At 38.3% G+C, this 72,089-nt stretch overlaps 1 protein-coding gene and 2 pseudogenes across 2 annotated transcripts; 2 read left to right on the forward strand and 1 right to left on the reverse strand.

Annotated features, from left to right (window-relative positions):
* Positions 1–12,889: 12,889 nt before the first annotated feature.
* Positions 12,890–55,962, forward strand: UBE2D2 (ubiquitin conjugating enzyme E2 D2). Of its 2 annotated transcripts, XM_011382270.2 has the most exons (7): positions 12,890–13,522; positions 42,293–42,356; positions 48,248–48,279; positions 48,359–48,436; positions 48,520–48,625; positions 52,802–52,895; positions 54,313–55,962. In XM_011382270.2, exons 1-7 carry the CDS (start codon positions 13,499–13,501, stop codon positions 54,356–54,358), a joined length of 444 nt encoding a protein of 147 aa, XP_011380572.1. In that variant the 5' UTR covers positions 12,890–13,498; the 3' UTR covers positions 54,359–55,962. The 2 variants fall into 2 exon arrangements, with proteins under 2 accessions (XP_011380572.1, XP_023380273.1); XM_023524505.1 differs by lacking the exon at positions 42,293–42,356 and having other exon boundaries at positions 13,054–13,522.
* LOC111732582 lies at positions 32,894–33,012 on the reverse strand (annotated as a pseudogene).
* Positions 49,345–49,463, forward strand: LOC111732581 (annotated as a pseudogene).
* Positions 55,963–72,089: the final 16,127 nt, after the last annotated feature.

Below are 72,089 nucleotides of genomic sequence, written 5' to 3' on the forward strand. Positions count from 1 at the left end.
CTGTCCCAATCCCTAACAGATCTTTTGTTTCCTCATCTGGAAACTGTTAACTCTTCTGTAAAATAAAATAATAGCTACCTCACAGGGTGATTAGGAGGATTTAAATGAAGAGTTAGTGTTCAGCAGAAATGATGATTGTCGTTTTTACGGTTGCTATAGGATTCATTCCAGAAGATTATAATTTCCTATACATCATGGTCCTGCTTGACCATGAGCACCTTTAAGTCAGTCTTATTCATTGTATCCCTAGACCCAGGCATGATGCTTGGAACACAGTAGATGCTCATTCATTAATTTGCTCAATCATATATTCAGTCATTGAAAAAATAATTTTTGATCCATCACCCAATATGTGACAGGCATAGTGCAAGTGTTATTAAGTACTCAGGAACTATTTGTTGAAAGAACGACAGAAAACTGAGACAGTCTTGATAAGATCATCCTCCATGTCAGTAAGTAGTGGAATTAAGAATTTCAACTCTATTCCCCAATGTTAAATATTTATTGGGTGGATATTTCCCAGCCTTTTGCACTTTGGCCTTTCTTCTCAAGCATGCCTGAAGCCAACAGGAAGCCTTGGCTACAGAACTGGAGAAATGTAGTTCAGGGGGCAAGAGCATAGTCTCTGGAGTCAGAGAGACCCAGGTCCAATCCCAGCCACATGATTCCCTAGCTCTGTGGTCTTGGGCATGTTACTAAACCTCCCTCAGCCTTATGCCTCATCCATAACTTGAGGAACAGAACAGTGTATAGGTAATGATCTATAAAGTTGCTGAAGCAGAGTATCTGGCATACTTGTTAAGTGTTCAATAAATGAGATTATTAAAGTTCTTGTTGGAAGAGGAGGGTGTGAGATGGGAGTAAAAGCTTTACTATCTTTATGTCTCACTGCACCTGATTATTCAGGAGCAGAATTGAGATATCATAATCAAGGGACTGTTGCTCCATTGAGTTGCTTCAGCATGGCCAGAGGATAGAGGATGATGAAGGTCATGGGGTGATCAGCTGGTCTCCAGGACCAAATTCTATGTGCTCTTGGGCAGCATCAAGTACTCTGTCAATAATCTAATGAGCCATAGCTATTTGGCTATTTGTATGAAGATGGCATGTATAGTTACAGAGGTCAAAATGGAAAGTTCAGAAAAATATTTTTAATGTAGATAGAAAGGATTAATATTTTTTATATAAGAAGACCTCTCACAAATACTGTCAATTCACAAAATAAAACAATACCATTGGCGTGAAAAGTTTTCCAGTTCACTGGTAATTAAATAAATGTAAATGAAAACAATTTTCACCTTGCAGATTGGTAAAGAATAAAAGGATTAAAGAAAAATAAAACAATTTGAAAATGGGTGAAAGACATGAACAATATTTCTTTAAAGATATACAAATAGCCAATAAGCACATGAAAAGATGTCAACATCAGGGAAATGTAAATCAAAACCACAATAAGATACCAGTTCACACCTCCTAGGATGGCCATAATAAACAAACAAACAAACAAATAAATAAATAAAATGAGTGTTGGTGAGAATGTGGAGAAATTGGAATCCTCACAAATTGTTGGTGTTAGAATGTAAAATGGTACGGCTGCTTTGAAAAAAGTTTGTCAGTTTCTCAAAATGTTAAACATAGAATTTTCATATGACACAGAAATTCTTCTCCTAGACATCTACCCAGGAGAAATAAAAACATAAGTCCACACAAAGACTTGAATATAAATGTTGATAGCAGTGTTATTCACAATAGCCAAAAAGTGGAAACAACATTTGAGTTTTTTCAATCAACTGATAAATACACAACAAAATGGAATACTATTTAGCAATAAAAAGAAACAAAATACTACATAGTAGATACTACAACATAAATGAACTTCAAAAACATTCTGCTCAGTAAAATAATTCATACACACAAAAAAACCACGTATTGTATGATTCCCTTTATATGAAATGTCCAGCACAGGCAAATCCACAGAAACAGGAAGTAGATTAGTGGTTACTTAAGGCTGAGAATGGGACTGAAGGGTAACTGTAAATGGGATGATAAAAATATTATAAAATTGGTTTGAGGTAATGGTTGCATAACTATAAATATATAAAAAAATCATTGACTCGTACACTTGAAATTAATGAATTTAAATTGCGATAAAGCTTTTTTAAAAAGAAAAAGGATTGTTAAAGACCAATATATTACTGGAAATGTTGAAAAATAGTTAAAAGTTTTCCTAGAGAATAATCTCTCTATCTAATACAAAAATTTAAAACATGCACATCCTTTGACTTAGCACTTTCACTTTTAGGAATTTATTCTAAGGAAATAGTTAATTGGGCAGAGACATTTGTACCAGGATATTTCCTGTGGTATTGTTTAGAATATTGAATATTTGGAAACGATACAATGTCCTCGAATAGAGAATTGGTTAATAAATACGGAAGGCTATGCTGCTCTTAAAGAACACGAAGTAGGTCTTCGTCTATTGACACAGAAATGTGTTTATTGGTACATATTTTTATTATTATGGAAAAATTTTAACATATACAAAGGTGGACAGAATAGATTATAATGCACCCTTATGCATCCATTACCCAGCTTCAACAATTACTACATCATGAGAAGTCTTGTTCCACCAGCTTTTTTCTTGTTTTAAAGCAAATCCCGGACATCATTTCACCTGTAAAGATTTCGGTATGTATCTCTGAAAGAGAAAACATAATATGATCACACTTTAAAAAATGGTATTAAATCTTTAATATCCTCAAATATCTAGTTGATGTTCAAATTTCCAGTTGTATCATTAATTTCATTTTTAATAGTTTGAATCAGAATATAAATAGGGCCCACATGTTGTGACTAGTTGATAGAATTCTTAAATATTTTAAAGTTTTGTTAATATATAATTATGTGCCATAGAATTCACTTATTTGAAGAGTACAATTTAATAGATTTTAGAATATCTGCAGTTTAACATCCATCACCACAATCAATTTTAGAACACTTTCCTTCCCCTAAAAGTAACCCCCTCCCTTAGCCATCACCCTCCCAATTCTCTCACTCCCCATGTTTGCTTTCTGTTTCTATGGATTTGCCTATTCTGTACATTTCATATAAAAAGAATCATATAATATGTGGGTTTTTGTTACTAGCTTCTTTTACTAAGCATGTTTTCAAAGTTCGTCCGTGTTGCAGCATGTATCAATACTTCATTTTTTATTGCCAAATAATATTCCATTGTATGGATATACCCAATTCATCTGTCGATAAATATTTGAATTGTCTTTTTTTAATTATTATTATGAATAATACTGCTATGAACATTTGTGTACAAGTTTTTGGTGTGGATTCTTAAATATCTTTTCCTTTATGTTTCCTCTGTCTACCAGTGTGTGTGTATGAAAGACAGAGAGAGATAACTTCCTTGTAACTTATTTGCTGAAGAAACTATGTTGTTTGTCATATAGTTTCTGACAGTATGGATTTTGCTGGTTGCATTTCCAAGGTGTGATTTCGATGTGCTTTCCTTTGTATTTCCATTTACTTCATAGTTAGAGGTAGAGATTTGATGGTAAGACTGCTTCACAGTTGGTATGGTGTACTATTAGCAGAAGTCACATAGTATCTGGTTGTTGCTTTCTAAAAAAGTTAGCGTGCTTCATGCCTCAATCAATTAATTCATCAGAGGTTGCAAAATACAGATATTTTATCATTCCTTCTTAAAATATTAACTGAAATATTTCTATAAAGAGAAACATTCCTTCACCTACTGTTTTGTTAACCGGTGGCATGATAAAGTTTGATAAACAAAAGTACATTAGAAAATATTCAAGCTCATAGCAGCATTATTTACAACAGCCAAAAGGTAGAACCAACCCAAGTGTCCGTTGATGGATGAATGGATAAACATATGATGGAATATTATTCAGCGTTAAAAAGGAAGGGAATTCTGATATATCTACAACATGGATGAACCTTGAGGACATTAAGTGAAATAAGCCAGTCACAAAAAGGCAAATACTTATGATTCCACTTATTTGAGCTATCTAGAGCAGTTAAATTCATAGAGACAGAAAGTAAAATAGTGGCTGTCAGGGGCAAAGAGAATGGGGAGTTATTGTTTAATGGGTACCGAGTCTCAACTTTGCAAAATGAAAAAATTTCTGTGGATAGATAGTGGTAATGGTTGTACGACAATGTGAATGTACAGTTAAAAATGGTTAAAATGGCAAATTTTTATCATGTACATTTTACCACAATTTAAAACATTTTTAAAAGTATATTATAGAATGGAATACTACACAGCAAGGAACAAATGTTGATACACACAGCTTGGATGGATCTCAAGGGCATTACACTGAATGAGAAAAGCCAATCTCAAAAAGTGACATACTATATGATTCCATTTACATAACATTTTCAAAATGACAGAATTATAGAGATAGAAAATACATTAGTAATTGCCGGGGGTTAGAGATATTAGGGTGAAGGGATGTTGAATATGACTATAAGGAGGTCCCATGAAGGCGATCTCAATGGTAATGGAGTAATTTTGCATCTTGATTGCAGTGGTGGTTACAGGAACCTGCACATATGATAAAATGACATTAAACTATATACACACATTGTACCAACATCAATTTCCTGGTTTTGATATTATGTTAAAATCATGTAAGATATAACCATGAGAGTAAACTGGATGAAAGGCACTGTACTATTTTTGCTGCTTCCTGCGAATCTATAAATATTTCAAAAATAAAGCTTACAACAATACATTTGTAAAACCCTCCATGTATTATGAGTCCACTTACGTAAAAAAATTAAAATAGCAGTTATTATTTATTATACTATTTTATATTTGAGAAAACCAATGTACTGGTTAAGGTCGATTGTCAAAATCAGTCTCTGTTCTTAACAACTATGTCATACAGTATGTACGTTTATATACACAAAATTTACTTTAAAAAGTTTGGAGGGACATACATCATTTGTTATGGTGGTTATTCCTAGATAGAATTAGGGAAGGGAGCTTGAATTTTAAGCTCTATAGATATCTCTATTGTTTCATTCGTTTACAACAAACATATTACATTCATAATCAGATGAAATATTAAAGAAATTTTCATTTAGGGGGAAAAAGGATAAAGCTAGTGAGGTACCTCCTCCTCCATGCCCTAATGATGAATCTAGATTATTCTACATTAGTCACTACATTATTCTGAAAGATAAAGCTTGGCAGGTGGGGCCCCTAGCCTCCGTTCCGATGTTCTCCTTCCCCCGCCCTATTTTGTGTTCTTTTTGGTGTTTCAGCTTTCTATGGACTCAGCCATCTCTCTAAATTTGTGTAGATCCTGTATTGTACTTGGGGCTGGCTGCAGAGGAAGGACGCTCTTTCGGTTAGTCCCTGGCCCCACCCCGCGGGAGGGCTGCAGTTGCCCCCACAGCGACACCGGGGACAGGACGGTGTAGGGTGGGGCCGGGCAGTAGAGGCGGCTTTCTCACTCCTGACTGACGCTGCTCAAAACCAGCCTCTCCTCTCAGGTCTCCGTGCCTGTTCCCCATTGGCTCACTTTTATTGGAACAGGAACCTTTCCCAAGGAACGCTTCTAGGGCATCGGTAAAAATAGACGTTTAAAAAGTGATGGCGTTCACGCGGAGCTCCGCCGCCAAATCCCAGTTCTTTCCCGAGAACAGTGCGAATGTTACAAGGTCGTGAGACCACAGCATTAAAATTCGTCTGCTTTCTTGTTTAAACAAGATCTACTTCAACCAAAAGTTCAATTTCCTTCATGTAAATTAGAGGGAACTCAGCAATACCATGATCTGGACTGGACACAATTTGCCTAAAGCGTTTATAATGTTCTCATTTTATCTTCTTTATCCACAGAGAGGACGGGAAGGTAGCAGCATGCCCTTGAAATCGATGGAGTGATTTAGGAAACCCCGTAAAAGACAAAACTTTTTCTAGTTCTTTGTTGTTTTTTTAATAACAAAAGTAAATCATGCTTATTGTTTTAAAATAAAAATATTGTAGGAGTATGTAAAGCAAAATGTGAAAGAACCTTCCCTCACATTTCCCATGCAATTCCACAGGGATAACTAAGTAACCTATTAAAAATTTAGTCATCTGTCTAGATCTTTTTCTATGCACATTCTAACACATACACACACACACAGACACACACACCCACAACCAGAATTTCATGAAGATTAAAAAAACTTTTATTAAGATATAACTTAGAATAAATTGTGGAAATCTCAAATGTACAGCTTCATGGATTTACATATATGTATACATTATTGAGATTTTTAACTTACAAAAATGGAATTATATCAACCATATTTCACTGTAGTCGCTTTTTTTTTAATCTCAACAATATCGTGCTAGTTCTCCCAAAGCAAAACAAATGGGTCTAACTCATTCTTTTCATGATGGCATAGTATTCTGTAGTATGAATTACAGTACTCTAATTTACCTTTCCCAATTGATGAATAGTCTGTGTTCAACTTTTTGCTATTACATGTTATTAGATTTCAAAACTTTAAAACTTTAATTTTTTTCTTTATATAAAAATAATACATATTCAGTATAAAACATTCAACGTTTCAGAAATATGTGGTTTAGAAAGCAAAAGTCCTTCATAATCCCTTCTCAGCCACCAAATGCAGATGTTATTTTATTCATATACCATATATCATTTACATTGTATAGTCCATACAGTATTGAAAACACAAATAGCATTATACTACATACAATGTAATATATGTTGTTTGTTGCTGAAGCCATTGGATTTTAAATTCTAGGTCCTTATCTTTCCCAGTAGTGAAGAGGCTGGAACCCTTTTAAGCTATAAACTGTGAGAACCACCAAGTCTTCAGAAACAGGGACTTTACTCAGCTGTCTGCACTGCTCTGCCACCTAGTCTGCCTCATTGTCCTTATACCATCCCTCTACTCCTCCAGGGCAACACACCTGTCCTTCCCTCCAAGGGTTCCCTACTTCTCTGGAACTCAGAGTCCTTTTCTGTTCTTACCTTTGCAAATTCCTCCCCACTCCACACACACATGATAAATACATGATTTGTCCACACCCTTTGCTATGTAAGCCATTTTTACAGATAGATAAAATCCTTTATTTAAGCAGCAGTCTTAATAACTAACAGTCACATTTTAAAATTGTTCACCCTTTCCCTTTGAATAATACCAAATAATAATAACAGATTTGGTGAACAACTTCTATATGCACAGCCTTCCATTCAAGTGTTCCTTGTCTTCCCACCTCCTCTCCAGGATGCAGACAGAGCCTGGGGGACTGTCTTTAGATTGAATGGCCAGGGAGTCTTTTCAGGCTGAAAGCCCCCAAGATTGTGGCCACATGGAATATGGCTGAAACTGTAGGAAGTGACTGACCCTTTGCTAAGGCATTCTCATCCCAGCCACAAGGTCCACAGGAAGACCAGTAGTTGAGGGCTCTGAGAACCCGAAACAGGATACCAGTCTTGGCTTCACAGGAACTGAGGTTATAGACTTTTCTCAAGGGTAAACAGTTGGCTGGGACCAATGTTTTATTATACCGCTTTTCTCAGAAAAATTATCATCATCATAGCTAGTATTTGATGAGCCCTCCCTTCAGGCCAGGAACTTGACACATAACTTTTGTTACTCTCACAATCCTATGAAGATGCTAACATTATCTCTGTTTTATTGATGAGAAAAATCGAGTTTCAAGAGGTCAGGTAACTTGCACAAATGTCACAGTATGAATAAATAGAAGAATAGGGCTCAAACCTACAGACTGCAAAACCCTGGTTCTGAATCACAATTACCCTACCTGTCACTTATTACCCTACCTGTCAGCACTGACCTCAGTAAGGAAAGAAGCACAGGTGAGCATAACTATCTCATTCTCCTTCCCAATTATTTCACCAGGAGGAAGTCCACATTTGCATAATGACATCTTCTCCAAGGACAGAGTAGGGGTGGTATTTCTCCTTCCTACTAGATTTTGAACTTTTCTGCACTGGGTTTAGACTGTAGTTTTGTGACAAAGTCTTGAAATGCCATGGAATATTTTTGTTTGTTTTTTAAGGGACTTTCTGTCTTGCCCAACAACTTGTGAGTATAAAAGACGTTTCCTTGAGCTGCTTATTATTCAGCCAGTCATTCATGAATTCATTCAGCAAGTGTCTTTGATATGCCAGACATTGGGATTAAAAAGAGGCAAAAGAGACAACATCTCTGCACTCCAGAAACTGACAGTCTATTGAATGAGACAGTTGTCCAACCACAACAATAAAGTGTGATCAATCTCTAATGAGAGGACTCTAATCTAAAGGCACCTAACCTAGTCTAGGGTAATTGGTCAGGAAAGTTTCCTGAAAGGTGACTTTTCGGCTAAAATCAGGCTGCCAGTCAACATAAGAAAGTGTAATAGGAGTCAGGTAGCAAAGTTAGTGTCATTTATTTACTTAGCAATTCCTATAAAGTAGGGCATGAATATGGGACCAGAATAAATGCTGGTAGGCAGAACACACCCCAAATTGTATATAACAAGAGAATGGCTGTACAAAAAAAATAAATGTGAAATCAAGTACTACAATTCCCATTCTGATTTTTGACCATGAAAAAAGTGGTCAAACTCACAAAGCCTAGCTTTCTAAGGAAATACACTAGCCTCTAATAAATAACCTCTAATAGCCTCTAATAGTAGTGCTATCTTAAAGAGTCTGGAGTGTTTGAGGACATTTTTTATGTTTTAAATCTACACCTTAGAAAATATCACAAAAAGGGATTATATTGATGAACGTAGAAAATCAATTCCTGGCTTAGCTACTACTCTTTACTCAGTCATTTTAATAACTGTGTCTTTCTTCTTTTGCTTAACATAATCATTTTGAGACTCATTCACGTTGTTGTATAGCAATAGTTCAAACTTTTGTTGTAGAATTCTACGGTATAAATATATCATAATTTATTATTCCATTCTTCTGTTGACACAATAAACTCTCCTACAGGGTTGCCGAGGTCCAAAAACAGAGTTCTCAAATTGCTTGGGCTCTACTCTTTACTCAGCCCATACTAATCATCTGACTGTTTATATTGAGGAGGGTGCCCTCCTTATCATTTAATCACAGCTGTCAGCTCTGGGAACATCTTTGCAAAGGGAAAGCATTTAAATACTATAATGCTTGCAGTATTAGGTTAATTACCAAGAGGAAAGATCAAACTCCAAGAATATGTAGTGTGCTCACAATTTCAGTAGATAATGGAAAGTAAACTGAGGGCATAAGATCCATGAAGGGTGAAATCTATCATATAAGCAGGAGAAATTTTTTAAATAAGAAGATTCTGCATACTCTTAACATTTTTGATATTGTTTTATTATATATGTAATTTACAAATGAAATGCATAGATCTTTAGTGTTCAGTTTCATGAGTTCTGCCAAATATATATGTATATGTATATATTTGTGTAACCTCTACCCAAAACGAAATATATAGAATATCTCCATTTTCTCAGAAAATCACCTTAATCCCTTTCTCGACGAATGACCTCCTCAAAAACAGCAACCACTTCAAACACAAAAAATTAGTTTTGTCTGTTTCTGGACTTCATATAAATGGAATTGTGTCTTTCTTCTTTTGCTTAACATAATCGTTTTGAGACTCATTCACGTTGTTGTATAGCAATAGTTCAAACTTTTGTTGTAGAATTCTACGGTATAAATATATCATAATTTATTATTCCATTCTTCTGTTGATAGACATTTGGGCTGTCTCTACACTTGGGCTGTATATGAATAACTGTTGTGTACAAGTCATTTGGGGACATATGTTTTCATTTTTCTTGAGTAAATACCTAAGAGTAGAGTATGGTTGATGTAAGGTTAATTTTATGGGAAGTTACCAAGCAGTTCTTCAAAATGGTTGTACCATTTTACACTCTCATCTACAATATGTGAGAGTTCCAATTGCTGTACTTCCTTCCTATCACTTATTGTTGTCAATGTCTTTTATTTAAGCCATTTCAGTAGGTGTGAAATGGTATCTCGATATGATTTTAATTTGCATTTCCCTGATGCCTAATAAATTCCAAAGTATTTGAAAATAACCCTTAAAGAATAAGTCACAGAGGAAATTAGACTATTTTAAACTGAATGAAAATGAAAACAAAACATAACAAATTGTGGGATACAGCAAAAGCAGCATGTTTTTACTGCTTTATTAGAAAGTGCTTATATTAGAAAAAAGGAAAAGTGTAAAATCAGTGACCTAAGCTCCTATTTAGAAAAAGAACAAATTATATCCAAAATAAGTAGAAGAAAATAATAAAAATAAGAACAGAAATCAGTAAAATAGAAAATGGATAAATAGGGAAAATACAAGGTCGAAATTTGTTTTTTTTTTGGAGGATTAATAAAATTGATAAATCCCTAGCAAGATTTATCAAGAAAAAAATAGAGAAAACACAAATGACCAATATTGGGAATACAAAAAGGGATATCATTATAGATGCTACAGATGGTAAGAGGAAAAATATTAAGATATTATGAATAACTTTATTCTAATAAATTGGACAACTTAAATGAAATAGACAAATTCCTTTAAAAACTCAAATATCACAATGAACACAGGAAGAAAAAAGAAAAATCTGAACAGCCAAATTTATTAAAGAAATTGAACTTATTATCAAACTCTTTGTGCAAAGAAAACTCCAGAAACAGATGGCTTCACAGGTGAACGCTACCAAATATTTATCTAAGGAAGAAAAAAATAACAATCATACACAAACTGTTTCAGAGGAGGAAACACTTTCTAATTTATTTTGTGAGGCCAGAATAACCTTGATACGAAAACTAGATAAAGATATTACAAGAAAATTAATATCCTTCATGAACATATGCAAAATCTGATTACTCTTTGATGCAGCAATTCCATTTCTAGGAGTTTATACTAAAGAAGTACTCTTAGAGTTGTACAAAGATTAGCTTCAGGATATCTACTATAGCAATATTTCTAATAGTAAAAATTGGAAACAACGTAAATGTGACCAGTTAAATATGGTATACTTATACAATAGAATATGTAGCCATTAAAATATTAATTGAAACAGAAAAATTCACTTTACATTATTTATTTTAAAAGTAGATGCCAAAGATTTTAAGTGCTCCCACCACGCCTGTGCACGCATGCGCACACACGCGCACAAAGAGGAAATGGGTCTATTTACTGTAGTAACCATTTCACTGTTTATGTATATTAATCATCTCAATATATAATTTTTATTTTTAAATATATACAATTTTTATTTTTAAATAAATGCACATTACCAAATAGTATCATGGCATGATATTTTTTAAAGAAAAATATGTGTTTTTATGCAAGGAAAAAAGACTGGAAGGACATAAACCAAATGTCAAAAATGGTTAACTGTTAAATGAAAGTATGGTTGACTTTTATTTCCTTCTTTTTGCTTATCTCTATTCTTTGCGACGAATATATATTGCTTTTCTAATACAAAAAAATGTTGAAGAAAAAAATGTAAAAATCTCACTAATAGGCATTTTTGTACCTCTTCCCTCACATTTATTAGGAAGAAACGATTTGGGGTTGTGGAAAGTTCCTCTTCACCTCCAACCTCAAACATACTCATCCTGGATGACTGGATACAGTTTTGCCCTCCTTTGACTCAATGAGTCCACAATGGCCCTGCCCTTTTGGCCCAACCTTCTCTACTCAGCAGGTGAGGTAATATAAGTTTTGTCACTGCTCTACCGTGTGACTTTTGGCAAGGTCCTTTTCTTAAAGGTTTCAGTTTCTCCTCTTTAAATTTAGTAATTAGAAGTAGTAGTTGATAGATGGTCACCGGGATGGGGAGCACGGCATAGGAAATGCAGTTAGCATTAATGTAATGGCCAGGTGGAAAGCCAGAGGGGAGAAAGAGCAATGAGGGGGATCATTTTATAAACTATGTAAATGTCTAACCAGAGTACTGTATACTTGAAACTAATAATTTTTTTTAAAATTAGTAATTAGAATCAATGATCTTCAAGGTCCCTCCCAGATAGTTGAAAGAACACAGATTTAGAACCAGAACACCTCCAGGCGCACTTGAGAATGTGGGCTCACCTCTCAGGAAAATATTCCTTACTAATCTCCCGTGTCTCCAGCCAGATGATAAACACCTCCCAGCCCAGGCCTGGATTTATAATCTCACTGGTCCTGATGTACGGCTCGTCACAGAATAGTTGCTCAGAGAATTAGCTTTTTGCCTCCACCTCCTTAAAACGACTCCAGAATAGGTTTTCTAAGCTTGCTCCTCATGATCTAAACCACAAGGTTGGTTTTAAGTATTGGGGCACACATCGTGCACTCCTCCCCCCCCACCCCTCCGCCCCGAATTACTTGGTAACAGTGCTTGTTTGAAAAAATTCACCAAGCAAAGTCAGGTCTGGACACCTCTCCTACGACTGCCACACCAATGGCTGAGAAATTTTTGAGTTGTCATCCAGTTGGGGCATTGATCGGAAAAGTCATCTCAGGGCTGCCCGCGCGCGGCATGCTGGAGAAACTACATTCCCCTCAGGTGCCCAGGCTGTTACCACGCGGCTTCGGGAAAGAGATTTGGCGAGTCTCAGCTTTGCCACTGTGAAGCTGTGTGACCTTGGACAAGTCCCTTCCTTCTTCAGGACCACCGCAGTGGGCCGAAGTGCCTCCTCCCAGGTTGGTCTATACTATGGGGACAGTCGAAACATTCGCCTTTAAACGTTTATTGACCTCTGATAACATGCGTGTTATCAGAGGGGGACCAGAAGCAAGGGACTCAAGGGTCACGGCACGCGAGCATCCACAACCCACGCCACGGCTCTCTCGCGAGATCACCTCCCTGTGCTTCGCGGAATCAGCCTCTTGGTCGTGGCGGCCACATCGCGGAAGACATTCACAGGGGCGGCCCGTATCCCTCCGCCGCCGGCGCGGCCCGGCCCTCCTTCCCTCGGCCCGCCAATCCCCGCGCCTCCCGACCTGCCCCTCGGCCTGGGCCCACCCCGCGCTCGGGCGGCCCCACCCCGGCGGCGCCGCTCGCCTGTCCGCCCGCGCGTCCCTCGGTCCACCTGCAGCAGGCAGTCCTTCCTGTGTCCGATCGAGAGGCGCTGGCGGAGCCCAAGGCCTGGGCGCTTGGTCCCCGGCGGAGGGATCCGCTGCGGCTGAGGAGGCGGCGCTGAGCTAAAGAGGAAGAGGCAGCTACCGCGGCGGCGGCGCGGCGGCGGCGGCTCGGACGGCAGAGCATAAAGGGGCCGCCGCCGGGTGATGCGGTGACCGCTGCGGCAAGCTCAGGAGCCGAGTGGGCCTCGGCCCTCTGTCCCGCCGGACCCGTGCTCCCGAACTCTCCATCTTCTTCGGTCGGCCCGCGATCACCGAGGCGGCCTCGCGCCCCATCGCCCCTTCCCCATCCCTCCCCTGTCCCCGTCCCCGCCCCGGGGGCCGCCGCCACCCGTCTCCCACGATGGCTCTGAAGAGAATCCACAAGGTAAGCGGCTGGAGGTCGGCTGTGGGTTCGGGCCGCTTTGTGGGCCAGCAGAGCAGGCTGCGGCCTGCACTTCCCGCCGTCGCCTCCGCCGGGCTCGCGGCCTCTTCCGACCCGGCTGCGGGAGATGGCCCTGCCGGGCGGCCTTCACACCCCACTCTCAGTGATGGCGCCGGAGGATGCCCCGTACCACAGCCCGCGCTTAGGCCGGAGGTGCGCTCATCCACTCAGCGTTCCTCCTTGGCCTCTTTTCCAGGCTCTGCGTGGAATGGATTTCCAGGGCCTCTCCGGCCTGGGACTGCTGTGCTAGAGGGCCATTGTCCAGGCATGCCAGGAGGGGGGGCTGGGGCGTTGGGCGGCCCCTTCGACAGAGGTCGAAAGGGTTCCTCGCCCCATCTCTGACCGTTCTTCCCCCTCCCCCACCTGCCCTGGCTCCCTCCACACGCCTGAGCTTGGGTCCCATATCTCGGGCAGACGGAGGAAGCCTTTTTGTCCGATACATAAGTGTTTCTGGCGTGCACTCACCTCTTGGTGGCCGCACACTTAGGTCCACTCCATTGGTCTAGAAACTGAGTAGGAAGTTTAGAAGGAAAAAAACCCCCAAAACATGAGTCTTTGCGGGGGGCGGGGGGGGCGGGAAGTAGAGGGAGAAACATTTTATTCCTTGATGTTGCCAAATGTAGTCAGAAACACTCGGTTTAGCTGGAATGGGTCTAATAGAAGAGCTGTTAAATTGGCATGGGTAAAGGTAGAAACTTGAATATTGAAAAACACTAGAGAAATTACACAAAGTTTCCTTTTACAGCTTAAATTAGATGGTATGTTCAGGTTTAATTTAGAAGGGATTTTGTTTGATTTTTCCACTAGGAAGGGCTTCTTTGCTCTTTAAGATGAAGAGTTATTCATTTAGTTATCTATGCTGAGATTTTCCTAATATCTTTCCTAGAATATATAGGCTTGGTTTAAAATTTAGGGTCTCCACCCTAATATTGTAACTTCATGCCTTTCACGGACATGTTTTGTTTTAGAAGTGGGGAAGTGCCACTGGTGATTTTTGTTTGGTGGTTTACTTGGCTGTGTTAAACCTCCAACCACTTAGAAGTAGAGCCTGGGATTATCTATCTTGAAAAATGGAACAGAGATGCAAGGAGAAGAGAACCAATTTTCACCTTGCCTTAAACTCAGTGAAAATGTGAATTGGTGGACAGTTTAAACACCTCAGCTCAGCTGTTGGTCCTCATTTCTTTCTTGATCTAAGACCTTTAATGTGAAATTAATCCCAATGGTTACTGTAAATTAGGTTAGATCCTTACCAATTTCTTTTAACACTCTTGATTTCTAACAAATGAAAAAGGACAGACTTTAGACAGTAAATCTTGTACTGAAATGATGCAGGTTATTTGTTAAACGAAGCTTGAACTTTAAGCAAAGATTTCATAAAGAACCATTAAAGGGGCAGGAACACACTGAGGAATGGTCATCAAGGTAAAACTATATATGCATTTTTAAGGCTTTTAGGAGTTTCTAGATTCTTACATAGTGTAATTGGGAAGTTAACAATCTGAGATTATACCTGTAGAAAATTGTGCTCTTATTTTAAACCTGAAGAAGAATGAGTATAATGTGTATGATAACTTATAGTCAACAAATGTAGCCTTTTATTTCTACATTAATTGATACGTGTGTTACAGGAATTTTTTTTCAGAGAGGGAAAATAGTACTCAAAACATGCATTTTAATCTGACGTACTTACATCCAGTAATATGGTTTCTTAATACTACATATTCTCTAAATTTCCTCTAAAATATGCCCTCAAAAATTTTAATAAGGGAAATCAAGTTTAGATAATGATAATTTGAACTTTAAAAACTTAGTATGAACCTTTTTCCTCCTTGTTTATTACCTAGAGCCCTCCTCAAAATATGGCTCAACGTTGATACTGCCAAGGATTAGAAAAATAAAATTTATTTTTGGTATACTAGTCAATAAGATTGAGAAACAAAATGGAGATCATTTTTCCCTCCAAGCTTTCTGTATGATTCCAATTTTAAGTTGAATGCAGACTTACCTAGGTATGGATATCACCAATCCTATCATATTCTCAGCCCTAGTAATATATCTACACTGGAATCCCCAAAAGATTTACTTGGCTTATGTAATTGACCTTGGTCTTGAACCTTCGTAGTTATCATTCTCTGAAAAAAATAGTTCTATTTTAATTCCCTCTCAACTGTAGATATGAACTACTGCATCTGGGTTCTAATAAGATTTTGTTAAGAATAAATACATTTGACATGTGGCATCTTTAGGAACTGATTAATTTGTTTCTTTGACAGAGGGAAATAGTGTTCTGTGGATGTGACAATGCCACGTCTTTTTTGGAAAAAGCTTTTGATGGACTTTATTTTGATATACACTTGCAAGTCCCCTGACCTGTGCTTTAACATAGTATACCAAAGAGGATCATTATGAACATCCAGTATAGTTCTTTGTAGGGATTGGGACCCTCTGGGATTGTTTGTATCTATACTAGGTTACCCAACCTGCCATGTTTTGAGGTTTCTGCTGACTTTATAGGTCTTCAGCTTTAATTTTGATGCTTTGACTGTTTGCCTCTAGCAGCACCACCCCCGGCCCTTTTCCAGTTGGCTGCATCTCATTTGTTGTGGGCTGGGAAACCAGATCACGGAGCTTATTAAAATTATGTCTAAAATAAGATTCAGTAGGCTCTGAGTGAAGAGGGCTTCATGGTTTTTGTGAACTGTGTGGTCTCTGGCTGATCAGAGACCTTTTTAACTTGCTTCCTGTTTTTCTTTACTTTTGTTTTACAGGTGCAGAAGGCTTTTTGGTGCTCTTAAAGTACCATAATATTGAAATACAGGGTTAATTTCTTTATTCTTGAGAACAGTAAAAGGCTGAATATCTTGATTCTTTGAGGAGTTGAAGACAGACCAAAGTTAGGATACTAAAAGCACTTTTCTTAACAATAGTAGTGCTTTGTAACTCTAATGATATCCTGCTAGTTATAGTTAACATTTGGTGTACATAGCTGTAGTGCCAGGATCATCACTTTATTTAGTCTATTTCTAAATAAAGATTTTTGAAATTCAAAAAAAATTTTTATTTTCCAATTACAGTTGACATACAATATTTATGTTAGTTTCAGGTGTACAACATAGTAATTAGACATTTATTTACCTTACAGAGTGGTCACCCTAATAAGTCTGGTATTCATCTGACATCATACATAGTTATTGCAATATTATTGACTATATTCTCTGTGCTGTACTTTACATCCCTGTGACGTTTTAACTGGCTATTTGTAATTTTTAATCCTTTTTACCTTTACACCCATCCCACAACCACCCTCCTATCTGGCGATCAGTTTGTTCTCTGTAACTATGATATTTTTATGGCTAGCTTCTTTTAAGGCCTCTTGAGACAATAAATAAAGTTCTTAGTGAAATAAATATTTCAAACTGATGGCTATAAAGGCCAGGCAGGTAACCAAAGTGAGCAAAGAAAATGGTGGGGTTGGGGGGGGGTCCTAGAAATTGCTGTGCTATCAGAAGAGGGCAGCTGCTACCTAGCTCTCGCCAAATGTTGCTGTTGCCAGAATCTGTGGGCTTAATGTTGCCAGGTCTTCTTCTTTCTTTCTTTCTTTATTTTCCAAAAAAGGAAGCTGCAAATCCAGATTTTTGGCAACGATTTTAGGGGGAATAAACACTTTTGGTAGGTTGGTAGGCACCAGTTTAATATGTGAAATAGAAATAACAAAAGGTTAAGGTTCATTAATTAGGAGTGTAAGGATTAAATCACTTAGACCATATTTTCTATCTTTAAAAGTTTCAAAGTATTGCTTTATGTAGATGGGCAAGATTAGGGAGTTTTATGTAAATTTCTAATTAATTTGCTGAAGTTTTGTATGGTTAAGTGTGAGGTTGTAGGGAAGGCCAATTTAGTAGATGCACCTATCCCACAGTAGAAGTTTATATCCTATTCTTAACTTCATTATGATGTGTTCATGTTATGAATCATCTTTCTCTAGACTGCATACTTTCAAAATGTCTAAGATTGGGAGATTACCAAAGGATGATTCTTAAGGCTATGGGAAAGGAGTTGTAACACTAACAAATTTACTAAATTTAAAAAAGATTACAGTGCTGTGCTAGAAGTGTGATACAGTACATTACATTATCAGAGGTAAAGATTGAGTGAATTGCAGTCAAAATGAGGAAACAAATTAACAAATAGTCCTGTGGGGTGCTGGGAACTTTAGGATAATGAATAGTAGGCCGAAGATGGCTGTTTGAATTAGTTCTGTCTTGGAAAGCAGACATACCTACCTTCTTAATCCAAAAGATAAGCTTCTTGAAATCTCTGGAAAGTTTTTTTGTTTGTTTTTTTTTAAATTAGAAAAGGATGATTTGCTTTACAAAAGATTTGTTGAATTGAGAAACTTTCTTTGCCTCTACCAGGTTGCTTTTTAAATGTAATTTAAACAGTCATCATTGAAGAATTACTATTAATAAATCTAGGTTTTCTTTAAAGTCTCCTGTATGTATTACTGTACTGTTGATCGACAAAGAGGAGGTGTCGACAAAGTCCAATTTTAGTTTAGAGAGAGATATTTTAGTTTAGAGAAAGAGAGAGAGAGGGCCGCTAAAATATCCTAGGCAGTTCCAGGATTGGAATACCTGACTCATGCCTGATGCTGCCAGGAACCTCTGCAGCCTCATCCCAGAAATGCAGAAGCACACACTTTTTTTTTCCTGTAGAAGTAAAATAAAGTGTTGGTGGTTAGGTTCCTAGGCTAACCTTCAAAATCATAGTAAACGACATAGGGAAAAAAAGTACTGTTCTTTTGTCTGTAGTCATTTGAGATTTCAAATAATAGAACCATAAAATGTTAGCACTGCAACATATCTTGGAGCTACTTTCTGAAAAGGCTATATGAGTTAGTAGGGCTAGATCAAGAACCTGAATTTCTTGACTAGTTGTGTCCATTGTCTTTCTGGCAGGCCATATACCCAACCCTTATATAGCTGTTGGTATGTAAATCCAGAGGATGAATTCAGTTTTTGTTAATACATTTGGATATTTAAAACTATGTCCTGGAACCAGAGGATCTTTTCCTCAACATCTATTGTTGGAAAAGTGTGTATAATTCCCTTAAAACTGTGCATATTTTTCATGTTCTGTCCCCTATGTTTCATCAGAGTCCAATGGGTTTTTAACCTCTCCAAAACATTAGGAGTCACCCTCCTACCTCTTTAAACACTCCATTTAATCTCAGTAGGTGACCCAATTACCTATTTTACAGAGAAAATAAAAATTTTATGTATGAATTCTTTAGATTTCCTTTTGAGGCCTTTCAAAACAAAAACAACAAAAAAAAACCCCCACAGCTATCATCTTTAGAGTACTGAGTTTGTATCAGAATTACTCAATCTTCTGAACAACCCTATGAGAATTCTGTCCTCCCTGGTTAGATGAGAAAACAGAGACTTGGAGAAGTAAACAAACTTCCCTATGATTATGTATTTATAGTAGGAAAGCCAGGATTCAGATGCATGCCATCTTGACTATAGAGGCAGCCATTGCTCCAAATTTACCTTAGTCATCACTCTTCTTCCTCTTGTCTCTGGAGAAGCTATACTTTTCCCTTTGCCAGGCTGACTTTTGCTTTCCATTTCATTTTTTCTTTCTGCCAGGCATTTGCTCTCTAGAAATTGTCTCTGCTCTCCTAGTTCCAGTCTGTTCTCTACTAATTCCCCTCAGCATCCAAAGTTATTTAGGATTGCCCTCATCCTAAACATTTTTTAATCCCTCTCCCCCACTATAGCCAATACCTTCCCTTTCTCTTCCCCTCCCATCTCTGGCATCGCAGTGCCAAAATTCTTGAAAGAATAGTCTGTTCACTCTTCTGGACTGTTTAGTTAGATCACTTATGATTACTTAATTGCCAAATTCAATGGGTTTTAACTTTTGTAGCAGTTAACGTGATTCTCAGTTGTTTCCCTTAGCTTGTGATAAACTGTTGTCTCCTTCATATTTATTAGAATACCTTTCATACTACTAATATTGTTGGATACAAACAAGTTCATGAAATAATGCACACTTAGATTAGAATTAATAGCACAAATGATACCAGGTAAATTAATTAAAATTCATAACCAAAATATCACAAGCATAGAATTGAGTAAATTACTTAAAAACAAATTATATTAAAATGAAACATCATTCATTGTCATTTTGTTATAAAGTAACAGACACTAAGAATTGTTTTTCTTACTTAATAAAAAGGATCTTCATCAGGTGCTGCATTAAATGTGTTACTGTATATTGTTTTTATTACAGTACAGTATGAAAATTGGTTGCGAACAGGTGCATTGTAGCAAAAGAAAGAATGCATACTGCAAATTTTCAATATTCGTGTAGTTAGGCTAGTACCAACATTATTGTTTCATAGACAGATCACCTTTAGCTCATGTTTGTTTTAAAATAATCTGACTTATTGGGCCTTAAGAATCAAAGGACTCTGATTTTTATTTAAAACTTCTGTATTCTAGCTATAAGTCCATGGGGAATGGGTTAGTATAGTAGAAATATTTAATAAGCTTATTGTAAGCTTTGATTAAGTTACTTTTCAAATGTATATTGAATTATAACAAGAAACAGGAAAGATCAGTGGAGTTACATAGACAATAATGCCTATGGTTAAATGCTGTTTGTGCATCAGAACACAGTGGATATCATTTACTTTGTGATATGCAAGTTTCTTGAGGCAAATTATTGTTTTAAATCTGCAGAAATGTATTAAAAACATTAAAAGTGGAGAAAATTTAGAACAAAAATATTGACACCTTTTCTGTAATACATATTAATATATCATTAGAAATATTACTGTAATTGAAACAGTTCTAAAGGATCGTTTTCAGAATCATTTTCTTTCAGCTTTATGTTTTTCCTTTTACAGAGAATGTCTTCTCACCCTACCCCCTTCTCTTTCTGAATTCTTTATTCATCCTTGGAGACCCAACAGAAATGACTTCTCTGTGAAGTATGCCTCAGGCATGCAGGCAGTAGGGTTCCATTATAGAACTGTTTCTTAGTATGTGAACATGATTGATTATTCCCCTTCTAGACTGAGCTCTCTTGGGCAAAGTCCCTGTTGTGTTGGTTATAGTCTCTGTCGTGTTGGTTATAGTCCCTGAGTGCCCGATGCATAGTGGGCATTCAGTTTTGGCCAACATTCAGGAAATACCAACAGCAAGTGGTGGAGTGAGAAAAAATAGTAGGATTTTGGAGCATCATCCTTACTGAGTCATGTTCTAATCTTGTGGCCTTAGGCAAGTCACTTCACTGATTTTCTTTAGCCTCAGCTCCCTTGTCTATAGAATGGGGATGGTGTTACATAACCTGCAAGTCTGTGGGGGATGAGTAAAAAGAAAATATAGTCTACATAAAAGGTAGTTATTAATTATCACTGTGGCTTAACTGCCCAGTAATATTGACCCATGGAATTGGTAGAATCTTAAAATCTTGTGTCATTGTTAAGTGTCGGTTTAACATTTTACTTCATTGTTGCCTCAACTGGGAAAAAAAAAAAAAACCCATGATGTCATAAAAGTAATGCTTTATAATTTTTCTAAGTAGAAAAAGGGACTGAATTCCAATTTTTTTCTTCAGTCAGCTTCAAAATATTGTCAAATAAATGTGTTCTAATACATGTGATTTTTTTTTGGTCTAGAATTAAAAACAATTCTTTTAAACATTATCTTGTAATAGAGGTATCTGCTGCTGTCCTTTGAGTGCTTCCCCTACCACATGTAGAGTATCATGCCAGTCTAAGTGATAGCACTCCTTTGCCAACTTCTTAAGGGCTTATATCAGATGATATTTTTGAAATCAGTTGTTTTACAGAAGCCACAGTTTAGAAATAGATTCCTTAAAATAATAGCATACTAATGGGAGTGATTGATTTTCTTTAGATTAAATGTCCTTTTATTTATACCATCTTTATTAGTTTCATAAGGCTACTGTAATAAGTTACCAAAAACTGAATGGTTTAAAACAAGAGAAATTTATTCTCTCACAGTTTTGGAGGCCAGAAGTCCAAAATCATTGTATTGGTAGGGCCACACTCCCTTTGGAGCCTTTGTGGGAGAATCCTTCCTTTCCTCTTTCAGCTTCTGGTAGCTGTTAGCATTCCTTGGATTCCTTGGTTTGTGGCCACATCACTCCCATATCTGCCTTCCTCTTCTACCTTCTATTCTGTGTATGTCTTCTCCTCTTTTGTCTCTTATAAGGACAATTTATATTAAATTCAGGGCCCACACAGTTAATCCCGGATGGTCTTATCAAGACCCTTAATTTAATTACATTTACAAAGACCCTTTTCCCACCAAATTCTAGTAAAATGACTGCTGTAATTGCCTTTGGGCTTTTCTGTTTTTGTCTTTTTTAAAACTTTTTAAAATTTTGAAACAGTTTGAACCCTACAGAAAAGTTGCAAACACAATACTTTTAGAACATTTTTTCTTTAACCATTCAAAGTTTGTCAGCATGATGCCTTATCAACCACAAGTACTTTAATGTGTATTTCTCTCAAACAAGGACATTCTGCTACTTAAGCATGATACAACCACATAATCACAATACAACCATCAAAATTAGGAAATTTCCATTGAGGTCATACAACTATCTAATCTTCAGACCCCATTCAAGTTTCGTCAATTGTTGCAATAATGTCTTTATAGGAAAAGATCCAGTCCAGAGTTACCTTGCATTTAATTATCTATGTTTAGTCTTTTTCAATTCCTTAGTCTTTCTTTGGTTTTATGTCCTCGACACTTAAAGATCATAGTCCAGTTATTTTGCAGAATGTCCTTCAGCTTGGGTTTGCCTTACGTTTTCTAACGATCAGATTTAAGCCATATATCTTTGACAGAAATGTCATAGTAGCAGTGCTGTGTCCCCCCCCACCCCACCCCTTTGCATCTATCAAGTGGTACGTGATTTTGGTTAGATTCTTTATATCCTGTCAGGTGGTAAGCAGTTTCATTTGGACCCTTTACTGAGAATTTTCACTTATATCACTTGACTAAGGTGATGTCTACCAGGGTTCCCTACTATAGAGTTATTCTTTTTCCTTTTATAATGAATAAGTAATTCATTGGGAGACACTTTGAGAAAATGTATTTGTCCTGTTTATGTTATTTATCTATTGCTGCATAGGAAAATACCCCAAAATTTAGCTGCTTAAAACACATTATCACATAATTTCTGAATATCAGGAATCTGAGAATGGCTTATAGCGGAGGTGGTTCTGGCTCAGAGTATTTTTTGAGGTTACTGCCTGGGGCTGCAGTTCTCTAAAAGCTATAGGATCCCCTTCCAAGCTCACTTCCGTGGTTGCTGGCAGTTCCTTGGGGATTGTTAGACGGAGGGACTCATTCCCCCAGCCCCACCCACCCACAATGGGTCTCCAAAGGGCTGCCTAAATGTGCTGAAGACACAGCAACTGGCTTCCCTCAGAGTAATCCTAGAGAATAGAGCAACAAATTAAAGCCCACAGTACGTTTTATAACCATATCTTAGAAGTGACACACCAAGATTTCTGCCATATTCTTTTGGGCTCACAGACTATCCCTAGTACAGTGTGGGAGAAAGGACTACACAAGGGTGTGAATACTAGGAATCTAAGCTCATTAGGAGCTATATTGGAGCCTGGGTACCACACTAGTACTTAAAAATTTTTTAATTCCTTTTTAAATTTATATTTGTATGGACTCACGATTTCCTGTTACCATTTATTTTAATGCTCTAATTGTCTCAGACTTGCTCTTTTTCCCACCATCATTCTTTGAGCACTTCTTTATGTTCTGGCACAGCAAGATGTTTCTGGCTTTTTCTTCTGCTTCTGCTTTAGCCCTGTAATCATCTATTTTCCAAGGATCCCTAGTTCTTTATAGTGGAGAATGGTATGTAGAAACCAAGATCTGGATGCTAAGTGTATTCACTGCTCTTGGAATCTCACTGTCTCCAAGCTTTCTAAGTGTAATGAATGGATATATGCACATACCTACACACCTACATTTCCATGTATATTTATTTCTTTCTCTAAATTGCAAAAACCATGAGTTCAGACTAGTTTCTCTAATTCCAGTCTAGTACCATAGGATTCATCCTATGCTTCTTCCTATCAGTGTTGGTATTCTATTTCTGACAGCGAAAAACCTTGCTTCTGTTATTCTTAATATATTTTCTCATTTGATCAGCTCTTCTATATATAATCAACCTCCCATATCTGTGGCTCTCCTGCATAAATACCATTCTTGCTCCCCCCTCTCCTGGGGATGCCCTTCTTAACTCTGTCTTAACTCGGACATCCTGCACTGGGTCATGCCCTCCCTCTGTGGATGTCCTCACCATTTCTAAAAAACAAAGTAAAATAAAGGACTTACTTGACACAAATAATTAGATAAAAACTATTTAAAACAATAGTGCTAGTCATGTAGAACATTACTTAAAACAGATAGAAGTTCAACCCAATGATCGTGACCACATAGTACTTTTCTAAGTTAGGGAATATGGCATTTGCTATAGCCCATTCTTGGAGAAAACCAAGACCATAATTTTAGTTTAGTGTTACTCAGACACTTTTAGTAACTAGTAACTTGTGTAAACTAGTCTCCATCCCTAAAAATAGCTGGAATCTCGAAATTTATCTTTTATTATTACATATGTTATATATTAAAAAGTTTTAGGCACTGATATGGCCAACATCTCTGTGTACTTACTGCTCAGCTTAAGATTCAGACCTACCTAATTTAGCTTTTAGTGTTAAAGTTTAGTAAGATTCAGACCTACCTAATTTAGCTTTTAGTGTTAAAGTTTAGATGGCTTCTTTTGATAACTAATGAGTTTGATGTCTTTGCATATTTAGAAATATTCATGTTTTGGTAAGGAATGTATTGTTGTGGGTGATGTGGAATTACTTGTATAACCTCCCCTATTTCATGTATTGCATCAAAGCAATAATATATTTTCACTGAGTTTAGTAATAGGCCAGGTTCCTGTCTTTCAGAAGATTACTTCGATCTTTAATTATTGTGCTTCACTTTTGTTGACTAGAGATAATAAAATTTACTTTGAAATTATTGAGCTTACCAGTATATCATACATGTTTGTGAGTTCTTTTTAAAATTGTGAATTGCCATGATAAGACTGATGAAATTGGTTTAAGACAAAAGTTTGAATTTCTTTTCAAAAGAGAAATAGTTAAACCTTTCATTTTCATCATTATAGAACAAACTTCTAATAAATAAAATCTGTTTAACTTATAGTGGCAGTCCCAAAACATGCTTATGCAGTACTTATTTTTTTTTCAGTATATGTGTCTTGTTTTAGTTCTGTTGTTGACTCTAGATTGATGTGGAAGTTAAATTATCTGAGGTCACATGCAACATCAATACAAAGTTAAGAAAATTTTTCAGACTAAGGAACAGCTTGAAGCTAACAGTGTTTATTGGCTTTTGGAAAGGAGCTAGCTATCAGTTTCCTAGGTGGGACCATGAAGGTGATTTGGTTTCTAATCTTAGAGCCTGAGATAAGACCACCGGTGTGGTGCTCTTTTAACTTTTGTAGTCGGTATTTTCATTGTCTTCTAGCTTCCAGTATTGCTGTTCAGTCCCACACCACTCTGATTCCTGATTTTACATATGTGATCAGTTTCATTTCTGGAAGTTTGTTGTAAGATTTCATGACATGGCAGTATAGGTCAATTTTCATTTATTTTGCTCAACATTCAGTTTGTCTTTTTGAGCCAGAAATTCATGTTCTGAAGTTTTGAGAAATTTCCTTGAATCACTTTTTCCCCATGGTTTCATTAACTTCATTTACTCTGGTCTCTTTTTTTTAAAACTATAATTGGATGTTGCACTTCCTAGACTGGTCTTCCCCACCCCCACCCCAATCTGTATGAATTTGCCTAGTCTGGCCATTTCATATAAATGGAATTATACAGTATGTGACCATTGGTGTCTGGCTTCTTTTGTCTACTATAGTATTTTTAAGGTTTAGCCAACTTGTTATATGTATCAGCACTTAATTCCTTTTTGTGGCTGAATAATATTCCATCGTATGGTTATACATTTTCTTTTTCCACTCATCACTTGATGGGCATTTGGGTTGTTTCCCCCCATTTTTTTTTAACTATTTAAGTAATACTTCTATGGACTTTTATTTTAAAAATTTCGTTTAAACGTATGTTTTCATTCCTCTTGGGTATATATATCTAAGAGTGGAAATGCTGGGTCATGTAGTAACTCTTAATTTCAACGTTTTGAAGACCTACCAAACTTCCAGACCAGCTGTCCTATTTTACATTCCCACCAGCAATGTATGAGAGTTCCAATTTCTCCCTGTCCTCACCAGTGCTCGTTACTTTATTATTTTGAGAACAGCTTTCCTAGTAGGTGTCAAGTGATATATCATTGTGGTTATGATTTGCATTTCTCTGAAGACTAAATGATGTTGAGCATCTCTTCACATGCTTATTGACCATCTTTATATCCTTTTTGGAGAACTGTTACATTTAGATCTTTGAACTATTTTCCCCCTATTTTTAAAATTGTAAAACACGTCTTAACCATCTTAACCATTTTTAAATATACAGTTCAGTGGTATTAAGTACATTCATATTGTTTTGTAACCATTACCACCATCTATCTCTAGAACTCTTTTAAAACTGAAACTCTGTACCTGTTAAACAATTAATTTCCCATCCTCTCTTTCCTCAGTCCTTGGCAACAACCATTCTACTTTCTGTCTCTGATTTTGACTAGGTTTCTCATATAAATGTAATCATACAGTATGTATCTTTTTGTGACAGACTTATTTCACTTAGCTCAGTGTCCTCAAGTTTCATCCATGTCGTGAGAATTTCCTTCTTAAAGCTAATAGTATTCCATTGTATGTATATACCACATTTTGCCTATAGATTCATCTGCTGATGACACTTGGGTTGTTTACACTTTTAGCTATTCTGAATAATGCTGTTATGAACATGGGTGTGTAAATTCTCTTTGAGACCCTGCTTTCAATTATTTTGGGTATAGACCTAGAAGTTGAAATACCAGATCATATGGTAATTCTATTCTTAATTTTTTGAGGAATTGCCGTACTGTGTTCTACAGTGGCTATACCATTTTACATGCCCACCAACAGAGCACACAAGGATTTCAGGTTCTCCACATCCTCACCAACCCTTGTTATTTTCTGTTCTTGTTTTTTGTTTAGAGTTTTGTTTTGTTTTGATAGTAGCCATCCTGATGGGTGTGAGATGGTGGGCTTTGATCTATTTTAAGTTTATTTTTGTATATGGTTGTGTAGAGGTCTAAGTTCATCTTTTACATATGAATATCCAGTTATCATAGCACCATTTATTGGAAAGACTGTTCTTTCTCCCCATTGAATTGTTTGGCAGCTGTGTCAAAAAACAATTGGCCGTAGATGTATGGGTTTATTTCCAGACACTCAGTTCTATTCTGTTGACCTATATGTCTGTCCTTATACCAGTATCATAGTCTTGAATACTATAGCTTTGTATTAAGTTTTGAAATCAGGAAGTGTGAGTCTTCCAGCTTTGTTTGTTCTTTTCCAAAATTGTGACGGTTTGAGTTCCTTGCATTCTCAAATGAATTTTAGGATCAAGTTGTCATTTCTGTAAAGAAAAAAAAGCGGGGTGGGGGGATGGGAGTGGAGTTTTGCTGGAGATTGCACGGAATCTGTAGATCAGTTTGGGCTGTGTTTCAACTAGTTCTACCTATATTTTCTTTTCTATTTTCCATATTTGTCTTTTATCTACTTTCTGGAAGACTTTCTCATTCTCAGAAGGTTTGTTTTAGAGATTTTGCTCTTGCTTCATTAAAGCAATAGCTTCTCTTACTTTGAGGATATTTATGATAGTTTTTCTTTTGTTTAATGTTTTCTTTTCCCTGCATGGTCTTTGTTTTCTTCTGATTTTTTTCCTCCACATTGTTTTGGTTTTTCATGTTGAAGATGAATCATCTTATGACTGATTCCTTCATTGTCAGTTGTCTATCTTTTTAAATTTAAAAGCAGGGCACTAAAAAGCTGGTTAAAAGGTCTAGGTATATGGGGTAAGGTTTGGTAACTGTGGAATTCAATTTATGGCTTGCTGGCCAGACTCTTTCTCCTCATGAACCAGTGATGTCAGTGAATCGATAGTATAGCTCTTCATCTTGTGCTGGTCAGATTTTCCTGAGGATCTTCTAATCTCCTGCTTGGAAAGTACAGGCCAGGCTTCCAGTGTTCTTAGAACCTCTGGGAACAAAGTGTGTTTGTAAATGTTTACTTAATCTTCCTGTTTTCTGTACATCATCCATCCCTTGACTGCGCTTGGTGTTTCTCAGTCCTAAGACCTTCTGTTTTATTGTTTTCAGAGAACAAACCTCTGGCCTAGAGCTTGGGTCGGGAAGGCATTCATTGGAGAAGTCCAGAGTCATGGAATTGACCTAGATATCACTTTATTACTTTTAAGTTTTAAAGTTTTATTTTTATCATTTTAAAGATTTTTATCCATAAACAACATATAGTATTATTTTGGATGTAAAATTTTATACAGATGTTATGGAAATGTACAGATGCTCCTCAACTTACAATGGGGTAACTAACATTCCAATGTAAGTCAAACAAAAATGCATGTAATAAATATGTAACCTTCTGAACATCAGAGCTTAGCCTAGCCTACCTTAAATGTTCTCATAGCATTGTATTAGCCTACAGTTGAGCTGGTATCTGGAGTATCATCTCAAGTAATCGCCTTCCTCTTCTCACCAGAAGCAGGAGACACAGGTGGGCATTTTGTAGAAATGATGAGATGTGAAGACCTCAGACACAGCGTTTAGAAAATGCTGGCAACAGTACACTGTAGAGTATCGGTTGTTGACTCTCATGATCATGTGGCTGACTGGGAGCTATGGCTCACTGCTGCTGCCCAGCATCACGAGAGTATCATACCACATAGTGCTAGCCCAAGAAAAGCTCAAAATTCAAAGTACAGTTTCAACTGAATGCATATCACTTTCCCACCATTGTAAAGTCAAAAAACGAAGTGTAACCATTGTAATTAGGGACCGTCTGTATACATTTTAAATAACATGCATTTTCAATGAATACAAATATACCAGTAATATACTTTTAAAAATTTATTCCCATATGAGAGGCATTTGTTTCCAAGTTTTTGCTGCTACAGACACTGAAGCTTCAGTAGTCCCATATGTGTCTCTTGGTGCACATAGGTGAATGTTTTTCTCTTTATTGTCAGTAGAATTGTTTGGTTCTAGAGTGTGAGCCTTTTCATTTTTGTGAGATATTTCCAAAGATTTTAGACAACCAACTACAGGATATGAGAGTTTGTAATCAACTTTTCTCTTTTAAATTTTCTTCATGAATATAACCCACTGTAGAAAAATATACAAAACAGATGTCTAATAAACTTCCAATGAAAATTTCAAACATACAGACATTGAGCATGATATAACAAATTTCCAAATTGCCGCATCACCCATCATTTTTCGTTAATTTTTGATTACCTCTTTTGCCCTCACTGGATTATTTTGAAACCAGTCCCAAATGACATATCACTTTATCTGTAAATAATTTAGAAGCTATTATTGAGTGATAAGGCAGTGGTTCTCAGCTGGGAGCAATTTGGCCCACCAGGTGACATTTAGCATCATTCGTAGACATTTTTGTTTTTCTCTACTGGGAAGCCACTGGGTGCTACTGGCATCTAGTAGCTAGAGTTCAGGGAGCTGCTTAACATCCTACGATCCATAAAAGAGCTCCAAACAATGAAGAATTATCTGGCCCATAATATCAATAGTGCCCAAATTGAGAAACCATGAGATAAGAACTCTTAAAAAAAAAAAATCACACACACAGTACAGTGATCACATCTAAAAATGTGAACAGCAGTTTCCCGCTGTCAAACGTCCAATCAGTTAAAAATTTTTCTCTTTCAAATGAATTTTTTTTTACATTTAATTTGTTTGAATTAATATATAAACGAAATCAACTAATTGCATTTGGTTGATGTCTTTTAAGTCTGTTAATATATAGTTATCTTTTTTCTTATAGTTTTTTTGTTGTTGTTCAATAAAACAAGTCCCTTAACCTAAATATTGTCCCACATTCTGTACATACTGCTCGTTCTAACTTCATCTTTTTAAACAGACTTAGAAGCCTCCCTCTTCTGTTTTTAGCCCTAGTTCCAAGAGTTGCTTGCCCAATCAACTTCTGAGCCTTTGTAAATTTAGTTCCTTCTTGAATTTTCCCCATGCATTAGGATTCACCTTCTTGCGACTGCTAAGTCACTATTACTCAGCAGTCTGCTTTATAGCTTCTAAAGTTTTGTTGCTTCCAATCTCTCCCATTCTTTGTGCTTGTGGGTGTAAGCCTTTAAAACAAACAAACAAATACCTATTTACTCTTATTGTGATAGATTTTGAGAGAATAAAATTTACATGTTTAATCTGCTGCTTTGTTTGGAAGTCCCAGATACTTTCAGTGGTTCTTCCTTTGTATATTTCTAAACGTGTAGTTTTATACCAAAATTTATACTTAAAGGAATTGTAACTCTAAAGAGCAGGTATTTTTAAAGTTGTAAAATACAGAACCCTTGTGGATCTAATTACCTTTATGTAGCTGATAAAAGTATTGGATATTTACATATTTTAAAAGTAGTTCATGATTTTTCTCCTAGATCAATATGTAACATTTTAAAATGGCTGTCTTCTAAATTTAGCTAAGGTGGCTAGCTTATTTACCTTATTTGAGGTTTTAGGTAAATATTTATACCTGCTAATATTAAACATATTGTTTGGTATTATAAAGGACCCTGGACAATATATTAGGGTGTTCAATCTGAAGAGACATAGATCACTTGAAATAAACTACTTTTGTTATGACTTTCCCCCCTTAACAGTATTTTAAAATGTTAAAAAATATTTCTCTTCAGCTAATTGCTTTCAGTAGCAGGGTAGTTTTTTTGTTTGTCTTAGAATTTAGGAAAATTAGAAATTTGTTGCTGTTTTTTTCTGAGAAACTACTATGGTGATAATTGTTGGAAGGACCTGTTATTCAGAATCTTATTCTCTTTAGAGCCCTGTAGGAGTATTTATTAGTTAGTTTTGCTGTATAACAAACGACTCCAAAATTAGTGCCTTAAAACAACAGTGATTTATTATCAGAATTCTGTGGATTGATTAGGCGTTTTGCTTCATGTGTTATCAGCCAGGGTTATTCCTGGGGCTGTATTCAGCTAGCATCAGGGTTAAGAAGGTCCAAGACCTCTTCCACATGTCTAGGACCTTGATGCTGATAATTGACTGGAATGTGAACCCCCTCTCCCCAAAGGGCCTTTTCTGCTAGATAGCCTGGACCTCCTATGTGGTGGCTCAGAACTCTGAGAGAGCAAAAGAAGAAAAGCTGTGCTTCTAACTGACAGTGTCATATTTGCTTCATTCTTTTGGTCAAGCAGGATGCAAAGCTAGCCTGGATTCAAGGGGAAGGGAAATAGACTATTCTTGATAAGGGGAAAGTCTTACAGGAAATGGAGAGATGTTGGCAGCTATCTTTGGAGATGATTTATTGCAAGGGAAAATTGTTGTAAAAATTATCTTAACATAGTATTTATTTCTTAGATAAGGTCACTTGTAAATTTAATTTTATAGTATAATTTTGCTTTGAGTTCTTTAAAAATAATTCTAATAGTTTAGGAATATTAAATTAACATTTTTTTCAAAATGTTGATTTCAAAAAAAAAAGTTTTTTGAAGATTTGGCCAGTCAGTAGGGGGAGGGAAGAGAGGAGTAGAGGAGAAGGGAAAGGCTTGTTTGATGGGAAACCCAGAAATGTGATTATTTTGAGAAGCATAGCCATTTACTTGGGGCTTGGTCTTTTCCAGTCAGAATAACTTCTTCCTAAGTTGCTTTGTTTATTTTTTCCAGCTTTATTGAGATATAATTGACATAACATTATGTAAGTTTAAGGTGTACAGTTTTGATTTGATATACTTACATATTGCAAAATGATTACTACCTGTGGTGTTAGTTAATACCTCCATCATAGCACATATAGTGTTCGCTAACACCTCGATTATGGCACATAATTACCCTTTTTTGTGTGTGGTGAGAACATTTAAGATCTATTCTCTTATTAAGTTTCAAGTATATAATACAGTATTATTAGTTATAATCATGCCGTGCATTGGATTCCCAGAACTTATTCATGCTATAACTGGACATTTGTAGTCTTTGATCAGCATCTCCCCATTTCCCTCATGCCCCCGCTTAAGTTGCTTTGTTTATTAGTCTAGTGCTGGGAGACTAAGGAAAAGGAATTAAAAAGATAAAAGATATTAGGATGTAAGTGTTCTAAAAAGGCATATATGTACTGGGATTAAACTCTTGTAGCATTAATATGTAATCACTAGGTTCTTTTGAATTTTTACGTTTGTATTCTCTAAGTTTTTCCTGTAAAAACTTTAAAAGCCTAAAGACAAGGGAGGTGGCTCTCTTCCTTCTTGCCTCTCTGTTCTGTAAAGTGTGAGATAAAATTGAGTTACAGGAAGAATTTCTTATCACCAGCTTTGTTCCTACCAAGATTCTCACCATTGTCTTGACAGCACACATGTATTAAGAAACTTGAGGCTAACTAGGCTGTGCTGTTTTGTTTTGTTTTGTTTTGTTTTGTATTTGATGCATAATGTTTTCATACCAAAGAACTACTTCTCTGCTTGCCACTTCCTCTTTGTTAATCTCAAAAGTGCTCTCAGAATTCTCAAGTAGCACCACCATAATGATTATATGAGTTAAGCATTCCCTGTAAGTTAATTGGTGAGATCTACCATATTAAAAACTGCTTACAAGTGCTATGCTTTGTTCTTAATATCAAGAAGTATAAAATGTTTTTGAAAAAGATAACAGTCCTTATTAGTACCAGACCTTTTCCTATCTTAACTATGGACTTGAATTTTCTGTCTAATCCTCTCCCAACCCTTGCTGCAGATAAAATGGAAATACTTTTAGAGTGCGAACTTCATCATAGAAAAACAGAAACTTTATTTTTCTTATTGTCCTGGTACTGTAATATTCACCCCCAAGGCAGTGGTAAATGCTTCTATTTACTATGCAGAAGATAATTGATTAGAAGGCATCTCAAGTGATTTCTTTTATTTTTTAATTTTTAAAAAAATTTTTTAGGGGGGACAACCCTTGGTTGACCTCACAAATTGCGAGGACCTTGTCAGCTTACAATCCCTTATTTTTTGTTTATTTTTTATGCCTACAGCACCTGGTCTTCCTAGGTGGTCTCCCATCCAAGTACTAACCAGGCCCGACCCTGCTTAGCTTCCAAGATCAGACGAGATGGAGCTTGTTCAGGGTGGCATGGCCGTAGACTCAAGTGATTTCAGTGTGGACAAAGAGCTCCTATCTCTAAGTTATGTAAAATGTAATTTTGAAGACATTTTTTCAGATATACCAGTCTTCACTTTTATTACTGTCTAGTGCCTAGTTTTAGAGGTTAGACTGTTCCTAGGAGACATGGAAATCATTTTCTAAAGTCACTCACGTGGTGTTTTGAATAATTCTTCTAAAATATAATCCCAGACTTGAACTTGGTTCAGGCTTTAAAAAAAATTTTTTTGATTTTATCTTTTGGGCGTTGATTCATCACATAAGACAGCTTTGTGAATATGTAGCCAGTTTTCTAGCATAGTAAAATTTTTAATGGCTTACTTGACTGTTGGTCACCTACCTATCTTATATCATAGAGATTGTCAGTCTATAGGATGACTGATGTAACTGGGCAGATTCATCATTTTGAATCCCCTAGAATAATGTTAGAGAACTTGAAGAGTGAAGAGTAAAGTCCATGAAAAGTATTACTTTTAAGTTTCAAGGATTTACAGTTCTAGGTTAATGGTTTTTATATATTTCAAAACATCAGAGTACCAAAACTTAACCATATGTTACTTACTAAAAATATTATGTGTGGTTTTTAAGGAGTGAGGATATAGTTTTACAAGGTATAATGGGAAATAGGATGTATATTTTACCTTTTTTTTGAGGTCCCTATTGTCTTGCCACTTTAAGTAGCACAGAAGCACAGCAAGATAATGACATTAACATTATTTCCCTATTTTCTCAAGCTTGGGACTTTGGTACATGGTGCTTAGTGTTATAGAGGAGTGTGAGTTCTTTGGGTTTTTAGTTTGTTATATACAGTTGGCTCTTGAACAACATGGGTTTGAACTGTGTGGGTTCATTTATATGGGTTTTTTCAATAAATATGTATAGTACTGTAAATGTATTTTCCTTAATGATTTTCTTAATTTTTTTCCTAGCTTTATTGTAAGAATAAAGTATAGAATACATATAACAAAATATGTGGTTTTTTTACCATGGTGACACTGGTTAACAAAATCCAGTAAGTTTCAAGTGCACAATTCAACCATAAGTCATATTTATATCGCATTGTATGTTTACCGCGCATAGTTAGAGTTCTTTCTGTCACCACATATTTGACCCCCTTTACCCCATCCACCTTTCCTCTCCCCCTCTACCCACCGGTAACCACTAGTCCATGCAAATATTTGTTAATCGATTGTTTATGTTATTGGTAAAGCTTCTGGTCAGCAGTAAGCTATTAGTCATTAAGTTGTGGGGGAGTCACAAGTTATACATGGATTTTTGACGGAGGGGTGTTGGCACCCCTAACCCCTGCATATTTCAGGGGTCAGATGTAGTTGTTAACTGATGTTGAATCAGCTGGTGTAGAAGATCCTGGTTACCTAAATGCCTGGAAGGGAGCTTTCTGCCTAGCATTTCAGTATTTTCTTTGGAACTTAGTGAATAGTGGAATCTTTTGGCATAGATGCTCCACTCTCTATTAGCACATAGACTCTTTTCATTTACCTAACTGTGTGCCTTCCCCCATTTTGGACATAGAATGTTGAAGAACATTGACCACTGCTTCACTAACTGAAATGAGAGGGAATTTCATATACTCATTCAGGCATTTGAGTACTTCTTTTGTTCCATATACATCTTGTGTCTCACTCAAGGAATTTATAATTAAGCATTCAAGGGGTGGAGGTGAGAGTATACGGAAGTTTAACTTTTGATAGTTGTGGATAAAAAAAATTGAACATAAATTACTATACAGTAACATATGATACTAGATTTGTGTAGTACAGTTAAGGAATACTGTAGCTGCTTGGAGAAAGGAGTGTCCCTGGGGGAATAAACATTTTTTATCCTAAAAAAGTGGTCTGCGAACACTAATCTTTTTAATAGGAAGTATTTAATGTTATGTGTATTAAATCCATAATTGCTAATTGTGAAGATAGATAAACTGAAATATAGGCTTTAAAAACAAATTTTAACCTAGGGTTCGTAATTGGGTTAATTATATGCGTTGTCAGCATTTCATATTAGTTTCTCCTTTGTGAAACTTTAAATGCGCCAAGCAAATTCGAATGCTTATAACTCAATGTAATTTATTTTATAGAAATATAAGTCTGAACTCAACAACTTTTACCTAAAACTTCATTTCCTATAGTTGACTTTTTCCTCACCAAATGACAGACCTCATTATTCTCTAACTTACTGATTCTCTTTTCCCCTTGCCCCACCCCCTTTATTGAAGTATAGCCCTGGTTGTGTATTTAAGGTCAATAATGAGTCTAAAGAAAGAGTTTTCTTTGAAATTATATAATTCTTTGAATTTTTTGTTTTACCTTGAGACAATCAGGATCTCCTTTGTTACACAGAATTTTAGTTCATATTTACTTCATAAATAAGTACAGTAAGATACCTTGCTTAGTTTGACTTTTTGGATTGTGATATGGATAGTATAAGCTTTCAGTATTTATCTAAAATTTGTAGTACAGCAAATAGGATTATATAAATGAAAATTTTTGCAATTTTCTCTATAAAGCGTATCATTTCCCTTTTAAAAGTTATGTGCTTCATAAGAAAAATATTTTCCCTCCCTGCTTTACCTAGAAAAACTGTTTTAAGGCAGAGACATATCAGCTGTATGTTTAATGATCACTACAGGAAGCTATCAATATTGTCACATAAATAGCATTTGTAAGGATTTCCTGGAACTTGACAAAAGTAATTTTCGTTTTAAATCCTTGTCCCTGAAAATTAATAGAAACGTATTCTGCCTCGGAAAGAGAATTTATGTTGTATTAATCATATCTGAAAAGCTTCATACACGTGTTTCCTCTTAACTATAAACATTCTCTTAAAATACTTTGAGCACAACATTTTGAAGGTATTTAATTCCACTAATCTATATACTTAAACATGGATGAGATGGTAAATTTTATGTTATGTGTATTTTACCACTATTTAAAAAAAAAAAACTAGAAAAAAAAACCACTTTGAAATAATTTGTAGTCTAGATAAGAGAGACAAGATATAGATATGAGAAATAATTATAGGACAGTTTTAACCATGTGTAGATTTATGTTATGCTTGAAAGACTTTTAATTTTAAAATAATAACATTCTTTAAGATAAAAAATGTTTTTCTTGGTTCCTTCAGACTTATTTCTGACTTTCCTATAGACAGGAAGCATTTTGTGAGAATAAAATTTTGGATGGGGAAGGTTGCATAGGAAGAATGGGTCGAGGAGAAAGGCAAAGCATGGTTCTGAGTCCAAACAAACAAACAATAGTATTTTCTTTATATAGGACCTCTTTAGAACCTTGAATATTCTTATAAGGATGTAGATTATAACATTTCCCAAACTTATTTAACCCTTAAACCTATAACTAAACCATGCTGTATAAATTTCTGTTTTAGGTTAACTTCAATGTTTTACAGATACGAAAACTCTGATTTGGAGAAGTTGAATGACTTGCTTAGTTACCTAAGAGCAGAATAATAAAAAAAATCAAAGAATTTTAAGATTTAGAAATCTTGAATTCTGCCTATTGCCCCTGAAATCAGCAAGAACATAAACAGGTTATAGAATAATCATTATAATCCTAATAGTAACTTATTTTCATTAATATAATTACACATGAGATAGTTTTCAGTATTTGCAGCATAAACATCTCCAATGCAATTTTTGGTAAAACCAGTTATTAAAGTGAAGGACATCCAGAGTTTTTTATAAACTTATAAATAGCTGTCCACTTAGACATTTAGAAGAAACATCCTCTTTAATAATGGAAGCATCTCAATTTAATAAATAGCAGATAAGTTCTATGAAACATTAACTATAGAGTCGATGAGAAAATTATAACTGAAAAAGAGTTCCTCTCAAACACTAACACATTTTTTGATGATACCCAAGAAATATTTATCCCAGATTTCTATAGTATTAGATGATGATGAAAGTCTTCTTTGACATTTAATTATAGTTAGCAAAAAATGTGCTGCTGATCTGGGCCTGAATGGTGGTGACTAAAGGGGGCAGTGTCATGTTCATCTCCATGTTCTTGGAGGTCTACATATGAATTAGCCTCTTTGTTAAGCATGTTTTAGGGATAATTTTCCCTTTTCTAGGCAATGGTGAAGTTTGCAAGTTCCAGTATGTTCAGTAGTAGATTTATTTTCGCCTGTGTCTATGGACTGAGGAAATAATTTTTAAAACCCGTACTTAAAAAAAAAAAAACTTAATGAAAGACATTGCATGGTTAAAAAGAGATGGGGAGTGTGCTTTCTATTAAATTGAAGAAGTGTTTACTTAGAAAAGCTTGTATGTGTACAAGAATAAATGAGAATGTTTACTAAAACATTGTAATAGTGAAGAATAGGAAGTACATTAAATGTCCCATTAACTAAAGAAAGGAACTATTATGGTTTAGACATGAGTAGCAAAATAAACAGCAGTAAAAAGGAATAAACTAGAGCTCCTTGTGTATCTTCATGGAAAAATATCTCAATATATTGAGGGAAAAATAAAGAATAGAAGAATACATACCATGTAGCACCTTTTAAATAAAGTTTAAAAAAATATGATAACAAGATTATATTGTTTATGGACACAAGTATAAAAGAATGCAAGGGAATGATCACTAAATTTAGGGTGATCATTACTTTGGGAAAGATATAGAGGCGACTTCTTAAAGGTCCAAAGTTAATATGTCAGTGTTAAGATTTGGCAAAACTGGGTGGTGAGTTTTGTATATTCTATACTTTTGGTTGCCTTGAGTTTTTTTGTAGGGAGTACAGACTAATTTTAAATAAGGTAACCCATTCTGCTTATACTCGGTTCAGGGAAAGATTGATATTGATACGTTTTCATTAATGTGTCCTTATAATAGAAAGCAGCATTTTTAAGAGAATAGAAAATACTTGAAAGTGCCAACAGATTGTCAGTGCCAGATAATCTAATAATGCCAAAGATTATACTCTTCCAAATTTAACTGCGATAACTATGAGTTAGTAATATTTCCCAAATTTTAGAAATTTGTAATTTAAAATACTCTAGCAATTATTTTCAAATATTAGTTTCAAGTATTACACAGGATACATAAGCTGGTATTGGGATATGGAGAATGCAGTACTATGGTAATGACAGATTGCTTCCCTTCCATTTGTCTTGAAAATGTGGAGCATACCTTATATTTCTAAGTCTCATCCCTTTCTTGATTTCTTCCCTTCCAATCTTGCTAGTAGTGAGTGAGTTTTCTGGCATTTCCTTTTGTTTCTGATGCTTAATTTGTCAAAAGTAATCAAGATTTAGTGTGCATCGTAATTTCTGGTGGCGCTTGTTAGGCTACACTCCTGAGTTTCTGGTTCGGTAGGTCTGGTTGGAGCCTGAGAATTTTCATTTCTAATGTTTTCTTGTGGTATTGATGCAACTGGGCCAGGACCTCATTTTTGAGAACCATTGCTGGTTTAACTGTTCTTTCTTTGCAGTTCAGTCATCTTAAAGGAGGTCACCTTAATTTCTTGGGCAACATATAGGTTCTCAGACATTCTAACTTGTACATTTCTAGTATATTAGATCCAGACTTAAGAAGCATGGTATAGTAGAATACCACATCCTTACTTGCTAAGAACTAATAACATCTTGCGTGGATTAGATACTTTGTATCTTATTTTATTGTTATAAAATTGGAAATTGGTCTAGATGATTTCTTCTAACTTTGAAATTATAATTCTGTGAGTCATAATCTGTTTAAATCTTCTCATATCTTGATTATCACCACCAAAGATATAAAGATTCAGAACTATTAAAACTTGACTTTAGAGCCATTTTTCTACAAAATTAACTATAACCTTGTTTTCCCATCTTATTCTTTTCATGTTATGCCATAAGGTGAGGACCAAAATGGTGAAAAAAATCTCTATTCCATGCTGTCTGTATTTTGTTTCATAATTGTTAAGATTGAGGAAAGGGTTATTTAAAGCTAATAGAAGCCTTAATTTTACCAACTAATGACCTAACTTCTGTACTTAGGGATACAGTGAAAGGAAAATCAGCATATCCTTTGCAGGATCCCTTCCCCTCAAAGAGTTAGAAAGATTTTTTTTTTCAATAGTGCTATGATATAGTAATAATCTAAGGCTTTCAGGAGTTTTAGTGTTCTGTTTTATTTAATAGTAGTTAATTTCAAATAAGGGCCTAATCCTTGGGAAATAGGTGTTCTTAAGGAAATAATAGGCCCTATTATTATCCCTGCATATATATCTCTTCATTGGAAAGTTCATGGAAAGTTCAAATTAATTGGTATAAGGTTTGGGGCTATTTGAACTAAGATGAGAAACAAAATTTCAGAGAATCAAAGTTGTTTATAACACTTAATCTTTAAAAATATGAGTTCTGCTATAGATATCTTGAAACAAAAGGAGTATACATCAAATAAATTTTTAAAATTTAGAACTATTCAATAAAATTCATAATTCTTATTTTGCTCCCCAAATAAGAATTTTAACTTATGTTAGATTTCAAGGAAAGAATATAAAATCTTTTTAGAAATTGAAGATTCTCTACCTTAACTGTCAAAGTTCTCTCCTCCCTCTTTTCTAAATTTAATTTCGTATACTTTATTTCTCTTCCTCTTTCTACAGAAAAGAAGTTTTTCAATGAACAGAAAAATTTTTTGATTTTGGGTTTTATCTTAGGCCTACTCTCAATCCTAGCAATGTATAATTTGCTATATGATATAGAAGACAAATTCGAATACTGTTTCTTTTAGAATAAAAAGTTGGAGAAATTAATGTATAGGTATAAAGCCAGCTGTTAAACAAAAAAAAAACAGCTGGTATTTTTTCTGCCCAAGTGATCTGTCTATATCAGTGGCTTTATTAAATTTTAAGATTCAACTTTAATTTTCATATTGATGCAGAGACATTAATTTTGTGCTTTTGTGTTTATTCAGCCTGTGTTTTCACTATTTCGATTAGCCTCCAGATGGTTACAGCTTTTTTTGGGCAGGGGCGGGGGGGGCGCGGGTAGGCAAGATCTCAGTGTAACATGCCTACAGTATAAGTGATAAACTTACAACTGATCAAAACTAAAAATGTTTACAATGTGCAATACATGTAGAGATGTTAATTTGATATAATGTCACATGTCTCCCAAATATAACTCTGGGCTTCCTATTTTAATTTCTTAAAATATAGAAATCAGTGTTATCAGGTTACAATTTTTAATAGCTATTTTATTTTAGTCCATATTTATAGTCAGAACTGGTCATATATTTTTTAAATAGGAAATATACTTGTTATAAAATATAAAAACTATAGAAGTAATATATACAGTTCTTATTCTCACTCCAAGCTTTCCAAATACTGTTGACTAGTTTCTTGTGTATTCTTCAGAGATATTTTATGCACATGCAAAGATAGATGGATATATGCTTTTTAAAAATAAACAACCTTGAGATATACATTACATACAATAAAGTTCAAAAATTTAAAATATCAGTTTGCATTTTGATAAATATATACACAGTAAGTGCAGTCTTTACCAAAGTCATGATATAGAACATTTCCATCACCCCCACATTTTTATTGTCTCTTTGTGGTCAGTTCCCTCCAACTCCCTCCATCCCCTAAAACTGTTGATCTGCTTTCTGTCACTATAAATTTGCCTTTTCTAGATTGTCATATCAGTGGAATCATACAAAGCATTGTCTTTTTAAGTCGGACTTCTTTCACTTTTGAGATTAATTCACATCCGTGCCTTGAACCAAGAAAATGTTGAACAAGTGTGCTAAATGTCCATTAGCTTAAGTTTGGGTTAGGTTTTTAAAATTAATTATGTCACACTGGCTCATGAAATGGACTGATGGATCTTATATCCAGCTTAAATAAATTTTAGTTTTCAATGTTAAACCTTGATGTTTTATTCAGCATGGAAAAAAGTGACTTAATTTGAAAGGAGCAAAATATTAAGGATAAATCGCAAGTAAAATTTCGTTTAATGAACATGGCAGAACTTCATCATAGCTTGTTCAATTCCAATTATGTTTTAGTAGCAATCTATTGCTATATTAGTCAAAAGAAATAGATAATTTGTGTTTTAAATCAAGCAGTATTCTTGATTATACTGACATGTATTACAGACATTTGGGAATGGGCACTGTTTATAGGTTATTTTTTTCTTGAAGTGAGCACTGAATCTCTTGTAGAGAGATAGAACATTCAGAAATTGAGATACTTGAGAAAATAAATATTGCTAAATCTTTTATCTCAATCCTAGAATTTTAAGAGAAACAAACTTTATTTCTGTACTTTTATGCTTTGTTGTCCAAGCTTACAGGTAGGATAAAACAGAATAATTGACGTACCAAAATGACTGGTTAATAAGTTAACTCAGAGGAAAGGACTTACAGAAATAACTATGGTGCTTGCTGCAAATTAAAAGGCATATAATATTTGGAATATTAAAATCGTTATCTTTAATTCATTAATAAGATTCTAGTTTTTATTGTACTTTAAAAATATTAGATTTTACTGTTTTTATTGTTAAGTTTAAAATAAAATCTAAAACTAGTCTTTCCCAGAGCTAATTTTATCTTAACATACCAAACCAAGGGGAAAGGGAATAATATAGTATGTGGTTTTTCAGGCATCCCCCCACCTAGTAACAAATCTCAAGTTTGTGGGCTCTTGGCTTAAAATAACTAAGACACTGACATCTGTTTGTAGTGTATCACTACAGGTAGATTCATCTCTAATTACATAACTTTTTGATGGGTTTTATTACTTCAGCCAGCCTTTTTAATGTGTCCTTTTAAAAGTTTTTTTTCTACTACCATTGGAATCCGGTGGTGGATATCAGCTAAAAAGGTTGTCAGATGGTCTCACATAATTTGGAATATTTATGACTTCAAGAGCTTGTCCCGAGTGTAACCTAATAGTTCTGAGGTACAAAAACTGTCTTCGAATCTTTTTTGAAAATTAATAAATGTAGTTTTTACTTTAAAAACAGTTTTCGTGGCTCTTCAGTACCAACTAATTTACCTTATATTTACCTACTAAACTCTGAACAAAGCAAAAATGTTCTACTTTTTTGAATATACGTTTGCATTCAAGAACCTAAAATACTTTAACCTACCTCTTTTTCTGACTTTGAAGAAGTGCTCCTAAAAGAACTTTACTGGTGGAGCAGAGAATATTGGTAATAGTGAAAATTTTATGAATGGATAAAAGTTAGATTTATGTTGAATACATTTCTTTTTTTTTTCTCTCCTTTCTTAAGGAGTTGAATGACTTGGCACGGGACCCCCCAGCACAGTGTTCAGCAGGCCCTGTTGGAGATGATAGTAAGTATTTAAAACAAATGATGGAGTAAAATGGCATAACAGTCTGCCTTTGGGGAACTCTGTGACTGATGAATATACATCTCTCAAGGTTATTTTATGTGAAGGATAATTTTGCTATAGGAGAGTCAGTGTTTACCATACTTGCCCATGAAAGATGCAGTTCTGTGTGTATCCCATCACCTTCCATATTGCTCATTACATTTTGAACCTCTTTTGCCAAACATTGTAATTATTCTAGCCCCTTCTTACCTGTCCTTCACCCCATCTAGGTATTTTCATTGGGTAGAACATTTTGAGCTTTTACCTAAACTAGGTATTGTCCTTCAAGTAAGATAATACTAAGGATAATTTGTGTGTGTGTGTCTTTCTGTCTATTGGCTCATATTTGTGAAGACAAGTACAATTTGTTTATTTTTAATGTCCAATTTATCTGCTTAATCCTACCTAAAATAATTTATTAAATCTTATCACACATGTTGGATAATTTTCCTTTCGTTCCACTTTGTATCAACTTAACCTTTCCTAGTATCATCTTCTGGGCTTTCTTTTTTAAGGGAATGTATTTGAACAAGATTGCTTTTTGACACAAAAATAATTCACACACAAAATGTAACATTTAGCATATAGAAAAAATGAGCATACTTGGAAACATTTGTGTAAGAGAAGTATATAGATTAAGATAAAAAGTAAACATGAAGTTATATTAGCTTATGTTTAAAATTATTTTTTCCTGATATTTCTTAAGAATGTTGTTTTCAGTTTGCTAAATCCTTAAGAATTAAACAGGGCTTCTTTAAGTGCATATGATGAAAAATCTCATTTATGTTTTTATATTCAGACCTGTCCAGTATGAGTTACTGTGGTATTTGATACCAAATAGGACAGGCCAGGTATTTAAACACACATTATTCTCTTTTAAGCTGCTCAATAACAATTCTTTTGGGTGAGTGAAATAGAAATTGTAAACTATTTTAAAGACATATCTGATGAGAGGCTCATGATGGTTCTTAAAGTAGACCCAAGTTTTCTGGTTCTCAAGTTTTCTGTTGAATTCTAGTTCTGTCATTTCATGGTATCATATAGTGTACCTACATCAGTATGGACTTTCAATTGAAAGAGTGGTTTTATTTCAGGCAAATTCCTCAAAGTTGAGAATAACTGAGCTTTAATTTATAGCATTTGAAGTCTAGGGATTAGATTTCATTTTTGAAGTTCTCTTCAGTGTACTAAAGTAATTTGCCATTGATTTGCTTCTATCATAGTACTATCAAATTTCTTTCTCAATAGAAAAGTTGTTACCCTGGAGAATTAAATTAATCTCCCCCAAAGGATAGGCAATAAAAGAAAAAAAATAGGTAAGTTAGAATTAGGTGCTGCAAATGATACCTTTAAGAAAGTGAAAAGACACAAAAATTTTGCAGGTCATATATCTGATAAGGAATTTTATCTAAAATATGTTTATAAAAACTATAACTCAGCAATACGAAGATAAATAACCCAATTTGAAAATAAGTAAAGGATCTAAGTAAACATTTCTCCAAAAAAAGATATACAAATGGCCAATAAGCACATTGATAGATGCTCAACATCATTAGTTATCAGGGAAATGCAAATCAAAACCATAATGAGATACTTACTACTTTACAGCTACTAGGATGGCTAGAATCAAAAAGTCAAATAACAAGTATTTATGAGCATGTGGAGAAATTGGAACCTTCATTCATTGCTGGTAGGACTATAAAATGGTATAGCCAGTTTGGAAAACAGTCTGGAAGGTCCTCAGAAAGTTAAATGTAGAGTTACCCTATGACCCAGTGAGTTCACTCCTAGGTATATTTCATTTCATTCCAAAAGAAATGAAAACATATGTTCACACAAAAATTTGTATATGAATGTTCATAGAAGCATTATTTATAATAGCCAAAAAGTGGAAACAACCCAAATACCCAACAACTGATGAAGGGATAAATGTGATATATCTATACAATGAAATATTATTTGGCAATAAAAGAAATGAAGTACTGATATATACTACAATATGGACGAGCTTTAAAAACATTATACTGAGTGAGAGAAGCCAGATACAAAAGGCCACATATTATAATGATTCCATTTATATGCAATATCCAGAACAGGCAAATCCATAGAGACAGAAAATAGATAATGGTTGCATAGGACTAGAGATTTAGGGGGAATGGAGAGTGATGACTAATGGATATCAGGTTTCTTTTGGGGATGACGAAATGTTCTAAAATTAATTGTGGTGATAGTTGGCATAACTTTACTAAACACCAATGAATTGTACACTTTCAATAAATGAATCATATGGTATGTGGATTATCTGTTAGTAAAGCTGTTTAAAAAATAATAACCTCTTCCTGAACTCCTAGCCTTTCTATTCAACTTTGAGTATCTTGAGTCACTACTAAACTGTCAATAGTACATATCTTGTAAAAGAGAATAAGTAATTACTCATCTAGATAGTGTTTGCTGATATACTTAAAATTTTTGTGGGTATTTGAGAACATTTGAGGATGAATTACTGTCAAAAAGTCTTTGATCCACATAAGAATAAAACAAAGAGTAATTAGGTAGCTAAATGCACTTCATCATCTTTTGTTAAAAAGAGGCAGTATTTAATCCTAGGAAGAGAGAAACTTGGCCAAAATGAAACTTTGAGCTCCTGTCGACTATCCTACCTCTAAATACCTCAGCACCATGTTATTGGTATGTAGTGTAAGAATAAAGTAATCTTTATTTTACATTTAAAATAATATATTTTTAAATATCCAGATTTTAATGTACCATTACATTTTTTACCACTTTCTGCTAAGATCCGGTAAGCAGGAGGAAGTATAGTTCTTGAAAAGAGAAGTAAGCTGGAAATTTATTGGTCATAAAATCTACTTGATTTTCTTTTGTTTTTAACACTTGGTGAATGTGACTCCAGAGATCTATCTGTACTTGAATTCAAATGTAGATCTCTTGAGATTCAGTCTCAAACTATAACTGATATTTTCACTTCTTGGTCTCAAGTCTTCATCTTTTAGGATACTAAAGAGTGATCATCAAGCTGTGAACTTCACATTTAAATTCTTATAAAAGAAAGTGTAGCTTTCGGTTTGTGTAATTTGGTTCGACAGCATCAAACCAAGGTGGCAGTGGGAATTTTTTTGTTTTTTCTTTTTGGATTATCAAAACTTAAATTCAGTACCACAAATTTTTATTTTGAATAGTTCCTAAGGTTAATTTTTAAATGAAAGGTTTTTGAAATAGTTTTTCTATAAAATATAGCAATATTTTATGGTTATGGCCAAATATTTTACCCAGTTACTATTTCTATAATTCTTTCTACTTGGAACCTGTAGTGATTCTTGAACTATTTACAAAATCATTGTGATTTGAGGCGAGTTAGATATTCTCTCACTACCTTCTCTCCTCCTTTTTTATATTTCTACTCTTGAGAGCTTACTAGCTTTAGGAGAAATCCAGAAGGCGACCTAAGGCAGTGATTCCAGTAGATATTTTTATTTTTAACCAGTGTGGCAGAATATTCAATTAAGATTTAAACAGTAGGTCTTCAGATGCTTCGATAATTTAATTCATCCTAATGTGTTTTTAGTTTGTCTTTCTCTGCTTTTTGTTGGTATTGTAGATTCTAGATCATTTTAATGAGAGACAAATACCACATCTTAGTTGCTACATTAGCAATTTTCCTTGTCCTTTTCTCTCCTATTTTAGAGACAGCCCTATTTATGTGATTTCGTTCATTTTTTCTGATGAACGAAACAGTACTTGAACAGTACTTTCAACAGTACTTGAACCTTTATAAGGGTGAAGACAAGTTAATCAGTAAATAAAGGTTAGCATTTGAGTGTTAATGAGCTTTGAATGCTAGTGATTTACATCCTTTTAGTTCTGTTGGGGAATATTAAACATGGTTTACTAACCAAATAGATATGAATTACTTATGAAATAGCCTATTGATGTTGCTTGTAAGAGTTCTTGATAATGTAAGAATCTTATTTAGATACACTAGAATATCTTCAACTTTCTAGAGTGCCAAGTATGAAAGAGATTGCAGTACTACTTGAAAACATTGATTTTCCCACATCTTCTGTTAGGAAGGGTATCTTCCCTGTAATCGTAAACGTTCTAGTTCCCAGCTTAGAAGATTTCTCCAAACCTCTGAGGCTTCTCTGTTCTCCAGTTTTTGGGAGCACAAATACTCTTTGTTTTCTGTAGAGGAAGAGTGGGAAATCATAAAACTTGTTAGCCAAGAACTTGTTCTCATTTAAATTTTCCTAGTAACTTCTTAAACCTAGTATATTTTTTTTTAACAAGAAAAAGATTGATCTTGAAATAACTCGGAAGAAAAAAGTAGGACTTAAATAGTTAATGGAAAGTTTAACTTAATTTTTTGATATGTCTCGATATTTGTATATTTTATTATCTAAATGCTTTCTTGTTCCTTATCTTTTTTTTTTTTTGACTCTTGCAGCCTTGAGCAAGGATGCAGGTATAGTTATATCCTCCCATTTATAGCCACAAATTTAAACAATGTAAAAGGATTAAATAGAAGAACAGGACCTATTTTAAAACAGGTCACTTGACCTATAGTTTGGTCATCCTTTTGTCTAATAGGGTTTTCAGCCTCATTATTGGAGTTGTTTACTCCAGTTATCAGTATATATTTTTTTTAATTGGAATTATATTTGTGATTAAAAACAGAATGAGACTCTCTTGTTTCTTATAACAGGACATTAGGGACCTTTGTTGAAGATACTAGGACCAATCTTAGTGGCTCCAAGTGACTTTCTACTTAGCTACTTAATCCACTAAAAAGTTGATTGGCAGAAATTATGAGGAATTTTTCTTAGTGCTAGTGATGATGATCTAAGAAGGGGAGCCTCAGCAATACCTATCTTTTGTTTTTAATTCCTAATAAACAGGCTGCTGTTTGTGGATTTGGGCCTCAGTGAGTAGCAAACCAACCATAGGGACAGTTTCATATACAGGAGGTCAGAAGGATGTGGACTGATATCCCAGTAAATTTTCACATGGCTTCTTAGTCTTCACATTTCCTCCTTGTGATAAGAATTATCTGGTTTGGATTGTTCACATGTAACCTCAGTGACAAGTTCTTTAGTTTGCCCAGATCCTAGTGTGAAGGTTAAGTGAAAAGTAGCTTGCTTGTAAGTGAAAACTCTGGCTATTTTAGTCTCTGTACTGTACTTAGTGACACTCTTTGAAATGGAACAAGGATCATTTTTTGCAGTTTGAAGAGAAGATTCCTTATTAAACAACTTTATAATTTATTTGGATTATTCTTAGAGCTTGTAATCAAGCTTGGGGCTTTCAGCTAATGTTTTCTTCATTTATTAAGGGATCAGTAATTCTAAAGACATACATGTGAAAGATCTTAGGAATTTTTTTTATTGTAAGAACCATCCTTTCCTAATTTGAGTATTACTCACTTTGACATCACATTTCTGCTCTATAGCAGTATTATAAAAGGGGAGTATATATTGTATATAATTGTATTGGAGAAATGATACAGCACATCAAAGAGTAAAGTTTTGGGGTTTTGGTTTTTTTTTTACTCTTTGGGGTGAGAAATCCCTGTTTAAAAGTGGAACTTTGAGCTTTGGCAAGGATTTTGTCTCCTTGAGATGAATTTTCATGTTTTAGCCCAAATACTTTTTCATTGGGTACCTTATCAGTACTAGACCAAGCTAGTCTTTTTTCTCTCTTCAGACTCAAACTTGATTTAGATTCCTCATTCTGCCCAGGACTCATTGCTTATAAATGAACTGAGATTAGACAGGGAATGATATGATGTAAATATAGTGTGGATATTGCTTAATGGTGATTTTTTGTTCTTTTTTCAGTGTTCCATTGGCAAGCTACAATAATGGGACCAGTAAGTATTCAGGTTAATTTCAGAATAAATAGTTTATGTAATTCACTCATTTTAACCCCACTTTTCTTTTTATCAACAGAATGACAGTCCCTATCAGGGTGGAGTATTTTTCTTGACAATTCATTTCCCAACAGATTACCCCTTTAAACCACCTAAGGTAATTGGGATATGGCAATTGTTATTATGTGTTACCTGTGATACTAATAAACCAGTTCACAATTTTTTTTCCTTTTTCTGTAGGTTGCATTTACAACAAGAATTTATCATCCAAATATTAACAGTAATGGCAGCATTTGTCTTGATATTCTACGGTCACAGTGGTCTCCAGCACTAACTATTTCAAAAGGTAATGGAATGGGTATTTGATACCAAGATAAAGCAACTATTTTTAAAGTCTTTTTAAAGTTTTTTGAAAAGATTACTTATATTTCTCTTAAGAAGAGGTAGCAATCCTCCTATTCTTGAATAGATCTTGAGACCACTAGAGAGAGTTGGATTTTCAAGCATAGGTATTCCTTGGTGTCATGACAGTTCTGTCCATTTTGCTGTTCATGTATAGGTTGAGAAATCTTGAACAAAGTACAGGTGAATTCATATTCACACTATTTAAGGTTTCACTAGTGCTTGTCTTCAGCTTGTTGTCCAGAACAGATTTCATCCTCTAAGATGATCAATTTAATATAAATTTTTATTTGAGCATATTAACAATCTTTGGTATGTAGTCGTGTGTGTGTATGTATGTTTGAAAATGTGTAAAGAAAGTTAGTTGCTAATTTTATAATGAAAGATCCAATGGTTTGTCTAAATAAGACCTAATTACATGAGTAGTTTGGGCATTTTTTTATATCAGTAAACTGAGTAGGTAGTTGAAATTGTACAACCTCTCAATATCACACTGAAATGAAATCACAAATGAATTATAGTTGTCAAAATACAAATACAAGAAATAGGCTTAAAATAATAGGCTAATATGTTAAAATATAAACATATAAATCAATAAGAGAAAAAAACCTAGATCTTAACAGATGAGTGGACAGAAAAGAACAAAATAAAGAAATGAAAATAGTCTATGGCAATGCCACTCTGAACACACCCGATCCCATCTGATCTCGGAAGCTAAGCAAGGTCAGACCTGGTTAGTACTTGGATGGGAGACCACCTAGGAAGACCGGGTGCTGTAGGCGTAAAAAAAAAAAAAAAATATGTTCCCTTTTTCCACCTTTTTATTTAACAAAGATCTTTTAAAAAGAAAACTAAATGCTGGTGAGATACATTGAAATGAGTGTTTATATACTACAGAAACATAAATTCATATTGCTCAGTATGTATTAAGAGATGAGACTTAATAATTAATACCCTTTGACCCAGTAATTCAGGTTTTATTCATTTGTATTAAGAAAACAACCCAAATGCTATTTAAAAAAAAAAAAAAAAGAGCTTTGTGTGTAAGTACATTTGTGGCAGTGTTATTTACTTCTGAAAATTAAAAATTACTTATAGGCCCAACCATAAAGGAAGAAATAAATCAGTTCTAGCACATGCATTTAAAAGATCCTTATAAAAAAAAAATGTTGTGAAAAATGGGAAAATATTTTGTTTGAAAAAAATCAGAAATTTATATATACTGTAACTATTTGAGTGGTGAAATTTGGGCATTTGGGCAGTGAATTCAGTGTATGAAAATATTTTTCTTTCCTATCTTTTTCCTTTCCTATCTTATATTTTATCATTTCTTTAATGTACACATTTAGATGGAGGCAACATAGTTTCATGTTAAAGAGCATAGATTCAGGTTCCAACTGCCTGTGTTCAGATTTCAGCTTTTATTGAATGAGACTTTAGACAAATTAGCTTTTGTTCTTTTTTTCATCTATAGAATAGGGATGATAATAACAACTTCATTGTTGTTATAAAAATTAAAGAGCAAAAATGCCTAGTTAACTGGTTCCTTATAGGCAGTCAGATAATTGTGATAAAGGCACTATTGGAAAAAGTGTTGTGTATTTGTCATGTTATAATTTGGATGTTATAACTATGATAAGACTTGTGTATTCTGATAAACTAATTTTTTAAAGGAATCAAAAACTGAGGAATAAACTAAAATTTCTGGGGTCCTAGGCAAAAATAAAAACAAAAAAATCAGAAGACTACATTTTTAAAAATTGTGACTGAAATTGTTTTCCAGATAAGTGGCTCCTTTCCCTTTTTGTAGGCCCCTTGCAATTCATGGACTATTTATAAAAGTGTTCATGCACTTGTTCTTTTGATTTCCTGGCCTGCTTTCTCTTCCTTCACCAAGTAACATTAAAGAAATAAATCTAGTAATGGGACCAAGAAAGGTGGGATTGGGTGTGTGTGCGCACGCGCATGCATGTGCATGTATGGGAGGTTGAGGAATGGGGAGGTCTAGATCACTGAAATTGTTACCACAGCTTTTTTTCCTTCCTTTTTTTGTGCCTAGCGTTGATTTTTCAGTTATTCTAAATCATTAGGACTGCTCGTTTATTTGACTTAGGTTCTCTCTATCTGGGTAGCTATCTTTTAAAATAATTGCAGTGCCATTTTGTTGAGTTTGATTATATCAGTTTACCTAGGTTTAATGTTTTAAATGACTCCTTTTTGTAAATTGAATGAATGGGCAAGTGGTTCTGTGAAAGACTGAATTCTATGTGTGTATTAATTATCTCTTGAAAACAGAATAGTCTTTTCAAAGGCAATAATTTTGATTCGAAATTCTCTCTACTTTGAGTATATTTGTTAGGAACTTAAATATACATAAAACTTTAAGAAGCAGATAAGTGTGCCATAAAGCCCCTTGATTATATGTTTTCAGAATTGGAAGCGACTGTGGATTATGACACTAATGAAAATGAATATATACTGATGAAGAATGTTTATTTTACATAGGTGAAAATTTAGTCACTTCAGTTGAAGAGTCTATGCAAGTTGTAAAAATAGGAATTATCTCTTTACAGTGAAAGAAGGTGTGCATTATAAGCCAAAATCAATTTTCTACAAATTAAAGAAACCAAGTAGTATACTAAGAATCCTTTCACCAGGTCCAGATAACTACCACCTAGATTCCTTTTTTGGAAAGAAAGACAAGTTATTTCTTTAAGATTTATCTTTCAAAAGTAGCCTTAATGGAATAATTAGAATTATAAGTAAAGGACACTTGTAACTAATAACTAATTTGTTAATATGTCTAATTTTAGATGAAGAATCAGTTGTACTTTTGCCAGTTTGATAGGCTGGACAAGTTTCTTCTTTCTATAGTCAGTAATTTTATGAACATTCAAAAATCTATAACTCCCTGTTGTCATTTCCAGGAAATACATGAAATCTTTCCTAATTGCTGTTAGAATGTTCTGTGCTTGAAGAGGGCATCAGGTGATACACCTGACAATGGGAAGAGAAGATGTTTTGGGAATGCCATCTGCCAGGATTGTGGGCAACAGGAATGAAGAGTCAGAAAACATCTTTCCTGATGTTTTTTATTTTCCATATACTCTTAAGGCAAGGAAATAGCTTTTTTGTTAACAATCCGAATGATAAAGGGCATGTAGACTTTTTCTTTACCTCTCAGAAGAAGCCCTTAATCTCTATAGAATAGATTTGATAGGAAAATGAATAAATCCTTTTCCTGCTGAATTTGATGTTTTGGGAGTAAAGTGGGATCGGAATCATTGTCTCTTACTAGAGAACATTAGAGCTGAGTTCTGTTAGCGTCAGAATAGAGGATTGGAATTTATTTCAGTGTATCAGAGGCCACTGGATTTAATGTTAGTGGCCTTGGCTTCCTCTTTACATTCAATAAGGAATACATAAATTAACAACAAACTTAACAGAGGAAATTGTACTATTGAGATTGGTCTGCTATATTCCAGGTGGTCATTAAAGAAATGGCTTAGATGGGATTCTAAATCATCACTGAAAAGCATTTGAGACCTTAGTAGAAGTATGTTGTATCTTCTGTAATAAGTGTGGCCAGCCCCATTTGGGGGCAAGTACTAGCCTTTAAGTTCTTAGACTAAATTTTTTTCAACTAAAAATGAAACAGATCCATTGCATCTGAATGTAGTACCTGCCCTTGAGAAAGCAGTGATTGTTAGATTTCATGGTGGTTATTTCTGGCTAAGAACATGCAGTAGTGTGGTTGTCTTTGGAATTTTGAAAGCCATTTATCCCTGAATATGGGCTTCTAAAAATTGATATTTATGGGCTATGAAAAGTGTTATTGGTCTGGGATTTGGAAGACCTGGATTCTAATTCCACTCTAATTACTAACCAGGGACATTGGGCAAGTCACTTCACCAGCCTAGGACAGCTTCCTTAGGGTTTCAAGTATAGAGAAATCTTAGAATCTTTGTTGATTACTGTTACTATAAAGTTAGGTAGAGCTTACAAGCTGCTAGGCACTACAATATAAATAAATTCTTAGAATTTTCTCATGTGTTGGCATATCATGTTTCTTTAGATCCATTGCTTTCATCTTTTAATTTATACGTTCTTTTCATTCTAGTACTCTTGTCCATCTGTTCCCTGTTGTGTGATCCCAATCCAGATGATCCTTTAGTGCCTGAGATTGCTCGGATCTACAAAACAGATAGAGAAAAGTAAGTATGGCCTCCAGACAGAAGAGTTCCTGTGGTGGGATGGAGATGTTTGTATCTCAAATCTTTCTTAACTGAGAGCTGGGTATGGGTCAGATACTTAAATTTATATCACCTAGGGACAGGAAAGAGGAGTATTTGCATGAATTTCATTATAAATAGATTTTCTCGATTTCAGATGATTCCTGTCTAGAAAAACTTCTACAGTATACTTTCTGATAGCTTTATGTCTTCTTGGCTTTTGACATAAAGCATTTTGCATCAAAAGCCCATTCATTTGTCTTAGGCATTTGAAAATTAATGGGAAAAGGAAATTGTTTTCCTACCATTTGGCATAATCTTAAAAAGAAAGTGAATAAATGCCTCAAGACACAAAAGCCCTAAATTTCCTTCAAAAACAAAACTTGGTATAGAATTTACCTATTTTAGAATTATACTTTGGATTATTAAAAATAGGATATCAAGAGAGATAGTAATTAAAAGATTCTAATCTTTTTTGTTTGGTGTATTGTTCAGTAAGAGAAAGAAATAGATGGGAAAGAGTAGATAATTTTCTAAAGTTAAAATATGAAAGATTAAAGAATAATTTGAATTCTGTTGGATGAGAGAGGCATATAAATATTTTTTAATGGAGCTACACCAGGAATAGGGGATTGTAACAGCAGTTTAATCTTAGTTTAATCTGTGTTTAGATTTGAATAGTATCTGTAGTCATGTATTTCTGGCTGCATTCAGAATAAAATTAGATCATGCTTTTTTCTATTTGTGCATTTATTTAAATAAAATTTTTTGATTGGAGAACTATTTTGTCTAGTCTTGAGAATTTTGGGCATGAATGTCTGCCAAAAGCCATTTTCTAAGCCATTGTGGTGGTAATGTTCAGCAGAACTTTCCTGCCTCCGTTTTTTAATCAAAGAATTGTAGAATCTTTTGCCCTGCTTATTTTACTACTAGAATTTTCTTCTGGAGCATTAAACTCACTCATTTTAGCAACTAAATTGCTAAAGTGAATTCTGCCAGAACTCGTTATTTTATTGAGGCTTATATTAATTTAACCACTAATTTCAAGAACCATATAATGTAGAAGTATATAGTATGAAGAACTCCAAATAAGTGAACAAAGGTTGAAGATCTTTCTTAGAAATAGGTCAATTGAGTATAGAATAAGGGTACACCAGCAAATACTAAAATTTAATAAAAATTTTCTAGTATCATTTACAGGACATTGTTTCACACATTACAGCTTTTAAACACTATCGTTGAATAAATGCTTATTAGAATTTGGGGTAAAAAGATGGCTTCACTTGAAGGTACTGTACATTTCTCCCCTTCAAGTTGCTGGATGGGATAGTGAATGAAATCTGTTGCCTTCTGACTCCTCCTCACCTATGTTAAGCTAAGCTTCTCTTTGTGTGTACAGGTACAACAGAATAGCTCGGGAATGGACTCAGAAGTATGCGATGTAATTAAAGAAATTATTGGATAACCTCTACAAATAAAGATAGGGGAACTCTGAAAGAGAAAATCCTTTTGATTTCCATTTGACTGCTTTCTATGAGCCCACGCCTCATCTTCCCCTGTGCACATGTTTACCTGATACAGCAGTGCTGCGTGTTGTACATACTTGGAACAACAAACTAGAAATACTGTACTTCTGTACCAACATTGCCTCCTAGCAGAGAAGTGTGTGTGTGACAAGCCAGTTCTCCAGGTGTAACCTAGGTGCGAGACTAAAAACTTCCCTTATTGACTTAAATTTGGATAACGGCAAGGTGAAGGGTGGTGGGTATGGTGTGTGCTTGGATGGGGAAGAAAAACTCCACTGACCTGTAGGAGATTGTTTTTAAGTGGAATCCTTTTAAACTCAAAACATGAAAAGCAAGGTGAAGAACACGAAGCTGTTTCTGTATTCATTTTATTCTGAAGGACCTACGTCTTAGGTGAAAGTTACGGCCAACAAATTAAATTCAACCCACATCCTGTATTTTAAGGTCTAAGTTTAACTGGTCAACTAAGTTTAAATGGATTGGAGCTATTAATGCATAAAGTGTGATGGGCTTTGTTCCCAGCTCTTACATCTCCCTACCCTTTAACCCTCATTCTTTCAGCCCTTCTTTCTCTCTTCCATATTCTTTGGTTTGTATGTGGTTTCTCAGTTAATACATAGCTAATAGCTCTTATTTTTCTTATGTTTTTAACTGCTTAGGTCTATCTGGATGTAAGGGTGAAAATTCATTTGATGGAATACTTGTGTATATTTAAAGACCCAATTGCTCCTCTGGAGCTTGTACGTTCAAGAATGATTAATCTGTGTAATAAACTGATTACTACAGTCATTACATATAATTTTGTGTGAATAGGCTTTTTGATTTTAAGAACTTTAGCTGAGGTTAGTGGTGGTTTATCCCCCACCCCTGATATGTTTTCATTATACTGGGTGCATTTCAAAATCATGAAACAATTCCAGTTTACATAGTAAAAAGAATATCTTGAAACTAATTTTACTGAATAAGGGCATAAGCTTAAAAGCTTTTCCATGAAACTTATATGTGCAGTATTCTAAGAACATGACTGTTAAACTAAATAAGAAATTTGTTTTATTAATGAAACTAAGCTCCATTTCAGCAAAACCTTGTGACATTCCCTTGGTACATAGGACATAAAACAAAGGCATTGCTATTTGGTAAGTTAAGCTTCTGTGATTGTAAAAGAGGAACACTGACCAAACCTGGGAAACATGAACCCAATTTTGTATTGGAGAGTCTACATAATTACTTTGCACTAATGTTGCAGGATGTTCATCCAATTTTAAATTGTACTGTATGTGGCTTTTTGAAGTCTTCCCTTAACTCTAGTAAAATGTAGTTTCAAACTTGTAAACAACTGTGTTTGCCAGAAACATTCATGTGAACTAGGCAAGTTACCAAATTTTTTCACCTCCTCTTAATCTAATTGTAAACCGGGCCAGCCTGAAGGCCATGGCTGCTCACTAGTCATCAGGTTCTTTCGATGCATCTTTACACTCTTGCACAAAAACTGAGGAATAAATGTCCACTGCTTTTGTTTTAAACTTGTTCAACTTGTCTTATCTCTCAGTGTCACTACTCTTCCATCTGGGAACTAACGTGTGATACAACCTGAAACCTCTTAAAGTGCTGCATTTTAGCTGCTGGCTACTTACTAACATTTCTGGCATTCTTGACTTTGCAAAAGTTTGACTGTTAACAGTTGTGGGAAAGGAGTTAGAATTGAGCTCTAACCTAAAATTACCTTGTATTCTCAGTGTCATGGGTTGGTAGGAATTCATCAGTTTTTGACTTGCTATTAACTACAGTGTTGACTATGGGTCATTTGCACAGACTCTGAAAGCACGTTTTTGTCATCTTAGAGATTAGCTAGCTAGCTCATTACTGTTTATTAGGTCATAATGTAAATATTTTCACAGAAGTGCTCTTAAGTATTTTTAAGTGCTAAATAAAAACCATCATCCTGGTGTGCAGGTGCCAAATGAAAGTTTATACATAGTCACAAATAACATTAGGCCCTTGAATGCAGTTTGGTCTTGCTCATTTGAGTAAGGAACAAATTTGGTCCAGTCTGTATACATATGCCTTGGCCAGAACGAAGGCTCAGTGAGGGAGGCTACCTTCCCCACTCACACAAAAAAGTGTCATTCAAGATGATTCTCCCCTGGAATCACATTGCGTTTTACAGGAGTGTCTCAGCTTTATCATATGTGAAAGCTTGTTTGCAGTAACCCTGATTATCTTGGTGAGACAGTGGTTACAAGGGAATGTCAAGTGTATGGGTTCCCTTTGCTTTGCTTAATAACATGGAGTGCTTGGTCACGTTATAGTTGGAGCAGGTTTTTTTGTTTGTTAAACTACATGATGATTTCAGATACTTGCATGCTTTGTTATTGGCCACTTGTCAAAGGTAGCATTGTCCTGCTGGTTTCTACACTTTGGGTAGTACAAAGACTTGGAAGGAGAATTGTTGGGATAGGGACTGGTAGAGAGGTCTGTAGAGAGAAGGGACCCATGTTCTCTGCCCTGATCTAACAATAGAAGCATTCTTTTTCCACTTCTAACTGTACCAGTTTTCCACTTCTTGAGTCATTCTTTGCTTCAAGTTATTTTGAACCATAGGTAGGTTATCAGAAGTAGATTATTTCTAAATTACAGTTAGAATTCCTATAAACTCCCTCATCTGCAGTTAAGGTGACCGTCTGCTGTATGTGCCCCTTAACACCCAGTGGCTAGATTTTTAATAGAACTTTCTTCAGTTCTAGGGTCTTCTGAATTATGAACATGTCTTTTCTTCCTTCCTACTCAGGAATAAACATCTATTACCCCTGCAGAAAATTGTCATTGGTAAGGACCCATTACCTCATTTTGATGATGTTGGGTTTTTGTTTGTTTGTTTGTTTGTTTTTTGGTGGGTGTGATTTTATACATGAGAAAGCAAATTTTTAATATGAAAGTAATGGTAAAGATAGTAAGCTATCAAATATACATTTATACACATCTAAGGAGAGAAAATAGACTTCCTTGGGAATGCTCCTAGAGCCTGTTGCCTATTTAATTTTTCCTTATGTTATGTATGTGCTTAGGTGGAAAGTGGCTCTGAGTTCTCTACCTCACAAAAATCTTTAAAAGCCTTTTGCCCCAGCTGATGTAAGTGTTTGATATTCAGGCCCCTCCGAATATTTCCAGGCCAATTCCTAGGGGCTTAGAAATATGAAAATTGGCTGTGAGATCAATGGCCAATTTATTGGAAATGTCCTTTCTATCCAGCTTGGAGATTGAGCCCACTCTCATGTATATGTTGTTATTGCTGTATTTTATCTTAGTCAATATAAGTGGGAAAGCTCAAAGGTTGGGACTTCTAAAGCCTTTAAGGCCTTGAGCCTCAGGGGCTGAATGTGTAACACAATCACCAACTAGCTTTGCCCTTTCTCATTGACTGCTCCTGGGCTGGTTGAGGCAGAGGCAGACATTTTTGTGACGAGTGATTACTTTTCACCTTTCAATTGTTTATGGAACTGCACTTGATCAGAGGCAAAGTATAATCTGCCTCTTAGCAGATAGAGAGCTATATAAATATCTTGTCACCGAGAGAGCAGCTTAATAGTTTTCACTTGGGATTTTATTTTTAACCTCCTGTATATGTTGTTATTGGTAGAATGGCCTTCCAGAACTGGGGCTCCTGATTGCCCTGCAACGTACTCTGAAAGCAAATGGTTGATCACATTTATAAAGGCCAAGAAGCAGCCACTGTGTGCGTGGGCCAGGTCTCCAGTGACTGTTGTCCAGGGAAGAGCAGTGCTAGCCTTGGTAAATGTGCTGTGCTCCTTTTCAGACTTCTAAGGATATGAGGGGTGGTAGCTGCCTTTTTCCCAGGTACCTCTCCTTGCCCTAAGCCACTTGTTCTACTTGAATTTCTCCCTAAGTACTGAACTTTCTTGACTCTTAAAGGGTACACCCCTGCCCTAGATTGTAGAGCCTCTGGAGAATGAATGAGAAGGGAGGGTTTAGTTTTGCTGACCTTTGGATCAAGTACTCCCCAAATTGCCAGCTTTCTCTACTTTGAAGTTTTCCATAGGAAATTAGAGTAGCTTTGGAAGCTGAACCTTCCTTGGGTCTCCTGAGTTGGAGGTTTCTAGAAACAACTCACAACATGACATTTGGGCTCCAGAGCCAGCACCATTTAAGGGTGAGAGATGTTCCATGTTCGACATAGTTGGCAAGGCTACTTATTTGACAGTAGGGATATCTGGGGCTTTCCCCAGCTAATTAAGGGGCAATACTGGTGAGATCTTTCTGGGCAGTTTCCCCTACCACCAGTCGGTATCACTGCCATCTTTGAAAGGTGTCGTTACTTTCAAGGGTGTTGCACTAAGAATTGAGGGCAGGTGACCTTGTTTCAGAGGCTACCCAGGACTTCCAGTCACCTGCTACAGTGTGATAGAACCAGGGGAACCAAAGCTTTCTCAGACCTGCCAGAGAAATTTAGCTTTTTGGAAGGATGACCCCAGGTCATCTCAGCCTGGCCCTCCTTTAGAGGGGACAAAGAGCATAGGAGAAAAGGTAAGGGGAGGTTCTGGTGCATTGTAACAGGTTTGGGGCAGGGACTGTTTTCATAAGGGTGGGCTCAATCTCCAAGCTGGATAGAAAGGACATTTCCTTTTGGTTTCTGATACAAATTTGGGTGAGGGGGCAGAATTCCTTCGTGATTTCTCTGATACGCTGTCCTTGGGTTTGTCCTTGTTTGCCCTGCCCCCCGACACTCCCTGACTTAGGTGACAGGTGAGTTTAAGTTTCTGTGCCCTTTAGAGGAGGTGACTGAAGTGCATGTGCTCAGGGAGTGAGTTGATGTCTAAGTTAATTGCTAGTGCCTGAGTGGCCAGCAGAGGGCAGTGGTGACCTGTAGCTGTAACAACCATGAGTTCAGTGGTCAATAAATCTGCTTGGATAGAACCTGAGAGGAGCTTTTGTTGGGGTAGGTAGGCCTGTTTGGGCTTGGCTTTGTTCATAGTTTATCCAGAACTGGAAGGGCCAGTGCCTAGTTCAGTCAGGTTCCATCACAGCATAAATTTCAGGGAACAGCTTAGTATTCTAGCCCAAAGCCTGCCAGAAATGTCAGTACACTAACCACCCCCCGCCCCTTGGTATAGTAGTCATAGCCCTGTGCAAGGACAGGTTAGTAGGGTTCAGGCCAGGGCCTTTGCCCACTTGGCTGCAGGTTGCATTGGGGCAAAGGTCTGTCCATTTCTTCATGTGAACAGGGGATCTTCTGTTTCTGGCAGCTGTCTATCTGGTGCCCACTTTTGCCTTTCCCCAGAGGCAGGCAGTCCCTTTGACCCCAGCCAACTAGCCCAATCTCATCTGCCTGCCCAATCTCATTTGCCTGCTTCATCCTGGATGAGGCTTTTCATACCATGAGGGATGGAGGCCTGGGGACGGGGAGTGGGGGGGAGAGGAGGGACAGAGATGGGGGCTAGTGATAGGGCCTGGGAAATGTTCTTCCCTTTTCATTTTCAATCTATCTTGTTTTGGGGGGCCCCAGGCTCCCCAGTATTTTAGCCCAGCAGCTGTGAGCCTCCAGGGCCACTATCCGGAAGCCAGCTGCCTCTTGGGGAATTCTTTGAAATTCCAGACTTGGCCATCTGGGTATGCAAATAGCTCCAGATTTGCTGAATTTGCCAAGTGGCTTGTACCCCAAGCAGAGCCGTGAGAATTAACCCCCACTACCCCCAGCTGGGGAAAGCTGCCTAGGGGCTGTTGGTGCCTGGAATCTAGGCTTTCACCTGCTAGGAGAGGAGGGGGAGAGAGGAGCCCTCCGGGCTCCTCAGACCCTGCTCTTGTTAGTAACTATAAAGGATTCTGCATCTGAAGGGTGAGTTGGGAGACCCCTGAACTCCCTCTCTGGAGCATGAAGCTCTGGGTCTAAGAAAGTTTCTGGTATAAGGAGGGAAGCCTTGGGTCTAGCGTGGCTAGAGGGGTGGAGGCTCCCTGCAGGGAAAGCTAGGTCCCTACCATGCCAGACTCAGGCAATATAGCTGGGCTTAGGCAACCCAGAGTAGAGCCAGGGGCCTGGCCCCCAGAATGCCTTGCTCTCCCCCAGGCCTCCCCCTGGGGCTGGTTATCTGGCTGCAGCAGGAGGAATGTATGCTGGGGGTGGGGGTGGTCAGGGTCAGGGCGGAAACCTGGGAATGTGGACTCCCTGCCTGCCCCTGTCCCTGTTGGAGGGAGGGAGCTATAGAGAATGTGGCTGACAAGCCTCAGGCGTGGGAGAGTGTAAGCCTGCCTGTGTGTGTATGTGCGGGAGGGAGCTCCCCATGTGTGCAGGAAGTTGTGAGTGTGAGAATTGTGAGCATGGACATTCTTTAGTGTTTATGCATATGGGTGTGTGCCTAAGCTGGGTAGCCTTTGAGGAACAAGAGTCAAATCTGGGTTTGAATCACATGCCCATGGCTTTTCAGTTGTGTATTCTAAGGCAACTAATTTATTTCTCCTTTACTTGATTTTCTCATCTAGAAAATGAGTCCTTGGTCCCCTGCCTAGCCCATGAGCTATGGTTGGTGCAGAATGGCCTTATCAAATTAAAGGATTTGGGCTATAGGTGCTTATGGATTCCAAGAAGAAAGCATAGACAGTGGGACATCTTTCCTGGGTTTCTATACAAGCAAGAGATTTGCCCCTCTGAGCAGGACCATCTACTAAGACACCCAGGGACTTGGAGCAGGCCGTCTGGGCCCCTTTGGGACCCATTGCTCACATACCTACTTGGCAAGGCCTATGAAAATGTACCCACAAAATGGATAGGCATTTGGATGGATATATCTGGCCAGCCTGTGCGTCCTTGCCCAGGGTCTGTCTGTCCCTCTGTTTCTCTTGGGGGACAAAAAGGGAGTCCATCTACCCCTTCTGATGAATAAAAGCCAGGAGCGTTGTAGTAGGAGGGGCTGGGAGTGGGGAGGTATGTAATGGGAGGCCAGACCTACCCCATCTGTTTCCCAGACCTACGTGAAGAATGAGGGTAAGGAATGAGCCATGGTAATTATAGCACTGCCCACAGCCCAAGATATTTGCTTCCCCTATCCTAGGTCACAGGCTTAGTGGTCTTAGAACTCGCCCTAGTTAAAGAGTGCTTGTGTGTGTGTATGTGTGCGAGCATGTGCACACACAGTGGGAGAGGGTGTTGGAATCTTGGATCAGAGGGCAAGATTTTGGGATCCTGGCACAGAGAGGTTGGGGAATTAGCCAAAGTCATACAACCAATAATTAGTTAAGAGGATGTTGGAAGTCTTTCCAGGTGAAACCTTTAGGGGGAGCTCCCTGGCTGCAAGAGATTCCTGAAAGCCCCTGGGAGGGCCCAGACCTTAACTGGAGGAAGTGAGGGCTACAGCCCAGCTGGCCTTACGCTGGAACCACAGGAGTGGCATATAAGGGTGTGTTGAAGGATTGACGATCTGGCCCTGCTCCCATGCACATGCACCACTGGAAATGGGGGTGGGGGGAGGTGGCTGAAATCTGGCCAGTCAGATTTCCTGCTTTGGATTTGGACTAGGGAGGGCTTTTCTGAAGACTCTGGAACTGATGCCTCAGTTTATATATGGGAAAATGGTGGGATGGAGAGAGCAACTGATTAAGGATGGTCCTCAAGGAGCTTATGTGGGAGGTTCTGGGATGCTGTGTAAATGTTAAGTGGGAGGTGCTTTTATTCTACAACTTTGTGAGAATGGCAGAAAAAGTGGCCAGTAGCTATGCACCTGGTGAGAGATTGGGGTGATTTCCCCACCAAAGTCCCCGAGTGTGTGGCCTTAATGGCTGTGTACTAGAAGTTATAATGTGTGGCCACTATGTGGGTGAGTACAGCAGTGAGTTGTGTTTGTGATACTTGAGTTGTGTTTCCCAGGTGTATGTAATGGTAGATTATTATAATGACATATATATTTATATAGATAGTCATTATATTGATATTACTTACTAATATATAACCATTAACAATGATCCCAAGGCCCTCTGTGTTTTGCATGTTTATCAGGTGCCTGGTTCTGCACTAAGCGCCTTACCTGCAGAGTTCATTAGTTCTGTAAGAGCCCTGTAGAGTTAATGCTGGTTGGCTTGTGCCAGTGTTTGTTTATTGTGCCATGGTATATTCATGTTGGGGGAGGTGAAACAGCTGCATCTGTGTCTTAGTTACTGGAGTACAACTTGTGTTGTGTAGCCCTGTGGTATTCTCGGGCTCTTGATCCTATTGTGTTGTCAATATGGGACACCACTGTATTGTTGAATAGTGTGAGATCCATTTGACAATGTTTGAGATGGTGGTGGTGATGTATAATTTGGCTGTACGACTTTGTTGCTTTGTTGTGTGATTTTATTGTGCAGCAAGAGTATGTAACTTCTTACAGTTGTGTGGCTGGGACCAGCTAGTGGAATGTATGACTCATTTTGTGTCCTGGTGATGTGGGTGTCTAGTGTAAGGTCATCAGTTGTGGTATGAGGCCCTGTCCTGGAGTAAATATGTGTGATAATGTGGTTGTGTGATAATGTGACCCTGCTGTATGTATCCATGCAAACCATTTACAACCCCCCCACACATACACACACGCCATGTCGTGACTTGTGTCAGAGAATGTCATGGTGTGGTGTAACTCCATGTGGTGAGTGTGCCTCCTTTGTGGTGGCGGTGGCCCATAGTGGTGTTTCCCTGTACGGATTGTGTGTCCGTGTGACCCCTCTGTGCCGCTGTTCCCCATTTCGGGTCTGTGTGCTGTTTGACCTCAGCCCCCGCCAGTCCCGCTGCCCCTCCTCCGCACCGTCCGCCGGAGCCGCGCAGCGATCGATCGCCATTGATTGTCCCTGACGAGCTGCTCCACTTTCCAGCCAATGTCAGGAGGGGGGATCTCCGCCGCCCTGGCGGTGTCATTTCCACACACTCCCTGGGCTACTGCCAGCGCGGGCTCTGCCAAGAGCCGGCCTGGATCGCCCAGAGCGCGGACTGGAGCACCCACACCATGCCAGGACACCCCCCGACGGCAAGGCCCAACCCCACCTTCCTGGCCTGCGGCCTTGCACCCAGGCCCTCCCTTCTCGGGTGGGTGGATGTTGTCGCCACACCAGTTAGAGCTGGGCCCTGAGAAGGGGTGTGCCTAGTCAGTGCGCCTGTGCACTCAGATGGGGGTGCAGGCCATTTCCGGCGGGTGGAGGCTCGGCAGGCCAACTTTGCTGTGACCCAAACAGATGCTAATGATTTTCCGGGAGGCGCCGGTTATCTCTGGCCTCAGCCAGCCAGGGTGCGGGCCTGGGCAGAGCACAGACACTAACCCCCGCAACACACACATACACACACACACACACACACACACACACACACACACACACACACGAACCTTGCCAAATGACCACCTGGCCCCAGTGGACTGGGGGCGGGTGGAGGGGTCTTGGCTGCGTAAGGCATTCCCAGAACTCTTGGCTGCGTGGGAATGTTTGCACCCTGTCCACCCAGGATGCTATTGCATTCTCTTCTGAGCCCGTTCCCAAAGCCCCACCACTCACCCACCCACGCACAAACGAGCAGGGGAAACTGAGTCTTAGAAGCGCATCCCCTGGTCGCTCATCACCTAGGAGCCAGAGCCAGTTTCCAGGCTCCCCAGTGGAAGTGCTGACGTGGCTCTGGGCAGCTGTCTGGGGCCGGGAAACGGGGCAGATGTCACAGTGCCCAAGGGAGGAGGCGGCTCTGTGGGGAGGGCAGGCAGGGCCTCTTGCCTGACTAGACACGCCTCCTCCCCCTAGGCCTGGCTGTCTGTCTGGAGCTGGGGCACAGCCATGGCCAAGCTGACCCACCTCCAAATCTAACTCCAGCTCTTCTGTGTGGCTACTGACAAGTGTTGCAACCTCTCTGGGCATCTTCCTCCCCTGTCAGAGAGGAAAATAACAGCACCTGTTTTGGATGGGTGTGAGCCTCAAATGAAAGTAAAGGTGTGCAAAGCCTCCAATCCAGTGCTGGGCACACTGTTCCTGCTCAGTAAATGTCAGCTATTATTGTTGTCTTTGCAAATGGGAATTTGGTATGTTCAAAGGCAAAACTGAGTCCTGGGGGTGCCAGCTGGTTTCAGAGGTCATTCTAAGAAGCCTCCTGCGTTGATGCCCCTGGCCTTCTGCATTTCTCATGTCTGTCTAGCTTTGTTCCTTCTCACTGAAGTGCCAGCCCCCCCTCAGCTCTGCCTGCTGCCAAGCTGCCCCCACCCCCTCTTATCGGTGTAGAGCCCTCCTATCTGGCCACCACATTGGGTCCCTCGAGCAGCATAGCCCCCCTGGGAACAGCAATCGATGGGGCGGAACAGCCTCCCTGACAGATGGACCCACGGAGGCTGGGCTGCTTCAGCAGAGCTCCCTAGGAAACCAGAGACAGGAGCTGAGCCACCATGGCTGCCTCCTAAATAGAAATGGAGGTGAGAAGGAGGGAGATGAGAAGGAGGCCAGAGCTTCCAACCAGCCACAGGCTGGGCCAGCCCTCTGGGGATGAGTCTGGAAGGGCAGAGCAGCCCCTACACTTTTCCATAGGCCCTTTTCATACACCCAGAATACTCTCAGGGGAGGGTGCGGCTCTGTAGAGCTTGTCTGGTAAGTGGGAGATGTCATTCTCCCTCCATGGGCAGATGAAGAGTTCTGCCAGGCCTCCCATCATGGCTACTTTTTCTGAAGCCGAGGTCAGCGGATGGTTTGGTGGCCAGGCAGACAGCTTACCACATTCCTCAGGCCACAAAGGGCCTTTGAAGCCAGAATGACAGAAGAACCCTCTCTGCCTGTGGGATGGGAGATGATGAGCCTTGTGGGGGTGTGTGTGTGTGTGCATGCGCGCGCATGTGTGTGTGTGTGCATGCGCGTGCGCACACATCCTACCAGGCTCCTAAGTTAGTCTGGGAAGTTCTTCCCAAGATTTCTCAGCCTCCGTATTATTGACATTTGGGGCCATTTAATTCTTTGTCATGTGCGTTATAGAATGTTTAGCAGCATCCTTGGTCTCTACCTATTAGGTGCTAGTAGCAGCATTTATGACAAACCAAAAATGTTTCCAGACATTGCCTAATGTCCCTTAGGAGGCAAAATCAGCCCTAGTTGAGAACCAATGGTATAACCTCTGGACTGACTCCCTAAGTTGGAAGGGGTGGCCAGGACCCTAAGGGAATGCTGAAGATCCTCTGCTATAGTGGAGGGGTAGGTTTCCAAAACATCCTGTCCCGGCTGTCTCAGGCCCAGGAGGGTGGAAAACACCCTCTACCCTGCAGCCCCCATCTCCCCAACTGCCAGGTTGGAGGGAACTATGTTTGCCTGAGATGGCAGGGCTGTTGGTGTCACTGTTCAGCTGCGCCAGGCTGGGTGCCAACACCTCACTGCTGGACTATACAGCATGGGGGCAAGGGAGTGGGGTGCAGTCATGAGAGGGAGTACGCAGGTTCCCTGGGCAGCCTTCTGTCCAGACAGCTTGAGATGGGGGAGCTTGCATGGGTGATCACCCTCCTCACTTCCCTTAGTGTCCTGGCAATGTTTGTTGCCTCCCTCTGTGCCGGTGTTGGGCTGGGGGTGGGGCTGGCAGGCCTTAGAGCCAGTGGGGGCTACTGCCCAGAGTAGGAGAAGGATTGTGGACACAAGTCCAGCAGGCTTAGCCAGCTGACAGCTGGGCCACCTGAGTGCCAAGCTGTCCTTTCCAGGAAGGGGAGGGAGGAAGGCACTGTGGGCTGGCTAAATGGTTCCTGAGTCCCTCAACCCACAAGCCCTTGAGCCTCCCTCTGGAATCATCTTAGTCTTCCTGCCCAAGCAGGCAGGCAGGCAGGCATTGAGGTGAGGGAAAGTTCTCTAGTGTACAATCTCACTGCTGGGAAGTCCCTACTTATGTCTAACCTACTTTTCCTTCTGTAGCAACCACCCTATCCTGGACTGCATGCTCTGGCCCCCACAGAGTTAGGGCCCAGTATTTCAGGTTCTGCGGCCAGACGAGCCTTTATTTCCTGGGAAGAGAACCCTCATCTATGGGGGAGATTTCAGTCAGAATACAGGGCAATTAATCTTTAGGCAGAGGGATGAGGGTGCCTAAGTGGGCAAGGCTGAGGAGATGGAGAGGGGCATTGGTGCCAATTGACCAAGCCCACAGGGAGCACGGCTTCCCCAAGACACAGTGAACCCAGCACCAGCCTAGGGGGTCCCCCAGCCTAGGTGGGGAGGAGGAAGTGGCAGGAAGATGGGCATGGCTTTGTAACCAGAGATGGGCCAGGCAGGCTGAGGCGGCAGCTTGGGACTGGGGTTTAAAATAGCGCCTCGGCCTGGCCAGGATCAGGTTCGGGTCATCCACAAGGCATCGTGGCTACCGCCATCTGGCTCGAGTTTCTTGTCTTCCTTGGTGATTTGAAGGAGGAGGAGCTATCCAGGCAGATGGCCTAAGAAAAGGGGTCTAGGCATTGCCACTACAGTACCCTTACCACGCTCTGGCCTGTCTCCCTTCTCCATACCCACTCTCATGGGACAGATTGCCCAGCCACCCCATATTCCCTCCCTCCTCTTCAGCAAACATTTAATACCAAATGGGGACCAGGCCACAGAGATGAGTAAGGACTTGACCCTGTCCCAGGCCTTAGGGTCATGGCCCCCAGAAGTGCACAGAAGGGGGATGGTGATCAGTATTCAGCAGAGCCTATGTTTCACTGATGTCCTAGCCTCACCCTGAAAGCTCTAGGCATAGAGAAAGGAAGCGGGCATGAAGACCCCCATAGGCTGTGGGCGAAGAAGATTAGACCTCTAGAGAAATGGAGATGGCTACAGTGGGGAGGGTAGACTGTCCTCTCAAAAGCCAGTGATCATCGTTGAAAACTCAGGATGGTTCATTCCCCCGGTGTTCCCTTGAGAGGGAACAAACAGAATGACCTGCAGAACCCTCAGACACAGGTCTGAGAGGGCATTCTGATCTTCCTGTGACCAAGTAGGGTGCAGGCTGACCAGAGGATTAGAAAATAGGGCCAGGGGAAATGAAGGGGGTCCCCTCTTTAGCCTTGCCATACCCCATTATGCTGTTGGAAAGGGGGGAAATCTTCAAACCATGAAGTTTTTCCTAAACATAATCCCTTTTACACCACTCTCCCTTGCTAGAGCTTTGGGCTCCTGGGGGCAGAAGATGGGGCTCCTCCCCATTTTCTACTCCTTGCCCAGCCATGGGTCTGCGTGGGAGAAGGTGACAAAGGAGGCCAAACCACCTCAGGTCCAGATCCCCTCTAACTCGGGCAGTGGTCAGCCCTCCTGATGGATCTCACATATACCTAAAAAAAACATGTGTATCTTAATGATCTCTCAACAGCCACTGATTGAAGCTTGCCCAATTTAGCTGGGCCGTAAGTAACTTTTTATATTTCCTCAGGGAATCATTTCACTTATGAATCTTTTCTGAATCTGCAATCTCGATTAAAAGTTGAATTTTTTTTTTTTTTTTTTTGTCTCCATCTCCTTGCTTCTGAGATGCCTCCCTAGTGAAAAGGGTGGTAACACCATCAATCCTCCCTCATTAGCTGGTCTGGGGCAGGAGAATTCTTCCTGAGGATCTGGGGAACAGCAGCCAAGCCTCCACTGTTGTAGCATTTGGGGGTATGTGAGCTGCCCTGGAGGAGGGGCTCACAGAGGGGGTGGGAGACATTGCCAGTCTCCTGCCCGCATGCACTCCCTTACCAGTCCCATATCAGCGCGCCCCCCTACACACACACACAGTGTTACACTGGGGGGTGGGATGTCCAGCCCATTCTACCTTTAAGGTATTTCCTCACCTGTAGCTTAGGAATTTGAAAAGGAGACAGAGAACCCTACAAGGATTCAGCTTGAGAGCACAAAGGTGGTCCAAATCCTGGCCCTGTTCCTGTGCAGCTGCCACAGCCTGGGTAAGTCAGCCTGGATGAGTCACCTCTCCTCTCAAAGCCTCAGTTTCCTTATTTGCAAAATGGGAATGTGATTGCTAAACAGATTATCAAACCTAACGGGTTTACTTAGTACATTGCCTCCAGAAAGGTAGCCTTTATTATTTCCCTTGGGGGGCCCCAGCACCTAGAAGCTGAGAGTCCTATACCAATTCTGACCAGTATCTAGTTCTTTTCCTCAGCGCATTTATTATCTAGTCCTGGTGACACCCCTTGAGGTGGAGTGGGTGGGACTGGCATAATTATCTCCTTGAAAAGAAGAAAGATTTGATGGGGTTTCGACTTGCCCTGGGGCTGCCCCAAGAGACCCACCCAGAGCTCCTGACCCTCTCCTCTAAGAGGCAAAGGTCAGGGTTGCAGCAGGAAAGCTGGAGAGCAAACTAGGGTGAAAAGCTCTGAACTTAGAAGTGTGTTTCTCATAGACACCCTCCTAGACCCCCCTCCACCTCTCACCTCTTAGTTAGAGACTTGCCCACGTGCTGGGACTTCTAGCTCTGACCTCTAGCCTCTGACTTCTGGCCTGGGGTGGGCTCTCTGAGGGCCAGAGTCATGACTGAGGGCGGGTCCAAGGGACTCCGGCTGCAGCTGCTGCGGCAGTGGCTCTGGGAGTTAACGATTTACGAGGGGCCCCTTCCTGAGGCCTCCCTCCTCCCAAGCCTGGCAGGCAACCCGTGACTGCCCAGTCGGCTAGACACAGAACCAGTCCCGCCAGTTCAAAAAGCAGTTCGTTCCAGGCCCACCCCCAGGCACTGTCTGAGCACCCCATTCTCTGGAGTCTGAAGGGAAAGGCAGAGTAGGGGTTGGTGGGTAGGATCCCTTGGTCTGAGGAGAGAGGCTTGGTACTATTTTCGAAAGTCCCAATGTAAAGGGCTTTTACCACCCTGCTTTGCCTTCTGGGGTCAGGTCTATGAGAGAAGGCTGAGCCCCACCCCTCCATCTTCAGCAAGTCTTCCCCATACCACCCCGCCATAGCCCGCATGTCTTGGGTAGGGTACTTTCAGGCTTGGCTAGCACCCCTCCCCTTGGGTCTGATCTGGGGCCTTGGGGGGTGGGGGGAAGGGAAGGCAGAGGTCCGGAGACACAGCTTTGGCCTCTGGGAGTATGTAGTCCACTCGCATAAAAGAGCCATGTGAACCATGATTGTGCCTAGAGAAGTCAAGAGTTACTGTCAGGATCAAGATGCCCCCAAACCATCCCCACTCTCCTTTCCCCCTCATAAGGCTGAGTGCCTTGTGCCCAGCAGAGAGTGGGGCTATGTCTGGTTGTCTGTGGCATGCGTGGCTATTCCTGGGCAAGGGGAAATATGAGTGTGAGTGTGAGTGTGTGTGTTGGCCTGGTCTCTACTCCCTCCCAGCCTCACCCCAGAGTCATTTTGTTCAGGAACTGGAGTCCCCCCTCTGACGACCTCCCTTTCCCCCCGTTTACACAGCTCAGGGCTAGGCTTGGGCCACCAAACTGACTTCTTAAGGATAGGTAGGTCTTGGCCTCCAAAGAGACAGACCTAGCTTTTCTGATTTTTCCCTCTAGTTTCACAGTTCTCTTGTCTCTTTGAAGGTCATTGGGGCAGGAGTGGGGAGACCTAAGGACCAACTGCCCATATGTGAGGACTGAGACCCCAAAGGCCTGGGCCTGTGTATGAGCAGTTAAGCTTCTCTCTTCCCCTGCTCATGTTTGCACCCCCAGGCCTATCCTGCAGTTTTGGCCGAGGTAACACAGTACATTGTGCCCCCACTGAAGACTGTCCTGCACTGTGTCCTGAGACGGATCCAAATGCCCTTGCTCCCATCCTCTGTGATACAAGTGAGGGAATCAGGGCCCAAGAGGGGTAGACATTAAGCCAGGTTCCAGATCGGCCACCTTTATTGGAGACCCTAACTCCTATACTCCTCTTCATGCAGTCATTTCCCAGTCATTGGATGTTTAATCAATGACCCACATTAGCTGATAAATAGCAGTTGTAGAAAAGGCAGGTCCCTCAGACAAGTCATGGATTTAAATCCCGGTTTTGATACTTTGTAACTTTAAGCTGGTGTCTGAGCTGGAGGGTTAAATAAGCATATGCACAGAGAGCAATTAATGTGCCAGACATAGTGATCTGAAAGATGTTGGCTACAATTGTTATTAGTGGTACCTACTTAGTGCCAGCCTTCAGGCCCAGGGTAGGTAGAAGATGCTTCTATACCCTCAAAGAATTTTTATGGGTGGTGATAGTGAGGGGACAAGGAGACAAATGAGCAAATAAAAGCTATTTCTGTACACTGGTCACTGTGGCCATAGCAAGGAAGAGATGAAGGGTCCCAAAGCCAGGCCACAGAATACAGTTGTTCAGTGCATACACTGCAAAAAGGCACATGGCAAAAGGAGCTAGGAAGACTGAAAGATAGTCCATGACCTGCCGCCAAAAGACGGTACCTATATCTGCCCAAAGGATAATTTTTTCCAGTTTGCACAAAGGCTAGTAGTGGCCTCGTAGATATGGGCCAAACTGAGGTTGGGAGTAGAAGTCAGAGAAGGTTCCCAGTGGAGGTGACACATACTCTTGGTCTTCAGTGAGGAATTCATGAAGTGAGCTAGATTTAAGGCCTTTCTGGGCAGAGGGAACGTGCAAAGCCATGGAAACTTGAAGGGGAGTTTTGGGGTTTCTGAGGGAAACTTGAGTGTTGGGTAGTGTTGGTCAGCAGGGCCATGGGATTGCAGGGAGGCATGGGGCTGGTTAGAGAAGCCAGGCCAGAGCTGGGGAAGGGGCTTGGGCTGAGCCCTTATAGGCTCTGAGGAATCACTACAAGATATGAAGCAGGTGAACCCCAGGGCAGATGTGTATGTGAGAAGCCTCACTAGGACAGCAAATGTCAGGGGATAGGAGAACAACTTTGATGCCAATCTCATTTCAGTTTCTTCATTTGAAAAATGGGGATGATACTACTACTGGGGCTGATGTAAGGATTAAATAAAATAATGCACTTTAGCTGTTTAGCACAATGCCCTGCCCAGGGTAAGGGCTTCATAAATGCCAATCATGGATATCATTCAGGAGGGCTGGATCCAGAACTGGACTGACACACTCCTACCCAAAAGACAGGGCCCCCTCTGTTCCCTAAAGTCACTGGAGACTTAAGGAACTTGTTTCCTGAATCTAAGCTGATTGATTGAATAACAATGTGAAACTTAAATATTCCTCTTTGGAGGCAGGGAGAAAGGAGGGAATAGTGAACCAGTGTGGTTTTACTTCTTGTGGAAGGGGGCTTGTAGGGGGCGGGGGAGGATGGTCTTTGTCTCATTTGTTATGATGGAGAGTTCTATGTGGATGCTTTGCATATGACATTTCCTGTTCCTGTTGCATTCTCCATGTGGACAATTCTGCCTCTCCTCTGGTTCCTACCTGGGTTGGATGGGGGAAAGGGGGTTTGGGTCTCCTTCCAGTTCTTAATTTCAAGGAGCAGGGGAAGACTCCTAGATCTATCTGTTAAACTGGGCCAGGTACACCAACACCCCTTCCCTGAGAAAGTCACCTGGCTCATCTCTATTGCAGCCCGCAGCCCTTTGGCTTTGCTCATCCGATATAGGAGGCAGAGGTCTCCAAAAAAAAAAAGATAATTAATAGTAAGTCTCTAAAGTGGAGCTACTATCCCCCTCCCCTGTGGACGCTAGTGTGAACCTTCTTTCAGGTGTGATTCTGTACTGACCCTTGTCTTCAGAAGCCCTGCAGGATTAAGCTTCATCTCTTGGGTCCTAGT

This window comes from Pteropus vampyrus, unplaced genomic scaffold (genome assembly GCF_000151845.1).
Source record: "Pteropus vampyrus isolate Shadow unplaced genomic scaffold, Pvam_2.0 Scaffold470, whole genome shotgun sequence".
In the NCBI taxonomy this organism is placed as follows: Eukaryota; Metazoa; Chordata; class Mammalia; order Chiroptera; family Pteropodidae; genus Pteropus; species Pteropus vampyrus.

Coding starts and splice junctions, on each gene's coding strand:
- UBE2D2 (XM_011382270.2), top strand. CDS start 13,499: ATGGCTCTGAAGAGAATCCACAAG. Junction 13,523..42,292: donor CTCTGAAGAGAATCCACAAG/GTAAGCGGCTGG, acceptor TCCTTTCTTAAG/GAGTTGAATGACTTGGCACG. Junction 42,357..48,247: donor AGGCCCTGTTGGAGATGATA/GTAAGTATTTAA, acceptor TTCTTTTTTCAG/TGTTCCATTGGCAAGCTACA.